The following is a 70,305-nucleotide window of genomic DNA, read 5'->3' as shown; positions in this document are numbered from 1 at the left end:
TCCATACAATTCGACGTCAACTTTACGTTAAGTACCCAAACAAAGGGTGCCAAATATTTCTTTAAATATAACTATTTATTCACATATTAGACGTCGAACTCTTTATCACTTGACGTGTCCATAAACAACAAGTAACGTCGTTCTACATAATTCGACGTCAACTTTATGTCCAACATTTTTCTATTAGACGTCAACTTTATGTCTCGTCCCCTTACAGTGGACGCCAAATCTTCCTTTAAATATAACTATTTATTTACATATTAGATGTGGTGCACTTTACTACTCGACGTGTATATAAACAAGTAACGTCGGCCTATAATATTTGACGTCAAAGTTACGTCTACTGATATTACGTCGGTCACAAATTCGTCGTGAAAAGCCCAAAATATTCGACGTTGTACGCTATTTTTGTACTAGTGGGTATAATTTTGTCTAATCATAATTATTATAATAATAAGTTTATGTTTTATTTTCTTGAGTCAAATTTAGAAGTTGAACATGCATAGAAGGGTGATGTATGCATGTGGTTCAATAAGACTAAAAGTGAATTTTTGTTTGTCTAGTAGGATTGTTATGATATACACTAGTACAGTCAAGGGAAACGACAACAGTTATTTTTGTCTATAGACAACGGTTTTCGAACCGAGGCATATTCAGGCGAGACAAAAAGTCTAACACTTTTGGCCTCGGTTGAGAACCGAGGCATAAAAGGAGAGGAATTTGCCTCGGTTCATCCCTAACCGAAGCAGTAAACTTTTTGGTTTTTTAATTTTTTTTTTCGTAGGACTTTATGCATCGGTTCCTTGGAACCGAGGCAGTATGTCCCACGCTACTACCTCGGTTGTAGCTGGACCCGAGGCAGTAGAGTTTTTTTTGTTTTTTTTCTCATCCGCAAGACTTTCTGCTACGGGTGTGACCATAACCGAGGCCATAAGAGGTCTTTCTACTTCGGTTATGACCTGAACCGAGGCATATATCCTTGTTTTTTTTTAAAATGAGATCTGTTTCTACAACATTCCCAACCACAGAAACAGACCTGCATATATTTTTATAGCCAGAACAGTCCAGAATAATACAAAAACGTATATTTTAAATGAAAATTATATTAAAACATAAATATATTGAATGAAATAATAAATCAACTTCTTAGAAGAATAAATCAATCCAATGTAATCATAAATCAAGTTTCAAGTCATAAATCAATGCAATGTACAAAGTTCAACTTATAATAATGTAGAAAAGCATAAAACAACTTAGAAACATAAACTTAGAACTTACTATATCCTAATATCTACTATATACTATTATATAAATGAATTACATATTCAGCAAGTGTTTTCCTCACAAGTTGAATTGACTTCTCTGAAATTGGAGCAATCCTATTAAATCTCTGCATAAAACACAATGATTTCAATTAGTGTATATGAAATCCAAACTATAGAGAAAATAAAATTCAAACCTAAATATTACCGTTTCCCATCCACTGGTGTAATGTGCACGAATGATGGTCATCATCCAAAACATAACGTAGTAACCACATCCATATGACCCCATTTGTCTATTACACTACAATATATCATCATAATTATAAAATGTTAAGTAACATCATTTGAATGGAACCAAATGTAACAAAGTATGGACTAAAATACCAAACCTTAAGGGCAACCCATGTAAGCTTTTTAGCTGTAGCAGTAGATCTCCCAGATAACATCATATGTGTTGCAAGGGAACTATTAAAAAAAATTCCTTTAGCATACATTTATATAACAAAAAAGTCGAAACATTGAGATTCTTACCAATCTACTACATGTCTAAGAGGGCTGGGAGGAGACTTTTGCAATGAACAAAACCAGACAGCAGTGTTCTCTGGTATGGAGATCACAAGTAGCTGCCAATGACACCTGAAATTGGTAATAACTTATGAATCATATACCAAAATTAATAAATGAATGTGTTGAAGTTAAAAAACTTCACTTACCCATGTATATAAGGGAGAAAATATATCTCCTTCCCCATTCCAAAGCAGGTGGTGATGTATGTTTGGATATCATCAAATTTATTTCTTTCATGAGTCATAGAGGGGTCAATGAACCCATATACATCGTTGAACCCCTTCTTGTTACTAACATCAAACATATACCTAAAATGAAGAAATAATCTGATATAAGTAAGTTGATAAAATAGAATTATATAAAAAAGTTTTCATAAACCAATTTAATACAATAACCATTATACCAATGTAATCATCTAATAACAATAACCAATATATCAATCTCACAACAACAAATATCAAACACATATCCATTTTAATACTAAAGAATAACAAAATTTATAATTCTATTTATCACCAATATATCATCTCACAACAATTATTATCAAACAAATATCAAAATTTTATGATCAAATAACAATATAATTGGTAGTATTATGGCCAATATATCAATCCCCCACCAATTATTATCAATCAAACACAATAAAATTATTATCAATAAAACACAAAAAAATATAATGAACCAACCGTGAAATGTGCGAAACAAATGGAAGTGGAGGCGGAGCCTGCAACGGTGGAGGCTGCAGTGGCGGAGTGTGACCGACGGAGGCTACAGCGGAGGCAGCAGAATCAGTTGTTGAAGGCAGCAGCGTCAGTCGTCGGAGAGCACGGTAACGGAGAAGGACGCAGAGTCGTGGACGGTTGAGGCACGTCGACGGAGAGTCGTGGACGGTTGAGGCACGGTGACGGAGAAGGAGAAGAAACGGAAGCAAGGCGATAACGCCGATGGAGGCACGACGACCGCGGAGGGGGAGGGGCGGCGAGGGAAGTGGGCGGTGTTGGAGGAAGCCGAATGAAACAGAAGAAGAAATCTCGCGTGAAGGAAACTGGGTTCTGGAATTTTAACTCCAGATATACCTCGGTTAACCAAATAACCGAATCAGAAAGCCCCTACTACCTCAGCTATATCCAAGACCGATGCATAAACATTTCAGTAAATTCAATTTTTCAAATTAAATTGAGCTATATGCCTCGGTTAGCCGCCCACCCGAAGCGGAAAACCCTCTATGGCCTCGGTTTCAAGCAACCGAGGCGGTCTCTTATTGTACTTGAACGCAGAATGTTCAGAAGGAGCAGTTTTTTCAGGCTATACTGCCTCGGTTCTGAGTGCTAACCGAGGTAGTATCTCTGTGCCTAGAAAGTTGTCAGTGGCAGCAGGGCAACGTGGCAGGAAATGCAGGAAGAGCAGGCATATATGCCTCGGTTCTGAGTGCTAACCGAGACAGTATCTCTGTCGCAAAAAAGTTGTCAGCTGAAACGTCAGAGTTTGGTAATTTTTGAAAACTTATACGCTTCGGATAGCTCTAAGAATCGAAGCAGTATGTGTTTTAGGCCGTGGGTGATTGAGAACCGAGACATATAGTGTGTTTAGAATTACAGAAATGCCACCGCATTTTGATACGCTTCGGTTTCGTCAAAATCGAAGCGTAATATGCGAGTTTGAATCTCCTTTTTTTACTAGTGATAGGATTGTTATGATAGACCATTAATCTAAGTATTTTTGTGTACATGTATAACATTTTTGTAAGAATGGAAGTTTTTTGAGCTCTGATAAAAAAACCTCAGTCTATATAAGAGAAATAAGTTTTCTCATACGCCTTTTAAGTTAGATGATTTATGTTGTAAGGATGATCGGGATATCATTTCCAATTTGAGAAATTGGTTATGTTAATGAGTTTTAGAATCGTTAATTTTTGAGAATAAATAATTAGTTTGGTGCATGCTATGTGTCTTCATGAATTTTGTGTGAGAATTGATAAACTAAGATACATGATATTAGCCAAATTAGTTCAATTTACAGGTAAATGTATTATTTTTTACACGAGAATGAAGTAGAATTATACTAACAAGACAAATTGGTTTGATTGATATATTTCTTGAAATTTTGAATCATACAAATTTGTTTGACGAGTCATTCTCACACAAAATTTAAATTTTAAAAGTTCAATAGATTTAAAGAATATTGTTTGTTGGGATGAGCCTTTAGATAAGATTTTGGTGTTCTAATTTGTTATGTGAACCTGTATCTTAGTAGATGAAATTAATTTTGTGAAAAACTCATGATCTCATAGAAGATTGGTTGGACAGGCATAAGTCATATTCTTATATAATGAAATTGATTTTATGAAATATTTTTGTAACTATTTGTTGAGCAATCCAAAATTGACTTATTATTTGGTTAGGTGAATTTTAAGTGTTTAATTCGTTGAATGAACTAGATGCTCACAAAGTCAACTAAATATTAAATGAACGGAGATTATTTTATAAACTTTAAATATATAGACTTTTAAATATTAAAATTGATTTATCTTTATATTGTTTTGTTATATTTAATTAATATATTGTATTTGAATATTATTATAATATAGACGAAACTTTTATTGTGATTCATTAATATGATATATGTGAGACCAAATGGAATAAGTACCTATAATCTATTCTGAATATCAATTAAGATGAGTAAACTTAGGAGTAACATCCATGCTTCTTAGTGTAATACTGAATGGAAATCAGGAAGTGACACTCATAAATGTGATTATTTTTAGACATAAATAGATGAATTTGGTTGACCTGTTTTTCTTTTAATAATAAATAAAATTAAATGTGAATGAATGGATAAATGATGGATAAACATAAAAATCATAATTCGTCAGCTTGTTTTATTTTATTAATATAATTAATATTAATTACATTGGAACATTTAATTAAGAATAAATACTCTAAATACTCTAAGTATAATTGTTAGATTTATAGGAGAAAAAAAATATATGTAATACCGGCTACGAATAATTTTGAAATGTCGGTTACTAAATAATGAGAAAAGTTCAACTAATGATTAGAAATTTTGAATAAGAAAATATGTAAAAATAAAAATACAAAAAATAAATTAAATTGCAAAATATAAAATTAATATTTTTAAAATATTGAAGTAAATTAAATTTTAAAAAAAGAAATGCAAGGAATTCCTTACAGATTTATCCTAAATTTAATATATCCAATAAAAACGAGTTTAAACAGATTTTATTGTATTTATAGTGAATATTTTCATTGGTTATCAAGAACAAATTTTAATGCATGCGATACCCCGCTAGTCAAAATGCATGCGTGTTTATTTTATGTTTTATATGTTGACTATGTTTGCATCATGTAATCACAATGCATGCGTGTTTATTTTATGTTCTATATGTTGACTCTGTTGTCATATGTAATCATGTTTAAAATATGATGTAAGATAAATTTATTGTATTATTTAAATTATTTTAATTTTAAAGAAATTTTTTCTATTGATTAAATATGGATAGTATTTTCTTAAAAATTAGATGTACGATGAAGAAGAGTTAGAATGTATATATATTCATCATGTTCTCATCTCATTACTTATTCTTAAAAGCATTTATTTATTTTTTCTTAAATTACTAAAACAATTATAATTCTCTCAACTCTTTCAAACTTAATTATACATTTTTTTAATAATTATGTTTAAATGATGTATAGCATTTGATGAAACACTAAATTTCAAGTTTATTAAATAAATAAAAAATTATAACACATATTTGATTTGATTATTCAAATTTGTTAATATATTTTTTTTTATATACAAAATCTTAAATATTTTTTATTTTTAATATGATTTTAATGTAAATGTTAATAAATAAATTTATGTTTAATAAATAAATAAAGTCTGTAGTTAGACTTTTCCGTAAACTGTGTGATATGAAGTGACTTAAAAGTTGTTATCTTGTTATGTCATTTTATTAAGTTGTTACAATATTTTATTTTATTATTTTAAAATGTAATTATTTATAATATTATAATTTATGATTTTATAATTTTATAAAAAATTATAAAATTATAAAATTAACAGACAAATTTAACAATAAAGATTCAATTAAAAAAGATATATTTATTGAGTATTTAATATACGACATTAAAAACTTAATTGAAAGTTCTCCAATTTTTTAAGAATTTAAAACAAGATTAAGCCTAGAATTTTCAACCTCCCTTTGTTAAAGAATAAATATCACAAATGTACAATTATATATATATATATATATATATATATATATATATATATATATATATATATATATATTATAAAAGAAGTTTAACAATACTTTGACAATAAGTATAATAACTTTAAAAAAACTTAATTAAAATAAATTCTAAATAGTTATAATAGGTTTTCATACAATATCAATGATAAAGTTTTAACATTTAACATTTTCAAAGTGAATTCAGATATATAATACTTTAAATTAAATAACAAAGTAATTTAATTTCACACTCCAAAAGGTCAATTTTGAATTCACTCTTAGCATACTCAACCTGAATCGAGGTATATATTTACTTTAACTTTAAAAAAAATTAAATTTGGTATAAATCTAATTTTGATTTAATAGAAAACTTATTTTTTTATCAAGTACACTTGAATATATTTTTAATCACTGTAAAAAATTTAATTCCGATTTGTATATAAAAATTCTATTTCTTTCTGTCTTTTTAAAATAAAAAATTACTCAAGTTAATCTTTGGTATTACATTACACTCATTATGTGTTGAATAAAAAGGTCAAAATGATGATATTAATTTAGTGTTATAATATTATAACATCTCACGTTTTAAAATAGTTATCAAGATTCATAAAATAATTATTCATATTTACTTATTTTAAAATAAATATTAGAGTTTTAGAATTTGGGATGGATGAAAATAAAATATTAAAGAAGTTAAATATATGGTTGTCGATTGGAGAAAACTTACAGTTTTCCTTTAATTAATAGAGAAAACTTTGAAGATTTGATGTGTTGGTCTTCTGTCAACATTTCCTCTTGTTATGATTGCAGATGGAAAATACATGTATTAATGGTGGAAAGTCTAAGAAAATTGATTTTTTAATGATATTTCAATTTATGTTCTTCAGTTTTCTGAGTTTCTTCTTTAAACTTCAAAAATTTTAAAATATTATTTTAATTTTTTTACCTAATATTTAATTTGATAGATCACGTTGATACGTTGGATTCTCCTCAAAAAAAATTTCAAATGTATTCCAGACTTAGAAAAACGAATTGTCAAAACTTTCGGCTTAACAAGGACATACTTCACATGCTACAAACAAACTCTATCACTAGCTTGTTAGTTATTAGAATATTATTAACAGTTTGATCATTGGATAAAAAATCTTTAGATATAACTTAGTTTTATAAAAATGTGAAGTTTTATCATAAAACATGGTACTGGAATAGATTTCTTTTTTTTAAAAAAAATAAATTTTATAAATTTGTGAACGTAATTCAAAATAGGAAATTTCACATTTTATTTAAAAAAACTTAAAATTGAAAATTCTCCTTATTATCTTTTTTCATATTTAAGTTTTATTTTGTTATATTGTCTCTCTTGTTTAACTCCAACATTATAAAATTAATATTAGTTAAAATATCATTGATTGGTCTTAGTTGAAGTATATAGTCAATTTTATGATAATTTGATATTTTGTTGATTTGATTTTAATTTTAATATTATTAAATCAATCTCAATTTTAAGTAGGAATAGGATGATAAAATAGATTATGATATGTGAGTCTAATAATATTTGGTGGATGGATCGAATTGGAGTTTTTAATCTGCTTGTCTTGATCTGTTTCACATTAGTTGATAGATAAAAAACGTTGATCCACAAGTGTGCTTCTTTTTAAAATAAAAAATTAAAATAAAAAATAATGTGAAAGATTGATTTTTCTATAATATATTTTGGTCCAAAAATGAAAATATGTAATAATATTATAATTTGAATTATTAACACTTATAAATAAAATTTTAATTATTAATTATAATAGAATAATTTAACTTATAAATGTAATAATTATTTTAAATTATAATACATTAATTAATTAAAAGATTACAATATTTATATGATTTTAATAATATATATATATATTAATTTTAAAATAATAGTGGGTACATATGTCTCGTCAAGAATAATTCTAACATGTTTTAATATAACGAGCCAAATTGATCTATTTTGTAATCCCTAATTAGATATCAATAACTCAAATTTGTGTTTTTATAACTTAGAACTCCAAAAAGTTCTCCCAAATAGAAACTCAAACTTCTATAAAAACAAATAAATCATTTTTTATCAAGTTCTAAATTCTACATGAATTCTCATTATCTAGTCTTTAGTGTCCACTTTATTACCTTTAGTTCCTACTAAATGGATGTTGTTTCTCACCATGAGAACATGAATTATTTCTCTTCTTGTAGTTTTTGTCTTCCCATGTGACTAATCAACATTAGCATAAAAAAATATAAAGAATAAAAATTATATTAACCCCTCAATACACACTAAAAAAATAATAAAATAAGAGTAGACAATCATTTTATGCAATCATTCACCCAAGACTATAGTTAATAATTATTTGACTCACTTAACAAATTAAGCATATGTTGGAATTTGCTCAGACAAAGTTCTACTCATTTAGCCAAAGGTATCAACACAATAAGTGAATGTGAATTCGTCCCATGAAAATTCTACTCATTCAACGAATGATCATTAAGTGATTTTATAGAGTTTTTTCTATATGAGCATAAAACTCATCTAACGACTCCAAACATTAGGATAGACTCACCCAATGAGACTTGACTTGTTTAGTGACCAATCCTTTTTTAGCTCTCAAATTTTTCACAAAAAAACTAATTTCATATAAGAGATTGGTTCGTCTAATAAACCAAAACACTGAGAGTCTTATTTAAAGACCTACCCTAACAAGTTTTAGCTCGCTAAACGAGTTTTGGCTCACATAATAAGTTTGCATACATCAAAACTCAACAACAATTATCAATTCATTAATTTGGTTTAGATTGAGTTTTCTACTATTTTGTAATACTTAGCATATCATTTTTAGTTTTAAAATAACATTGGATTGAACTAATTTGACTAAATTGATATGTTATAATAATTCAATAGGGCACTAACACAACCTTCAAATAATATTTTTCATTCAATTTTCAAAATCTTATTCATTTCTCATTCAAAACAATATCACCATGACTAGTACCAAAAAATAATAAAATACGTTCAACATATACATAAGTTCAATAATATAAAGAACTTGTACAAAAATCAAACTCATTTTCAACAATTTCATCAAAATCAACTACTCAAAACATACACATAATACTCTCATCAAAATATCAAGTATAGTGACCACATAATCCTAAATCATCTAATTTGAAATGCTTATCACAAAAATTTTTAGTTTTCCTTAAGCTAAGTTTATTGACTTTATCCTAGGATGCAATACTTGTACACAAAAAAATTCATATCAACGTATGAATATACCTTAAGAGTGATTCATCTTAAACCGAATTAAGTCACATGCCTGCAACCTAGTATTTATGTATATATGTACAACTTTTGGAAACTTACCCAAATAAAAAAGAGGTAAAGATAAAGTTATTATGATGAAAATTATGTTATATTAGGATTACATATCTTAAGATTTTTATGATATATTTTTAATTTTAAAAGAGATGAAAAACTTCGTTAATATCTTAAAAAGAATTTGGAGACCAAAAAATAGTTTTAAAAAAATAATGATTTTCATACTTAAATAATTAATTGTTTTTTATTTATATGCTCAATATTCTAATAATAAAATATTAAACTTTATTTATGAAAAAAAATTATTCTTATTTATTTTCTAAATCTTTGCACAAAATATACATGTAAGCGAGTAAAATATATTTAAATATTAAGTTATATGATAAACTTATTTGATTTTGTAATAATTATTTTAAAATTATTTTCTAATATATTTTTTTAATTATTTGATAATATAAAAATATTATAATTGATAACGTATCAGATTAAAGTCAAAAGGTTATCTTCGACAGCGTATTAGACACAATTGTCAAAAGATGAATAGTATGGATAAATAACACCGAAATAATTCACCGCATTAGTCAACGTTTTGCTTCCTAACCACTATTTTACCGATTAACAGTTTGTTTTATTTTTGTATAGTTTGGTGGTCATCTCACCGAGATTTTAACTTTAATTATATATAGTTTTAGTTCCTTTTTACTCTATTAATCGATTTACAACTAGAGCTGTCAAAATAGGTAACTCGGCCCGACCCAACCCGACCCACCACGGGTTGGTTACTTAGTGAGCCAACCCAACCTAGTTCATTTATTAGCGAGCCGAAAAAATTTGAACCCGACCCGACCCATCACGGGTTGGTGGGTTAAACGGGTTGACTCACTTAATTAACTTTTTTTCACCATTTTCTTCTCAGATTCTTATAACATATTACTTTGATCGATCAAATTGAAACAATAATAATTTAACCAATTGATATAAAAGAAAATGAAACAAAAGAAATATATTGTTATATATATTCTAAGCTATCAAGCATAAAATTTTGCCAATTTAGTTTAATGAGACATACACAATCGTTTGACCAAGAAATTACATATAGTTGTTAACAAAAATATATAACACAAGATAAAATTGTCAGGCTTGTAGATAGGTCTAAAAATAAGATAAAACAAATGATATATTCTTGAATTATCCAATCTATAATATTATTCATTTATTAAATTGGAATCCTGAATGGATAAATTCACAGTATTATGCTCTCTTGAAGTATCTTCTTCTTTATCTCTATCTATAATATTATTCAATCTATAATCTTAGCATTTTATTTGTAGAGGGAAACTTTTGGAGAGACAACGGGAAAGGCTATTGCTAAGTAAAGGTTGTACATTTTGAATAATTAATTTAATTAATTTGATTTCAATAATAAAATAAGATTTGAATAATTAATTTAATTTAATTAAAAAAATTGGTGGGTTGGTGAGCCAACCCGACCCACCACGGATTCAACCCGTGTGAGCCGGGTTCTTAGTGAGCCGGGTCAAAATTGGCTCGCATAAAAAATTTTGCATTTTTTTTCAACCCAACTCGGCTCAAACCCATGGTGAGCCGGATTGGCTCACGGGTTTCAACCCATTTTGACGGCACTATTTACAACCGGTTTATTTTACTCAATATGAAATTTATAACATTAGCCCATTTAAATTATTATTTTAACGCAACTTATTTAATCACAAAACTAATTAAGTAAAAACTATTAATTAGCATAGTGTAAAAATTTAGAAAACAATATTTTATAAGTGGTGATAGTTTAAAAATAATGAGACGATCTCAATTGTGTGGAGTTTTATTATTTTGAAAGGTACTATCCTTATAAAAAAGTAATTTTGTTATAATAATCAAGTTTCATTATTTTTAAACTATCACCACATTTAAAAATCATTTTATGAGGTTTTATATTTAAAACATTACACAGTCAGATTATATTAAAAATAATTAAATCCAACTTTTAATAAGATTAATCAATAATAAAATTATTTTGTCATGATCATTAAACTACAGTATGAAAATAAAATGATATAATTATCTTATTTCTATTGTATTATGTCAAATCACTTATTAATTAGTTTTTGAATTATTTACATTATTATATCTTCAACTAAAATCAATATATAACATCATTTTTTTTATGTCGTTTGATTAAAATAATTTTATTTATTTATTTTAAAATTTTAGATCAAAATATCAAAATTTGAATTAGAATGGAAAGAAAGAATCTTATAGTTGATAAACTTTGAGATTATTTTTTATTGTAAAAACCTCTAGTAATATACATAGACATTACGATGATCTTGGTATTTTTTTTCTCAAGCTTATTGATTACTATATTCTAAAAGCTGTGCTGTCTCTGCCCTTTGTCAAAAAAAGTGGGTAAACTTAATCGTTAACGGAAGAAGAAAAAAGAACACGAAAAATGAAATAAATAAATATTAAACTCTTTTTATCAATAAAATGTGTCTTAAATATTGTATCGACATTTCTATATATTTACGTTATATCGATAACATTAAATAAATAACTAATTCTAACTTAAAGTTATGCGTCAATGTTTACCTTTTTATTATAATAAATAAATAGTTAAATAATAATATTAAAACAAAAGTAAAATATTGATAATTAATAAATATATTTTACTTTCTTTTATATTTTAATATAACTTTTACCTTCTTTTATTTTCTTCTTCATTGTGCAGATCTTGCTTTACCCTCTTACGTAGATGAATTCAATTCATCTACAACTAATTCAAATCCACAGAAACTTTGAAGTGATAAAGTTATTAAAAGATGTAAACTTTAACGAAATGCAGTGAACATGTCCCATTATTTGAAACTCGTTTTTTTTGTCTAATAAACATGAATTCACACACAGACATGTTTTTTTTTTCTTTTGTTTCAAATTGATCACTTCCATCACGGGTCAACAGATGATAAAATAATTAAAAATGGTCGGAAACAGCACCATAGCTGGTACTATATATATTCACAATACATGCACGAATCTGTAGTAATAACATCAACAGCAATCTATCTCCAAATCTAAGATGGATACTTATAACGGCATAAATGCTACTTCAGAATTTGACATGACATTTTTGGACACTATTGAACATTACATGGTTCACGATGGTTTGAACGACAACAACAATGTGTTTGTCTCGAATGAGGATTGGTTCTCGGAGAAAGGTGATAAAGCAGAAGAGGTAGTTCCGAGAGGGACGAGGTACAAAGGAGTGCGGCGTAGGGCACATGGAAAGTTTGCTGCAGAGATAAAAGATCCAAACAAAAGTAATAGGGTTTGGCTTGGGACTTATGACACTGAAGAAGAAGCTGCTTTGGCTTATGACAATGCAGCTTTCAAGATTAGAGGCTCCAAAGCCAAGCTGAACTTTCCTCACCTCATTCCACCGTTGGATGAACCAACCACCACCATCGATCAATCTCCTTCTTCTTCATCATCCACGTCTCAGGATCCTTCCAAGAAAAGGAAGGGTCTGGCTGGTTTGCTCAATAAATTAGCACATGAAAAAAACAGAATTTGATGGTGTTTCATTTTCGTCTATGAAAAAATAAATCTCATTTTATCTTGTTTGGTAGATTGATAGTGTAATGACCATGATATTTTAATATAACTTTTTTTGATATGTGTTATTATTTTATTGATTCTTATATTTGAAATGTATCACGAGAATATAAGTTGTTATAAAAAAGTTATAAAGAAAAACTGTTAAAAATATATTTTTTATAGTGTAATATGATACATTGTGGTACTATGTAGAATGTTTAGTATCCGGCAGCTAGCATAGTGGAGCTGAGTGAAAATGTTGCAGAGTGAGACATGTCACTGTGTGGTTAAAGTTCTAATTGCCTTTTCTTGAAAATTAATCACCTTTTCACATTATCTAATTAATAATTTAAAGAGATGTTGCTTTTTCTTACACAATTAATCCCAAACTAAAACTCTAGACATAATTTTTAATTCATTTTTTTTTAATTTATGAGTTTCCAAATATATAACTAACAATTATATATAATAAGAAATATAAAATATAGACACGGTAAGAAAAAATATTATTACCTACTATTGCAAAAATCTGTAAATAAGTTATAAATTTTGTAAGTAAAGTAGTTTTAACTTATATAGATTGCTGTAGCAAAAAATTCTTAGGTAAATCAATCATAGTTAACATTATCTATGGATTTGTCCGTAGGTAGTTTGTTACTTTTGATAATAGTAATTTTTTCTGCAATGTTTATGCAATTTTGGACATCGAAATTTATAATGAAAATTCATAATATATAGACTTTATATAATATATAATAATCAATCATTAAAGTAAATAATTTAAACATATAAGATTCATAAATAGTTGTTGATTTAAGATTTGTATAATAATATTACATCATATGTTGCATGTTGGATTGTTTATACTACTAACTAAGCTCCCATGTTGCCTGTCGTCGGTTGAGCTTCCATGTTGTGTGTCGGTTGGTTATACTATCAACCAAACTTTTATACTACTTGTCGAGCTTTCATGCTACTTGTCGGACTGGTTATAATGTTAGTCAAGCTTCCTTACTAATTGTCAAATTATTATTGTTATTTGTGATGCTTGTCGAACTATATGCTAAGATGTCAAGCTTCTATAATTACTATAATATCAAGCTTCTAACTTGGAACAAGTTCAATTTTTCGAGTTCTAACCTAGAACAAGCTCGACCACTCTCCCAAACACAAAAACACTCGTCTTATTGTATTGACAAACCAATTCTTATTGACAAACCAATGATTGAAAGCTAATTAAAGGATTATTATTTACAAATTACAAAAATTAGATGGAAGAATATTGCTACCAGCCAATGCCAACAAAACCGTTATTCATATACTATGGTATGCTTTAACTATAACAATGATTGAACAACTAACTTAGTTTTTCATTCAATAAAGAAGTATAAAATAATCATCCAAGTTTTTTTAGGTGTTGTGTTTATATGCATCCACATTGAAGCAAAGTAAATTTGAGTAAGATGGGTCAAACCATTGCCTCTGTTTATGGGTATGGAGAATAGACTAAAAACAGTAACTCGAACATTACAACCAAAATTTTTTTCTTGTTCACCTACTAAAATATGAACTAAAATTTAATATCTGAAAACATATATATGGTACCTGATTGAAAGATCCGATTTTTATGCATTATATTCCAACTGCATTACAATTAAGAGGTAGGCAAAAACATCATACTAAGTAGGCAAAACAATCCTACTCCCATAATATGCAAATACAAAGCAAGGCACAAGGTAAAATTAATCGATCACTTAGTTGTAATATATATCTATCCATTTTTGGTCCTTTGTTCACTACCTCTTCAAGAACCTTATAAACACTACTTTTGAATGCATATGTTATTCTCCACATAAAAAATGCCATAAATGACCTCACCGTTTCAAGTGTTACCCTTCCCGTGACATCAAGCACCACAAACCTTAATTAGCCAGCACTGCCAACATTGACTTAATATACTCAAGCCACCCAACATCTTGAGGCCCCCAAATTTACGCCTCTAGCAAAGTGGTAAAACAAACAAAAAATCACTTCTCTTCACATAGTTTTGTTTCCTAACCCATTTCAACCTCCTCCCCTCATTCTTATCAAGATTTTTAAACAAAATGAATAACTTTTCCTTGTAGCTAAGCAGAGACAAATAAAAAACATTGAAATAACAAAACACACCTCTGTAGCACTCTTAATCTACCCAAAACGCAACACACTCACCTCAATCAAAATCTTGTCACAATGCAACATTGTTTTGCACACATAACACACGAACCACAAGATAAAGCGTTTTGTGTCAATAGTAAGAGAAAAGATTTACAATTGTAGAAATTTTGGGATTTAGGGATGAACAAAGAAGATTGCTTACCAGTGGAATGAAGAACGAACAAACTCTAAAAGAACGAATAGTGAGTGAACATGAGAAAAACAAACTTCTTCTTTGTGAGTCAGCACACGACAACAATGGTGGACACGAGAGAGAGTAAGGTTGAACAAAGAAAATTAGGAAACTTACGAAGAACGAAAATGAACCGCGAGAGTGACTAAGGACGAAAAATGAATGAGTGTAATAGTGAACAAAAATGTTCTTCTCTAAAAGTGCAAGAGTGGATAAATATATTTTGAGTTTTAATTTTTAATAATTAATTATTTCTAAATATATAAAATCAGGTAAATTTATTTACTTATTAAAGATCATATATCATTACCCACGAATAATATCTTTCAGAAAAAAAAATTATTTTAACACGTCAAAACTACATATAAATTTTATATACGAAAAATTGATAATTCTTTTTTTCACATTACCTACAAAAAAAAATTGTGTGTAACTCAATTTTTTATAACCATAGATAAAATCTATATGTAATAACTAATTTATCTACGAATCTAAATTTGTTTATAACTATATATATATATATATATATATATATATATATATATATATATATATATATATATGAAAAATCACAAGACATATAATTATATACTTCTCTTTTATCTTATAATTGCATATTACATGGATTACAATTATACGTTAGTATATTTATTCTAATTTTAACATAAAATACATCATAATATTAACAATTTTATAAATACGTACAAACCCAACATTCTATATGCTACCCAAAATACAGCATACTTGTTATTAATAAAACACATAGAATTAATCTAGTGATAATTCTAAACAATTTTCATCTATTATATATATATATATATACATATAATTTATTTATTACCTCAAAAATATATGAATTTTATAGTAGAAAATTACTTAAGCAACACTGTCAGACTCATTAAAACAAACCCAAAACCCCAAGTAGTGGGATCCATGTGCCAAGAAGAGAGTGAGCGTCTCAGTTAGTGGAAAACAGGTGGCTGTAGGAGAGTGACCGTTCGTTTTGGGTGACGGCAGTATTTAAGGCCAAATTTCAAATGTCGTGCCACTTCTCTGCATGCCTTTCTTCTCCTCCAAACTGCTGAAAACATTTTCTCCTCCTTCTCTCTAAAATCTCCACCTTCTCTCTAAGAAAATCTCACATTTTTCTTCTTCCGATCACCTCTCAGGCACCGTGTGAACACTCTCGGCGACAAGAGCTTTCGTTTAAACCGATCGGTTTATGATTCTGAGCTGGTGAGTTTCTTTCTCTCTAGTACGTTCGTTTAGTCTCGCATGCAACCCTCTATTTCTGGTCGCTTGAGTGGATAGTATAATTCTGAGTGTTTCTGGTTTCTGTTTGGTTCAGTACTCCTAAAACGTGATTGTCAAACGTTAAGTCTTTGGTAGTGGGGAGCTCTATTATGCCTCGTTGAGCGTTCGGTTACGTATAGAGGTAAGGGAAGCTTATATAATTTGATTAAATTCTTGTTTGAACGTTGGTATGTTTGCATGATACGTTGTTTGATTTTTTGATGAGTACGAGATATCCGTGTACTGCTTGTTTGGACGTGTGGATGGATTAATGATACATGTGGTGAATTAAGTTGAGATAGGGCTTGATCGTCAACTGTAGTATTCTAAGTAAATGTGATAATTTGGTCGAGTGTCCGTCGATAGTAGGTTCTTCTTATACAAGGAATTTCATTAATAAAGATTGTGTTATAATATTAAATACGTATGAATGAGCGTTCGACCTAAGTGTAGTCCTTCTTTAGGTTTCATAAACAGTTTAGTTAATGTATTATATACTACTTAAGGTCGTAGACGTTATCGTTCTCTTTCATTAAGAATAAGTGGTGGCTCAATTGTGTGTGTGTGTGTATATATATATATATATATATTCATTCGTTTTATGAAAGTTTATTAGTGATCAGTCTTGGACCAAGCGTTCAGTCTCAGTAGCGCTCGTTCCTGATAAGAAATTGGTCTTGGACCAGCGCTCGTTCAATAGTGTTTGGTTCTACAGGGCTCGGTCTTAAACCAAATGCTGGGTCTCGTTTTCTATAATATATCATTACCGTTTTTAGAATAAGAGTCTTCATTCAAACTCGATAGTGTTCGTTATTTCATAGTTTCTCATCAGTATTAGTATTGGGTGTCAAATAGTGTTGGTCCTTAAAAGGTGTTCAGCCTAGAGTCTTAGTACTCGGCCTAGGCTTTGTGGCATCCATTTTGAACTCTTAGTGGACTGTTTATTGAAGTGAATAAGTAACGCTCAGTCATGTTAGTTTCTAAGAAGTGTTATTCCAGTCGAACTTATGCTATGATGAGAGAGTGTGATTGTAATTCAATTGAACGTATAAATGATGAAGTGTAAGGGAATTTGAAATGTGATGTGAATGAAATAGTTGGATTATGAACGAGTATTCCAGGGGGGAATATCTCAGAAAGTGGTTATTGATTTGGTAAAGTATGAATGTGGGCAAAGCTTAGCTAGCGTTCATCCTGATATTCCATGATTACTCGTTCTCATGTAGAGAGGAGTAAGTCATGTGTGAGAATGACAGGAGGTCCTAGTCCATAAGGTTAATTTGGACGGAACGGATCCCAGTTACTACATCGTAGCTACACAGAATTCATACAGTCCGGACTGTCAGAGTCAAGTGGTCGTTATTTGCATGCATTGATGTATGAATGATGATTTGGGTGTTGTTGGTTAAATTATGAATGTTGTATGTTGTTATTGAACAAATTAAATTACATAAGCTTACCCTGTTTATCATTTTTGTCTGTGTGTTGTGCGTTCTGTCGTTGTCCTGTTGCAATGATCATCCGTGTGGATGTGAGCAGAAGGAGAAGAGCTGCTGGAAGAAGTATTGGAAGATGAATCTAAAGTGAAGACCGAACCTTAGGACCGTTCGGTCTGTTATTAGCTTTACCTTTTGTAAGACCGTTCGGTATAAGTTATTTTGTACACCGTTCGGTCTAGTAGTAGTTAGCGAGTGGTTTTTTTTAAATCCCCTGTTATTATGTAAGGTCGTTCGACCATAATAGTATCTCGTTCTGTGTAGAACTGATCTGTAGTATTATTAATATGTGATGATTCTCGTATATGATTTTACACTGTATTTTTGGGATGTTACATTTAAACACAATCTCAATTGAACAAAATTTAATAACAAGGAAATTAATTTCTGTTAGAACTTTTAGCCAAACAAAAAAAATTATCTTTAAGTTGATAATATATATAAAAGAGAAAAGGTTGTTCTGTAGTTAAAAAGAAATGTAAGTTGAGATTTTTTAGATATTGGAAAGAAATAGCTTGCATGAATAAGTTTGCTAAATAGTTGGGTCTGTTGAGCCATGAGTGCATAGCTATTTCGGCCTATTGGATTCTCTCTACGTAGAACTACTTTTTGTTTTTGTTTTTTGTTTTTGTAAGACAATTGCTTCTTCTACCACCATGAATTCTTTCCACACTCTTCATTACAATTGAAGGGCCATGACTTGTTAAAGTATTTATAGTTTTTTTAAACCTTTAAACTGAAATATATTTCAAAATTTTGAAATACAAGTTCCAAAAAAATATTATAAAAACATTCTGAAATAAGGATTCTGAAATGAATTTCTACATAGGCAATTCAAATTAATTCTCAACTATTATTTTGAAATATTTTATAATAAAACTCATCATTAATTATATCCAGAAACTTTTTAGTGAATGAACTTTCACAGAAAAAAAAATGGAAATAAAAAAATGGCGTGGCATGGGAAGGCACAAATAATACCGACACAGTGCATTGCAATTTTCATAGTACGGTGTGGTTCTCCTTGTTCAATAATGGTTGTAGTATAAAGTTTTTTCAAAATTCTTATGAAGCCAAAACCACCAATTGTTTGTAAGAACATTCCCAAAAATAAAATAAAAATTTCCATAAAAATTTTGGTTTACTGTTTTAGAATCATTATAAGAAAAATATTTCGCAAATATTCCTGAAAATAAAAATCATGTAAAGAGAAATCGTATTATTAGAGTGTTTTGGAAAGAATAATCTATATTTCACAATCTTCCTTTCCAAAAGTATTTTTTTCGAAATATTTTTAGAATGTGTTATCAAAGATATTTTCAATACATTTTAGACTATATGTTTTGAAAAATGTAAAAATTTTAAAATATCATTTTCAATAATTTAGTGGTATAAAAATTATGGAGGTACAATAATCAAAATTTTACTTGAATCATTTCGAAATTCAAACGAATAGTATGAAATGATTCAACAATTTGACGTTAAATTTGTGCTGCATTTCATGTATAAAGAAAAAATACTAGACGTATTTAGCGTTGTGAAATTGGTTCATTGCACAACTTATTATCGGAATTTTACACTTTATTAACATTTGGGCTTTGCTATTGACACCACAATTTACTATTTAATTCTCTTGAATCACTCTAGCTCAAATTCATCCTTAAAAGTGAACAAAACATAATAGAAAAGAACAAATAATAAGCAAATGTGGGAGACAATAGTAGATGAAAATGAAATATGTCCTGGAGAATAGATTGGCTTAAATGGAAGAAATCTCAAATTGAAACGTTCTCAGAAAACATTTCTAGGATTGTAAGGGGAATGAATGATTTTTGGATGGAATAATGATGAATATAAGGTTTATACAGTTAAATTAGCATATAAAAAGTTATAGGGTGAATGCATTGCAGACCAACAACACTTTTTTTTTTTATTTCCTCTAGAGAGTAAAGGTCATCTTTATGTGAAGTTTTGTATATGAAAGATTATTTCAAAAGGAATATCCAGAAACGTTAACTTAAGACATAAAATATCATGTTCAACAACGACAATTGTGTTACGTGCAGTGAGCATGAAAAAAGCATAAGTCATCTATTTCTTACTTACAAAGTTGCTACATAGTATGGAATATGTGTAAAATATGGACAAGGATTTTGGGAGTAAGTCATAATTAGGTTCTAACATATTTTGAACATTTCCACCTTTTGACCCTCAAACACAAAGGAAATATGCTATTAAATGGATTGTTGTAGTGTGGAGTCTTTGGAATCATGGAATTATATTATATTTAGGAATGCATTACCAAATCCAATTATTTTTTAGTATGGTCCAAGTGAGAGTATAGGCATGGTTGAAACATAAAAATACAAATGTAAGTTTTTTGTATTTTGATTGATGTTTTTGTCCCATACACGGTTTAAAATTCATAATGTTCATAATTTTATAAGATTAATCTTCCTTGTGTTAAATATATACATATGATATTGTATTTATAATAGAAGAAATATGAGCTAATCCCAAAATATTAATAAGGAATAATAATAAACTAATTAAAGATAAAAGATAAATATAAGATATCTAATAATCTAATGTATCTGACACTCCCCCTCAAGTTGGTATGTATAAATCGTATGTATCAAGCTTGTTACAAATATAATAAATTCTTAGTCTACGTAAAGACTTAGTGAAAATATTTACTAACTAGTCACTTGAATTTATGAACTCAGTCTTGATGTCTTCAGATACAATTTTCTCTCGAATAAAATGACAATCAATCTCAATGTGTTTGGTCCTCTCATAAAAAACAAGATTATAACTAATATTAAGAGTAACCTCATTGTCACATATAAGAGGACATGCAATTAATGAGATAACGTGTAGTAAGAATAACATCACCCCAAAAATATTGAAGAATGTTACCATGAATTAAAAGATTGTGAGTTGTTTCAATAAAATGTCTATTTTCGTGTTCAACCACCTCATTTTGTTGAGGTATATAAGCACATGAAGTTTGATGGAGAATAACATCAGAAACCATAAATTGTTTAAAAGAATGGGAATAATATTCACATGTATTATCACTTCTCAAAGTTTGAATAAAAACACCAAATTGAGTTTTAATTTCATTAAAAAGCTTTGAAAAATATAAAATAAATCAGAATGATTTTTCATTAAAAATAGCCAACTGCATATGGAATAAACATCAATGAAAGTAACAAAATATTCAAAACCTAAATTAGATTTAACACGATTAGGTCCTCAAATGTCATAATGAACTAAGACGAAAGGAGACGAAGTATGTTATGAGACACTACGAAAAAAAGGAACTATGAAAATGTTTTCCTAATTGACTAGACTCACAAATCAAATTGGATAACTTGGATAAGTTAGAAACAAGCTGCTATAATTTGGTAAGACTAAGATTACCTAACTGAGAATGAAGAAGAGATGAAGACTCCATAATTATGCCAACACATGTAAAAGGACGAAGATGATAAAGACCATAAGACTCATATCGGGTGTCAATCATCTGTCTCAAACTCCAGTCCTTTGAACAAATAAAATCTTTATGAAAAAAGAACATAATAAAAAAACTAGATTAATAAATAATAAGTTAAAAGAAAGCCAAGATCATTTGATACCATATTCAGTATAGAAAAAATTAAGTATGAAATTAATCTTTCTTCTATTAAATATACATATATTATATTTATGATAGAAGAAATATAGATTAAACTCACACTGTAAATAAAAAATATAACAAACAAACTAAAAGTAAAATATATTTAACACATATGATAGGTAAGCATCACATACTTAATAAGGATGGGATAGTAAAAAAAGAATGGAGTTTATCCAATTGTAAGGAATTTATTACCACAGGGAGGTTTAACATCAGAGAGTATAGCAAAATTGGAGAGAAATAGGACACTTGTCAGAGAATAATGGTATTTGTAAAGGGTTATTAATATATATTTTATGAAAAAAAAAACTAAATTACGGTAGCTTATTAATATTATAGAACTTTCAAAACTGAATAAATATAATTATTCGAGTGGTTGTAATATCTCCAAAACGAAAATACATAATATGTATATCGTTTGTATATATATGAATAAAATTTTATGAAATATTTTTATATTTTCGCTTTCCGTATATATATATATATATATATATATATATATATATATATATATATATATATATATATATATATATATATATATATATATATAACGAATATATTAAAAAGAGATCAACCGATAGAAAATTTAAAAGAAAAAAAAAAGAAAAAGGTAACAGAATATTGTTGATTATCTTTTAACAATTATTCAGACAAAATTTAAGTAGAATTCATCCAGAAAAAAGGACAAACTTTAGGTAGTTCTAGGATAGTGATTGCCATGTGGGTTGGCATAAGTTTGTGTCATCACTTGCTTGAAGTTGTTATTCCCTTAATTTCTTATATAATCATGATTACATTTTTTAATTTATTTATCAATATGATTACGTTTTTGTGTTTGTCATATTCGTAACATTTTTAAACAAATCTAATAATATATATTTCTAATGTGTATTTGGTTACGTGCGTGACGTATGGAGCCTGATAAGGGCAACGTTTCATCACTCAACCCCATGCCTGTTTAATATTTTAACTTTTTTTAAAATATAATTAACAGCTTAATCCTCCGCATAAAATTTTCATTATATAAGAGAGAATCTTGCAGAGTGGAATACAGGCTAACCTTTCCAACGTTAATATTTTTAAAAGTTGACACGTATGTCATTGTCATTTTAAAAAAATAGATAACTTTTTTTTTTAATTCCAACATAGACGATAAAACAAACTAAAAGTAAAATAAGTCTATTAAGCAATATCTATTACTTAAAAAAACACAAAAATCCATTTGAAGCATACATTAGTAGCAGTTAAAAGTGTTTAATAGATGACATTTTAAAATGTGTCTATGAATACACACATTATAGAAAAACCATATGTACCAGGATCATTTTTAATGGAAAGCGTAAAATATATAAATTTATTGAATTTATTCTACTTTTGTAATAATTTATATTCTCAGCACTTAGTTACTCATATTTTAATGATATTTATTGCCATACATTTTTACAATAATAACTAATAATATTTTTAATTATTAAATTTTAGAAGAAAAAAAAGATACATAAAATTCTAGATTTAACTGAAATCACACGAAGACCAAAAAAGTGAAAATGAAAATAGAGAAGTAAAAGTTAAAAAGGACTGAATTTATAATTTATTTAAGTGGTATATGATTACAGTAGTTTATGCGTTTAATGATTAAAAGTAATAATATGCACATTAATGACTTAATGAATTTTAAAAAAAAAGCCAATTAAACAAAAATAAACGTTTGTTAACTCTTACAATAAAGAAATAGTGTCAGAAAGAAACCCTGTCGTTCCCTTCCATTTTATCATTGTCGTTGGTTCTCCTAACATTTTCATTTTCATTGCCTATATAACTTCTTAGGCCTCTGGCCAATCATGATCTCCACCACACACACCTGTTAGAAAACTCTATGGATAAGTATGGTCACTAATAATAGAGAAGAGGCATATTATTAAATAATGACTTATTAAGCTAACGAATCTTAATATGGAAAAAGGATAATTTTATCGAATATTGTAAAAAAAATAATTTAAATCATTTAGTAAGCTTCCCTGTCAAAGAAAAACAAAATCTTTCAAACTATAATGATATTTTTGAAATTTGTTGCATAACTATAGATTTTTATTTTAAAATAACTGAATTTATATTAGTATAGATTTTGGTTTTTTAAGAATAGAAAGAACCAAAGTTTATAATCATCTCAAAATTTTAAAAATGTCATTAGATTTTAAGTTTCCAAAGAATCAAAAGTTTATTTGTTTTCCAGACTTAATTTTTCAAATATTTAAAATTCCAATAAAAACATTTGTTTCATTATTTTTCTCATAAATCTTTTTTTTTTATAACTGGAGACCTGAATGTCACTGCCATTTCTTCATTGCCATTGCAAACGTCAACTTTGTTTAATTTCTCTGTTGCCATTGCACTAAAGAGGTTCCATTTTTACCACCTTGTAGTTCTTTCGATTCTTCCTTACTTTGTTCCATTTCTACCGTTAGCTCATTCGTTCTTTCTTTCTTTTCCTGCTTTTTTTTTCGTATTTCATTAAAGCTAGTTATGTTCTTCCTAACACATACATTTTGTGTTGTTATTTGTGTCCACGTTTTGTATTAAGGTGGCATCATTGTAGTATATTTTTCCTTGCTTCCAATACTGTGTTTTGCATTGTTGCAATATTTAGTTTCTGTACTTTTAGGTTCTTAAATTTTTTTATATATTGTTAATATATTTTTTATATGTTTAATATATTTGGTTTGTCTTTGGATGTTTGTGGTTATTTTATTTTTTGTCTAAGTCCATAACTTAACTAAATGAAAAACAAAATAAAATTATTTTTAAAAAAATTCTAGAATATATTTTAGTTATATCAAAAGAACAAAATATATAGTAAAGAATAGATTTCGATTGACTAAGAAACCGAAATATATAATCGAATAAATTTCGGTTGTTTCATAATCGAAATCTATTTTTCGTTTCAAGTTTTATTTTTTTATTTCCAATACTTTTTTAATTGTTTTTAATTTTCTTCGGATTGATGCTAAAACTCTTTGCTTTGCTGCACTAGAGTGTATACAATTGTGATGTTATAAAATGAAATAAAATATATTCATTGTTTTTGCTTTTACAAGAAGTGGAGAAGAGAAAAGTAAGCATAGATATAATTTTAACAGGCTTGAGGCTCTTACACTGATTAAGACAAATAACTTCGTATATAGTTAAAGAAAAGCCATTTTGATGTATAAAATTGCCATTCAAATATTTGTGTATAACTTATACACAGTATTATAAGGTGGTGCTTGGTTAGTTAGATTAGATGAGATGTGACTCATAATATACAAATTAATTAAATAATTCAATATTTAACCAAAAACTTATTGCCAAAGGTTACAACAAGAATTCAAATAGAGTTTGCTGTGAGAGTAGCATTATTTAAAGTGAAGAAAAAGGTGACGACAAAAATTGCCACTTCAAAGTTCAAAGTTCAACAAGTGCCATGCCAAAATCCATGGAAGCTTCAAAGAAGCAACCATTCCAACAATATTTTAAAAAGACCTGCACGTTGTGCCACAGTAGTTAGCAGAAAAATACAATTGTTTAAACAAATTCGATGCTATAAATGATGCTCTGAACCATACAGTTGAAGCCACACAAAGCGCAAATTTAGCTGAGAATCGAAACATGACTTCAGCCACCGCAGATTCCGACTTTGAGTTCTTGGAATCCGTTCGACAATACCTACTGGGACACGATTCCATCAATCTCATGCCTGCAACCCACCAAGTTGCTTCTCATGATCCACTTTCAAACCCTAAACGTGATGGTGATTTGGAGAACATTGTTTTCCGCAGTGAGGATGCAACTGCTGTGGTGGCGCGTCATGTCCACGCCCCACAGGCGTGGAAGCATTTCCGAGGCGTGAGGCGCAGGCCGTGGGGGAAGTTTGCGGCGGAGATAAGGGATCCAAAGAAGAACGGAACTAGGGTTTGGCTTGGAACTTTTGACACTGAGGAGAAAGCAGCTCTGGCTTACGACAAAGCTGCTTTCAAGATGCGTGGGCAAAAAGCTAAGCTGAATTTTCCTCATCTTATAGATTCTGATAATTTTGAAACATTGTCGGAACCGGTGATGGAAACAACTTGTAAGAGGAAGTTGTCGCAAAGTTTTGAACCATCTTCACCGTCATCCTCGTGTTCAGAAGATAGCTCAGAGTCACAAGGGACGAAGAGGAGGAAGAACCTCACTCATCTATTGAATAAGTTAGCCAAGAACAGAAGCCAAGCCAAGCTGGCATGTTGATCTGTTGTACAATTTCATTCAAAGATTGTATTGTAATGCAATCTGGTGTTCATACAATTTAATTTTGTTTACCATTTCACAATTGCCGATTTGATTATTCTCAAAATCGGATGTTTGACAATATAAACAAGAATTATTGATCATAAAACCAATAAAAGGAGTTGACATACTTTTCACTTTTAACTTGCACTCTAGGCGATCATTAGTAGTAAAATAGAAAAGTAAATATTATATTATATATGTATTGTGTAACATCCCTAGTGTAAAAAAACTATATAATAGAATAATCACATCGATTAATATTAAAGATCAGTCTTACAAAATAAATAATGTTTGCTTGTGGCCGAACGACCTTACAGAGAAACAAGAAAACTAAAACCGAACAACATAAGCAAACCCGACCGAACGGTTTACAAAAGGCTATACCGAACGGTCCTACAAAATAAGAGGGAAAAGATGATCGAACGATCATCTTAAAACTAAACTAATAATACTCACCGAACAGTTCTACTGTTCGGTCTTAATTTCTACATCAACTAAATTTTCTTCTTCCAATGCTTCTTCCAGCAGCTCGTCTCCTTCTGCTCACATCCACATGGATGATCATTGCAACGGAAAGACAACCGAACGTACAAAACAGACAAGACAGGAAACATAGGGTAAGCTTATGTAATTCAATTCATGTATAAACATATATTTCACACAATCAACCAAACAAGATAATTCATCACTCGTTCATGCAAAGCCTAATACTAGACTGACTGTCCAGACTGTATGAATTTTGTGTAGCTACGACGTTCGTGCACCCGGGTGATGTAGTAACTGAGATACCCTCAACAGCTGCCACCTGAGGTTAGTCCTATCTGTCCAAATTAACCATAAGGACTAGGACCTCCTGCCGTTCCCACACATGACTTACCCTCCTCTACGTAAGGACGAGTAATCACGGAACATCAGGATGAACCGCCAACTTAGCATGCCCACATTCATACTTTACAAATTTCAATATACATTCATGAGCTATTCCTCCCCGGAACGCTCGTCCATAATCCAAAACATTTCATCCATATCATATTCTATTCATCTTTCATTATTAATAATCTCAATTAAACCCTTCGTACAAAGATCACTAAGGATACCAAATACCAAACATTAAACATCAACCCTGAACCAAACCGAACGCTTGGAGTGAGACCAAAGGTCTCCAGTTTCAAACGGATCAAAACCGAGAGATGGAATCATTGGTTTTAAGAAAGGGAGTGATTAACATAATAGTTCTCAAGAATGATTAGGAATCAAACGTTTATTTACTAGGTGAGCCAATTGAATGAACTAACTCTCGAGTTAGACCGAACGCTAATAGGCCTAGGCCGAATACTAAGACTCTAGGCTGAAACCAATTTAAGACAGACACTGTGAAAACCTCAAATAAGGGTAAAGAATTGAATCAGGTGAATAAACCGAACGTCAATAAATATACTTAGCTTTTGAATGAGTTAAACACCAAGAACAATCAGAATGTCAGTCGAAGACCGAGCACAGAAAAGGGCGAACCCTATTGAGTTTGAACGAACGTTCTTATATATATATATATATATATATATATATATATATATATATATTTCAGAAATTAGAATGAGTACCTGGTGTAAGACTGAGCACTTACTCAGCACGAGCGCTTGGTGGAAGACCGAGCACTACTCAGTACGAGCGCTTGGTGTAAGACCGAACACTACTAAACTTACAGGGGAAAGGCTTGATAATTATAATAAGATACCATTTTGAGTAGTGTTTAAAAACAAACGAAAATATACAAATACATATAGATATACTTAAGTTTATAACCGAATACCAAGGAACAACTACGTTTGGCCGAACGTTCATGCACAGTATTACGAAACGAAGACGCTCGTCCTTAACTAGGATTCTTCCCAAATGAAAGAATCCAATTCCAACCAAGTTCACTAGAAAAACCGAACGGTCAAGGACCGTTCAGTGACGAACGTACACTTTCATAGGGAAATTTCATACTAGAATTCTTTATATCAATTCATCTATCAACATCTATTTTCATAAACTCAAACATCCATATCATAGTAAATAATCATACTTCATATAGTCAAAACATATCAACAATCATACTTCATATACATTTAGCCACTCAACAAACATGCATTCATTAGCAACGAACGTAAAAACGAACATACAATTAAATTATATAAGTTTCCCTTACCTCTAAGCGTGACCGAATGTTCAACAATGCCAAAATATATCTCCTCACTACTGAAATCTTAGAGTTCGACGATCACCCCTTACAAACTAAACCAAACAGGAAAAACAGAAATACTCAGAACAAAGTGACCTATTCATGCAACCAAGAATCTGGGTTCGCATGTGTAAGAAGAACAAACGTTCTAAAGAGAAAGTGACTTACCAGTTTCAGAACCAAAAACTGATCGGTTCAACTGGAAGCTCTTGATGCCAAGAGTGCTCCAGCGGTGCCTGAGTGGTGATCGGAGAAGAGAAAGTGAGTGTTTTGTAGAGAGAAGGAAAAGCTTTTAGAGAGAAGGAGGAGAAAAATGAAGTTTCAGAGTTTGGAAGAGAGGTTGCATGCAGAGAGTGGTGTGAGTTTTGAAAAACTAAGCTTTGCTACCACCGTCAAGGACAAACGGCCACTTTGCTGCCCACACCTGTCTCCCACTTTCTGATTTCCAGATTTCCTTCGCTTGACACCTGGCGTCCGCTCAGAGTAGTTTTTAGGTGCGTTTTTAATGAGGCCTGACATATTGAAACTAAAATTTATATGGGAAGTAAGGAAAATTTTATTTCGACTTTATAATATATAAAAAGAGTATAAATTTTATCTTATAAATTAATTTTATGCTTAATTAATTGTTTTTGTAAGCTTAGAAGCTTGATTTGAGTTTGAAAGGGAATCGGGGGAAGAGGTAAGCGGAAAATACAGGTCCAGTATTGTGGTTCTACAAAGATGAAAGATTCTTAATCTATTCTGGAAGTTGATAATTATGAATCCATTAGAATGTTTGAACTATATGTGAGTGTTCAATTTGTGTAAGAGGAAAACGATTTTTTATGTACGAATGATATATTGATTGGGATGAAGTAGCTTGTTTAGTATATGTAGATGTGTTTTGTGAGAATTGAGATATTTATCGATCTCATGTTTAAAATAAAAACATTTTGTTTTTGGTAACAATATTAACGAGAAAGAAAAGGAAAGTAGAGGGGTAGAAGAAGATGACTAGCGAGAAAATAAAGGAAAAATGTCCAACGGAAATATCTTTGAATTTTTTTTATCATGAATTAATGGTATGTGGATTATTTAGAAAAACTTCTCGTAAACTTTTTCCTTTGAAAGTAAATATATTAAATAAAAATAATTGGATTGTCTTAACTTATACATAAAAATAAAATTTAGGCTTAATACCCTATATTGTCCCTGATTTCGCTCGAAAATGTCAAATTAGTCCATCCTTTAAAAAATGCGTCAATTACGTCCTCACTTAATAAAATTTGCATCAATTAAATGTAATTGACGCATTTTTTAAAGGATGGACTAATTTGACATTTTCAAGCGAAACTGGGGACAAAATAGGGTATTAAGCCTAAAATTTACATAACAAAATTAAAAACTTAACACTTGAAACATTTTGACATTAATGTGAGGTTGAGTAGAAACTTTTAAGTTTATATGGTTACTACAAAAAATATGGTGAACAATCAAGCACAAAAAGAAACGTTAACAACCCGATAAAACCAATGGTGATGATGAGAGGATACAAAGACAAATGGACAAAATGAAAAGGAAGTACAAGGAATAAAATAAGAACGTTGAGAGTCGAAAATGAGATCATTCGGCAAGAGAAGGATGACAAAGGTCTTGTGTTGTCCACCTCAACCCTCCTAGGACCAACTAAGCAACCTTGAGAGAAATCAGACTGGACAGTCTAAGCTAGCAGCTTCGTTGCAAGCTGAATCCCAACCGTTTAACAAATAATCACTTAAGGAAATTGAGCGTTTACCATTAAAAATGGTTTAAATTAATCTAATTAATGACATTAACAGTTAAGAACGAGCTCATCAAAGTGAACCCTTATCAAACGATCATCCATAAATGGCCTAAAAATCACTTAGAAAATTTGCAAATCGATATTAATACGAAATGGTCGATTAAGAATGAGTTTCAAAAGAACCATTATCGAGCGTTTATGAAAAAACATGTTAAGATACAATGTTAAGTTACAATAGACCGATCAAAAGGAAAACCAACACACAAAAATGTGGAAGAAATGACTCTTTCTATTAATTCAATTAAAAAAGGGGGAAAATATAATATAAAAAGGTCGATCCGGTAGTGATCGGTTTAAAAAAAACTATGTTTATACATATCACATCAGATTGATCCTAAAAAAAATAACAAATAATACAAATTTGACACTGTAGAGGATAGAGGATGTCTACTGTGATTTTCTTCCAATCAATTGGGTGAAGAAGGAGTTGATCTTCGACAGCATCCTCCTTGACATCTTAGTGACTTTGTCGTCTAGGATATCCTAGACATCCATCAGTTGGCCATTGCAGAGACCCTTATGAATGGTGATGCCATAAAAGAAGGTCTCTTGGTCCAGGACCTTCTGGAATCCAGCTTCATGTTGGGTCATGACTTGCTCCTCAAATCTTTCATCACACATTTTCCAAATGTTTTTTGTAGCCCCACAATTAAAAAAATTAAGTGATTTACTATTTCATCATTAATTTCATACGTACACATGTTTTACACCCCACATCCATACCCTCTTTATTGAATTATCTTTTGTGGTCACCTTATTTAAAACTACTCTCCATATGAAATTGTGTAGTTAATAAGACCTTGGTTTTTGAGAAAATACTTAACAAGGATCCTTCCTCATTTTCAATTCCATTATAACAATCTATATTCTTATTTTACCATATACACTTTTAAACTCTCATGACCACTGATCCTCTCAATCCCTATATAATGTGTTTCTCTATAACTCACTCATAAAAGTATTCACGAACACTTTCTATCATTCTAACCACTTATCTTCCTAAAACTTGATTTTCTTTCCATTTTCTCTATTCCACTTTATTTTATATTAAATCTAAAATTCTATTTTTATATCCTAATTCTTATACAAAATTCAATTAGATCTCTAATTTTTACTTGGTTTAATTTAATCCTTTAGTTTTTAAAAATATCTAATTAAATTCTTTTCATTAGATTGATACTATATTTACGTTAAAATTTATGTATCAAATCACTCCATCTAAAAAGCTTAAATATTCAAATTAATTTTATTTTTTAGATTGTGTGGTTTGATATATAAATTCTAATGTAAAATTAACATCAATCTAACATAAAGAACTTAATGGAATAATTTTTAAAATTTAAAATACTAAATTGAATTAAATAAAAATTATAAATCTAATTGGTTTTTTTATGAGAATAGAAGAATCAAAATATAATTTTAACATATATATTAGTTACATTCATGTACTCCTCACATATTTTTAAAGTAATATATCTCTTTCCATAGACTTAATTCCTTATCAAATCTTCACTTCAATTTTTCTAATAGAGCTTTGTTATAAGATTTCAAGTCCTTAACCCCGAACTCGCTCTCCATTTTTTGTTTTACAAATAGATTGCCACCTAACCGACCTTCATAATCTCCTTCTCACAAAAAATCCCTTTGTTTTTTTTTCTAATCATTCTTCCCACAATCATATGCTTTTTAAATATTGATAAATAGTATAAAAGAATGAGTGGGAGTATAGATTTGAGTAGGGTGACTTTACCTCAAAAGATATGTCTCCCTTTCCATACAATTAACCTTTGTTATGACACGAAACTAAAATTCCTTGTTTCTATGATTTCCTCTTACTAGATCGCTTAAGTATTTAAGTGTGATATCTTCGTGATTCCACAATTTAACACCATAAAAACCTTTCTAGCATTGTCTAAACTCTTACCTTTTTGAAAATTCTCCTTGAACATTGATGCATATTATATAAGTATTCTAAATTTGAATAAATGTGTTTTTAGATTGGTATTGGGATGTACTTTTGTTGTTAAACCTAAACCATTTTAATTGGAGCTTCCCAACCACTCCCACGTAGCTTTGCATAACCACAAAAGAGGAACCTTTATCTCCCATTTCCTACTTTCAACTTACTAGGTTTTCTTTATTCATTAAAGATTCAATGTTTTCTAGGTTTGGTTCATGTGGGAGTAGGTGTTGGGATTTCTTAATAGAGCTACGAATTGGTCCAACTTATAATATTAAGGTGCGAATATTTTTTAAAGTTTCTTATTCAAAATAAAAGCTGAAGAACTAAAGAAGTATTTTGGGTATTTGAAATCTTTTACATTGAAGTAATATATACATATTATAATAATATAAATTACGTTTTTTTTACTCTATACCTCATTATGGATCTGATTTTTTTTAAAAAAATATCATTTACTGAGTATCCTACCAATTAAAAGTATCCTAACATGCTACAAGTTTAATTTGTTATAGAATACTTGAAATGTTTCGTTTTTTATATATTTTTCTAAACATGATTAACGAGGATAATCAAATTAAAATGGTTGATGAATCAATTTGGGTGGAGTAAAAACGCAACCTCTGGAATGTTTATCACATATGATTCATATATCTTATAATCAAATGCCAAATGCTAACCAATTATATTTAGGTAAATTTAAATTTGGACTGAAATCTTCATATGTATATCTAGAAGATATTACTTATCCTAATAAATGAAATCAATTAACAGTAAAATGAAAAGAAAATCCATAAAATTACAGTCCTTTCTCTAAAAATATGAAAACCCAATACCCATTAAGTTTAGTCTATCCGAGGCTATTCTTTATTTTAAGATAGCTACAATACAAACAATATTCATCTTAAGTTTTAAGTAGTTTTAAAACCCAATTCAAAATTCCGTAAAATTTGTATTCAATTATAAATTATAAATTTATCTTATTTTCAATTAATATGAAATTTTTAATATATTTTTCTTATGCTAAGACATATAGAATCTACAATTATAAATAAAGTAAGTGATTTGATCGTAGACTAATAATAGGTAGTACCATAATTTAACAAATAACAATTTTTTTTAAAATAGATTTTAGATAACTGCAATATCATCTTAAAAAAATAAATTTTAAATCTAACTCAATCTTATAATACTTACTTTTACTTTTATTATCATCTTAAAAAAATAAATTTTAAATCTAACTCAATCTTATAATACTTACTTTTACTTTTATTATAAGTTTGTACTAAATATACCTTATCTCCGATCCTAAAAAGATTTATTTAAATATGATATGTCCACGTTTCTTGGTTTATGATGTGATATAAAAAATTAATAAAATATAAACTAATAATAAAGTACAAACAATATAGATTTGATTGAAATGAGACTGAGAATTGGACCTAGCTTTTTGCTAGTTTCCCCCAAAATACGAGAAGAGGGCCCAATTTCGCACGCTCATTTTTTAATTATAACTACTTTAAGGTTAATTTTAAGGTTGTTGGAGGGCATGAAATATGTTGACCTATAATGTAAATTTCATACTTATCTGTCCATTTTTCTATTAGGTGTTGCAGTCATCATTGGCGTGTGTGTGTCTATATATATATATATATATATATATATATATATATATATATATATATATATATATATATATATATATATATATATATATATATATATATATATATATATATTATTTGATTATTTCTATTTCAAGTTTTATCAAATTAAAATATAATAATGGGATTTGAGATTAAATCTTGATATCAAGGTTTTAAAATAATATAACTTACATTTATGTAATTTGAATTCAGTGCATTAAAAGCAGTAACTCTTGAAAAAAAATGAAATGCACTTATATATCTTGCAGTACTATTAACATATGCGAAATTGATTCATTCCGTAAACTCTTATATATCTTTACCTTAATTTTCATATTTTTTAATATTTGAAGACTCCAAAAATATACAAAAAGTTAATTAAATTACCTGTGTACAATAATGTATACTAACTATTACTTCAATAAATAACTTTTAATTACACAACTTCTCATTGCTAGTTGGGCCGAATGTTTTTTAAAATTAAATTATTGGCCACAAACTTTTATGTATTTATTTTATCTAATTTGCAGTAATAATTTAATTATTAATCAATAAACTCACATTGTACATGAAGTTATTATCATGGTTAATACCTGAGCTAGGTTACAAAAATAATATAATTTTATCATTTCTTAGTACAAGAATTAAAGTACCATTGTTCATATAAAAAATAGATTAAATTATAGGAGTGATATTCTTTCGCATAGTTCACACTACACTTTTTTTTACTAAACTAAAATCATTTATAAGGTATCTTTATCTATATATAATAACGACACATGCCAAAAGAAACTAAAGGTTTATTGTTTTTTTTTAAGTATAGATTAAAATTTCCTCTCACCACATATATATGAAAAAAAAAAGAGTAATAATAACAAGAATCACATGGTGGCCTTGAGATTAATTTATTGAAGAAAATAAAAAAATGGCACGTGAGCAAAACCTAATGAAGTTTCATAGAAAGAACCTCCAAAAGAAGGTTGGAGGAAATAACCCTTCATTCTCACTGTTCCATAAACAGAAAAAAATTGCTATATATATCAGATACAGTGCCACAGTTGAGTGTTCAGTGCTCAAGTTCTTTCTCCACCAAACTTCATTTCCTTTTCGATAACAAATCATGTCATCCACCACAACGGATTCAGACTCTGCATTTTTGGAACAAATTCAGCACTATCTCCTTCACAATGATTCAACCATTGTAACACCATCTCAAGCTTTTCCTTGCCCTAGCCATGGCACTTGTTCGGATGCAAGTGTCGATTTTTCGCACCCTACTGAAGCGCGTGATGAGAACGCGCCACCCAAGTGGAGGCGTTACAGGGGTGTGAGGCGACGGCCGTGGGGAAAGTTTGCAGCCGAGATAAGGGACCCAAAGAAAAACGGTGCTAGGGTTTGGCTGGGAACTTACGTGACTGAAGAGGAAGCTGCTTTGGCTTATGACAAAGCTGCCTTCAAAATGCGAGGCCGAAAAGCTAAACTGAATTTTCCTCATCTCATTGACTCTGATGTGTCATCGGAGCCACCAAGTGCGGCGGCTTTGAAGCGGAGCTTGCCAGAATCTTGTCCACCGCCTCCACCATCATCATCATCAATGGATGATAGTTGTTGTAAGTCACAAGGGTCAAAGAGGAGAAAGAACTTACTAAATAACTTAGCCAAGAATGGAAGAAGCCAAGCCAAGGTGGTGGAAATGGCTTTAGAGGCAAATGTGGTTCAACAATGGCTGAATGATTTCAGTGATTGCACTCTAATCTGGTGTTCCTAGTGTTACTCTTGTTCTCTCTTTTTCTAGTTTCAAATTCTGATGTTTGTAAACAATTATGAAATAGTCATATATATGAGCATATAAATTAAACGTTGAGAATGTTGAAAATTTTCCATTATTATAGAACTTTTGGACTGATTTATTGGTTGAAAAATTTACTTTGTTTGACTTGTGATTATTTCAAACTTATCTGTTTTAAGATTTTGCCAAAGTATAAAATACACTCAACATATGAAATTAAAAACAAGAGATAAACGAAAATTATCATAAAAGGAAGTATATATTTACTTAAAGAATAACCTCGAAATTTATGCATCCGCGTGTAACCATCGTGTCATATATGTAAGTGTAGATTAGTGAGCTAATTAATAATTAATTTAGTGTAAAGAAACTGTGATTTGAATGGATTCCCTCTTAGAAAAGTGTGGGAAAGGGTATGGGTATGTGGTGTTGGTGGGTTTAAAATGTCATTGCCCTGTGTTATCAATATACTATTATATTAATAACACGTGAAAATATTTTTCTAATCAAGTTTAAAGTTCCATTAATTTATTATTGCTTATGCGCATCATAATCTGCATTATAAGATTTGATTCCTTATGTTATCGAGGAAACTAGTGCAACGTGGCAATAATAGAATCTATGAGGTTCTCAGCCAAGAAAAAACTGTTGTCAGGATAATGTTTCTTAATATTCATAAACATAAATGAGAGCTAAAGTTATCATTTATGAAGAAGTGAAATTAAAATATATTTTGTAAATGAAATTTTTTAAGATAAAGTGAGGAAAGCGTATGCCATAATGATAGGATATAATAATTCCCACAACAATAAAGATGCTCTTGATTAGTAATTTTTAAGTCTATAATTGTGAGAGGTTACATAATAATAGATTGGATGAAATTAATATAAACTTACTTTTAAATTGGAAGAGGGAATGTTATACCAAATAGAATTCCAACTATTTTTAATAAGATTAAATATCAGTATACCATTTTTAAAAATAAAGAAATCAATATCTTGTGCATGAGTTCTCGAGCCCAAGAATGCATTTCTTGTTTCATATCATGTGCAATGTTTCATCAAGGTTTTATATCAATTGTTTTATCGTCAATTGAATAATAAAATATGACAGTTTTTAGTTGACAAAAATTAATAACAATTATTTTGATTAATATGCAAGTCAAGTAATTTCAATTTCAAAACAAGGGATTGTGGGATATTGATGAAACTATCTTTGGTAAGTATGCAAGAGGAAGGAATTTCTACATTCAATTCTGATTTTGTTTGGCCTTTGATAAAAAAAAATTAAAAAATTAAAATAAAAACACTTCCAACATGAGACATTTCAAGAGCTGTCTGTCACCTCTATTCTCATAATTCCCTTCATAGTATTTGATATTCTACATCTAACGAAACGACCAACTCCAAAAGTGTAAGATAAGTATAAAATATTGACAACTGATAAGGTATTCATATGATAAACTTTATTACTCTTTCTTTCTTTATGAACTGATTTTTTTTTGACAGAATTATATACATACTCACCCTAACAAAATAAAATTTAAACACAACCCTTATTTACGTGGTGCATATTTATTTTTTCATCATCAATAAAAAATAGCTATAATATAGGGAGCATTTGCATACTCCAACGCTTTTACAAACCTAATTCTATATAGAACTAAGACTACTAAAATGAATATGGAAGCAAAGATAGTGTGTAATCTCATTCGAGAAAAATAAAACAAAAAGCTTATAGCAATTTTATCATTAGTACACACTTCCCATGTCATAACATGTTTGAATACAATCCATGCTAACCTCCTCGTGTCGTCCTTGAAGCCACTTGAAGTCATGCAAATGTTTGACTAGGTACTGTGATCTTCAGTTGTAGCATACCAAACCACCTGCATGGTCCTACACACCTGTTTTTGAGCTCGCCAGTGTATGCTGGTCCATATTGGGTTAGGCAAAGCTCTTGGATTATCACTGCATGAGCTATCTGAGTCTTTCTTATGTGCCCTTTCTCAAGCTATACCTTATAAAATAGCCCTAAGGACCTTCCAAAAGTCGATTGAGTGCAGAATAGCGTAACACGATAAATAAGATCTTTTGGAGATTGCAGCTCAGTGTAACTTTAGGTATGAGAACAATTATTTCGTAATAATTAATTATTTTGTTGTAAGGTTACTTCTACAACAATTTCAAAGAGTAATTCTTCCTTTACAGTATGGTTAACTAAACATGGATAATTTGGAAAGGGACCAGTGAATATGCTTAAATTTTATAAGTTAACATATAGAATATGTATGTACAATGTGAGTGCTTTTATCAAATTGAGCGTTGAACTTGGATGTTAAGAAAAGTAATTATGCTAAACTTGCACCTTTTTTTTTATTTAGCGATTGTGTTGACCTCAATCACTCACGGGCTTTTGGAATCAAAGAACTTTTTCTAATCTAGAAACAAGAGAGCATAAAGATTGCTATTTAGCAAGAAATAAGAAGAAATATTAAAAAAGTAATGAAAAAATTAGGGGTGAGGACCCTATTAAAGGGTTCTAGTTTTAAGCATCATTGACTTATACAAAGTAATGCAGAAACTAATGATTTCACGCATAGAATAAAAGTTGGGCACTTAGAATACAGACATTAAGTATTATTTGTGACCTTACCAAGCTCACAAGAAAGTTTTATGGCATTATTATATTAAACTAGATGTATGACAATGTAAAAAAGATATGGAAGGGTTGCAAAGGATATGGTGCTAAATCTATTGAGAAGAGAAAACAGATAAGGTAGTTTGAGTTTTGGACATGTGCTAAAAAAGATATACTTTTTACTTTACAAAAAAAGGGGTTAAGAAGCATGAATACTAAAAGAAATTATTAAAAAGACATCCGATAAATAATAGCACTAACAATTTGGTTTTAGATTCTTTGAAAAAAAAAATTGGTTTTAAATAAAGTTCAATGGCATCCTTGTAATCAACCCTACCTTGTAGCAGTAGAACGGAGCTATTGTTGTTTGCTAAAAGTAAGCATGACAAAATAACTTTATATTTTCTTTCTTCATCACTCTCGCCCATATTTGTGTATCCTGGATTCGTCGCAAGAATGGACACAACTCCAACTTAAAGAAAATGTGGGTTTTTTTTCCTCTTCTTTGTTGAATAAAATTTAATTCATCAAAACATAAAGATACAATGTTTTGTATGCTAGCACAAACAAAAGCAGAAAAGTAAAAAAAAATAAAATAAAAGAACAACAATCCTGAATGAAGGTTGTAAACACTGTAAAGGCAATGCTGCAAATAATAGAGAGAAAAATACATGGAACGAGGGTGCATGGAAATAGATATGATAGAGTACAACCATATGCTTACTCTTCACATTTGACGTCACGGGAGATCAGCAACATCATCCTTTACCTGAACAAATCAGATAGCACTTTGTTTAACATCTTTGCATGTTAAACACCTGTCAGCAGCAAATACTGTGTTGTCTTGAGACTCTTGACAACAATGGCATAACACCAGCATGCAAGTTCTAATGAGCTATCGTCAATTGTGGTGTAGTATCAGATTACCTTTCAATTTAGCTGGCAAAGATTATCAGAACAATCATGGCATGATAACTCTCCATCTTTTAGCTGCTGTATATGCTACAGTAGAATTTTTTTCTATCATTTAATCAATTTTAGCAGAGAATTGTCTCTGAATTGGAAAACCTCCAGTGAAGTTGACCGAAATATGATCTTACATAGATAGAAAGTGAGAAGTGTTTGGTGCCATGCAAGCAAGCTGTGAAAGAGATAGCCATTTCCCGATAATCCAATTGAGATATCCATTTCCCTAAAATAAAGAACGGATGCACAGTTGACCAGCCAAAAGAAAAACATGTACTAACGTTATTTTGCTAGAGTATCTGTTATTCTTGCTCCACTTCTGCAAAAACAACAAAAGGAATGGAAAACCAAATGACAGACTACAAGGGAATGATAAAATAAATAAACCTTAATTTTTGAAATGAAGGTCTGCAGATTTGAAACTTTCTATAGGTAAATGTAAGGTGGTTACCTGCCGAATCACATAATCGATGCCCTTCATGACTCCATATGTTCATAAAACACGGTAACCCAATGCAGAAGTCAGCACCTAGATGGCACAAATCTCACTTCTCCAACAAGTATACTTCCCAAATACTTCATCAAAACCCAACTAGTTATTGGTCCAGATGTAAGCAGGCTTACAAAGCGTCAAAGCACGTCCTAAATGTGTTATTTAGTCACTTTGATTGCTAAATGGTTTTCCTTGTATAATCTCGAAGACAAATCAGAAACAAGAGCATAATTACTGCTTTCATAGCATGCAGTCATAAATGCTGCTAATGTTACACGATTGGCATGAGGATCCATGTCTAGTAACTTGTGAAAGAACAGGGCTGCCATTCCCACTTTTTTCTCACTACATAGCTTCCTGACCAGAGTGTTAACTGTCCGGATCCAGGGTTTCTTTTCTAGCCTTTCAAGAACAAGCATAGCAGAGCAACTGTCCTCTATTTTGCAATATTCATGAGCCAAAGTTACTCGAGTAACTTCACATGGAGTAAGTCCCTTCTCTATCATGGCATCATACAATCCACGAGCCTCATCCAACTTTGACTGTTTGTACAGCCCACTTATAAGGGCACCATAAGTAATAGAATCCGGAGCACAACCATGGTTACTCATCCTGTGGAAAAACTTAAAAGCCAAACTCAAATCGCCTACTTTAGAGTAACCACATATCATTGACGTATAGGTTTGGTTTGTAGGAACAAGTCCAAATCTCAAAACTTCTTCAAAAAACATCTCACTTTCTTTCATTCTTTTTTCCCTACAAAATACTGCAATCAACGTAGTGTATGAATGAATGTCAGGTTGAATACCGCTCTTGAGCATCTTATTGAACAACACTAACGCTTGCTTAATTTCCCCCTGTTTGCAATGTTCAGACATGAGAATAGTATAAGTAAATTTATCAGCTTCCAACCCATTACGAAACCCACTCTTAAGCACATTGTAAGCGTCTTGCACCCTTCCCTTTTTACAAAGTCCATCAATAACGGCATTGTACGTACACACATTGGAACTAAAACCTTCCTCATTCATCACATTCATCAACTCATACGCCCTTTCAAAATTCCCCGCTTTGCAGTGCCCATCAACAAGAGTCGTGTATGTGTTTGTGTTCGGCGCCAATCCCTGCTCCTTCATCCGTCTCAGCAGCATCTCAGCCCGATTAATTTTCCCATCCCTGCAATACCCACTAATCATGGCAGTATAAGTAAGCACATTCGGCTTGTGATTCTCGCTTCGAACAAGCTTGAGAAACAGTCTAAACGCCTTCTCAGTCCAACCTTTCTTGCACAGGCCATTAATCAAAGCCGTGTGCGTGTACACATTCGGCTTCCAACCCTGCCCAACCATCTCCTCCAACATCTCAAACGCCTGTTTCACGCTACCCCTCTTGCACAACCCGTCAATCATACATGTGAAATTAATCAAATTAGGCCTCAAACCCATCTCACTCAAACTACGAAAATACCACAATGCCCTGGTCACAAAACCCTTATCACAGAACTCCCTCACTACCAACGTAAACGTCCTACTGTCAACTACAAACCCTCTCTCAATCATGGCTCTCAACCACCTATCCGCCTCCAAAACATTACCCATTCTACAATAACCGACAACCATGGCCTTGTAACTAACACAATTCGGCTGGACCCCTCTCGCGCACATTTCATCAAACACGTTCTCTGCATACTCAACCAAACCCATTTCTATCACAATCATAATTACCCAGTTCAGCATTTTCGTACTGGGAACCAATCCCTGGTTGTGCATTTCGATGACCATTTCCACGGCCCCTTTGACCCTCCCGATTTCGGCGAAACTCTTCACCATACATTGCAACACGTCACTGGCCAACTCGAAATTTCTGTTTCCAATGAGAGACGTTGCGCACGCAATGTAGAGGCGCGTGAAATGGCGGAACTTGTTGGAAGTAATGACCCAGTTGAAGAAACGGTGGGCCACCACCGAACCGCCATCGGAGGCGAGCGAAGCGACGATGGTGACAACTTGGTCGTGGGTTAGGGAATTGGGATCGACGTCGAGGTACAGAGGGGAGAATCTCCTGTGGGTGTGGTGGTCTTCGAAATAATCGTATACCAGTGAGCACACTTGTTTTACCGTGGACTGCGCACATGATGATAACGACGACGACGACGATGATGTGTTGGTCAGTGATCTTGTGCAGGAGATGAAGGCGAAGGCGAGTGTGTGAGGAGATGCACGAATTCTTCTGCGAATCACAGAAGAAAACATGAAAAAAGTGTTACTGCAACACTGCAAGCCTTCCGAAGTTGCACCGTTCCTCTTTCAATTCATGTGTTCTTTATTCCTAAAAATAAAGCTATAAAAAAAAGTTTGGTCTTTTTAACCTAATCTCTGAAGATAAAAACCTAACCGGTAAAAAAATCATTAAATTTAGTTTGCTAAAGTTCATGACATTATCTCTATAAATCACATGTTTTCCACCAACATGGTACTTCACATTTTATCAACGTGGTAGTTCACATTTTACACATGAATGAAATGTAAGTTAACGTTACACAATTTATTTGATTAGATAAAATTATTTTCTTTTTTACTTTTTTCAAAATTCGTAACTTATATCTTATTTTTAATATAATCATTAAACTATTTCAATTTCTAAAAAAAATTGAAACGTCTAATCATGATTTTAATATCTTATTATGTGAGGAATTAACTCAATCAATAACATAAAAATCCATAGAAAGGATGGCGTAGAAATTCACACTAAAAACACAAAAATAAACTAAGACATATAATTAATATAAGAGCATTCAGTTCAATTAAACTCATGAATTACTATTTAACAATAAATTCTCACTTATGCAATCAAACCTTACTTATAATGCATATACTGTTATAAGTCACATTCGTGAAATGTGCAAATGGATTAAGGAGAAAAATTCATATCATTATTTTTCATTATACAACAAAATAACCACTAAACACTACAAAACTAAACAATTATCTACTGTATATTAACATTGCACACTCAAAACTAGTCAAATAATATATAAAACTTTCACCAATATCTGTAAAAAAGCTAGTCACATATTTTTTATATATAGATTTAATTTAGTTGTTTTGTTTTTATTTTTAACACTAATAAAAATATAAAATAATAGCTCCATACTTTTTTTGGTACGAAAATGAGCTCCAATTTGAATGGCGTCGAATTTGATTTTGGTGTCTCAATTATGTTAAAAATAATAAGTTACTTATAAAGAAAAATTCTTTTGGTTTTTAAATACAAATTTTGAAAGACTAAAATGTTTTCTCAAGTCATTATTTACTTAAACAAACTATAAAATTATAGCTTTTAAATTATAAGGTATAGATTTTTTATTTAAAAAGCCAAAATCGAATTCAACCAAAATTTCAAATAGTAAAATCATAATAAATATATTTATTTTTAATAAAAATGTATATAATACCAAGAAGTGCCATTCATAATAAATAGTCTGAAAATATTTTTAAATTGATAAAAAATATTTTTAAATGCATTTTCATGTATATAAGTTTTTTTCAAATAATCTTTGTAGAACACAGTATTCTACGCATAATACAATGACACTTAACATAATAATTATCGTATAATAACAAAAATATTTTGTTTATTTATAAGAAACCGTTCAGTCTTCTTCTCTCGTATTGTCTGTCTCTGTTCTCTGACAATTTCTTAGTCTTTCTATGTTCCAATGTCTTCTACAAAGGTGGGTTTGCTTAAATTCCTAAACAGTGTTATTTATTTACCCGATTCACACTAAACCTTTTTGTTTTTTTTTTCTGTTTTTTTTATCACTATCTGGTATTGTGTATCCTTGCTCTCTCAGGAGGATAACCGAGGTTCCTTTAGCTCAAAAAGAATTCGCAACGACGGTAAAAACCTAATCTTTGTAGTCTCACACTACAAGTAGTTTCTTTTTCTTTATTGATGTATTTTTTTTTATCTGGGTTGCAATAATGTTATGGTTTTGGTATTGTTTTTTGGCTATGTGAAAAAGAATTTGATCTACCCTTTTGTAGTCTGGGCCATATGGGTTTTAATCTATGGGTGAATATGTGTTTTTAATTAGGCATGCAATGTGATTAAACATGCCAGTGTATTTAGAGCTGTCTGTGGTTCTGAAAATAAGTGTATTTAGAGCTGTTTGTGGCTATAAGGTTGACACTTGAGGGTGGAAGTGTATAAGTTGAATTTAACTTACGAAAACTTTAAATCATTTTACCTCTTTGTCTTCTTCTTTTATGAATTCCTATTGAAAAATTGTATTCTTCTATAGAGATTCACTATCATAGGCTGTCTCAGAAAAGTTGTGCTTCTTATCATGTTATTCGTTTAGAGGTTGAGGGTAGTCAAGAGAAAACTAACCTGTGACCCTGTTGTTTTATTGATTGGGAGAGAAGCTGTTTATGTTTGAGGAATTATTTTTTGACGGGAGAGGTAAAAAAGGGAGAAACAAAATTCTCTTCCAAACAATATATAACGGGAAAACATTTGCAATAAGAGGGCTTGCATTTTTATTCGATGGTGTTTAAAGATTGCAATAACAATTACAATTTACAACTATAAACCAGTTTATGTGATTTGTTTTTGGTTTAAACCATGAAATCCATGTTCATCCATGCTAGTTAATTTGTTGCCATGGAGTGGACAGAGGATAGGAGAGACCTTATTTTTAGCTTATCTGTAGTGCATTAGAACTGCTTCTTTACGTAGATAACCTGATGCATGAGCCTACCTGTTTATCTTAATGCAGTGCTATAGTATATAAATTTTCAGAGGTTATGATGTTAATTGGTTGATTTTTCTTTTATGGAATCAGCTTCGCGAAAAGATGGAGACTGGACCTGTCCTAATTGTGGGAACTTAAACTTTTCTTTTAGAACTGTTTGCAATCAGGGACGTTGTGGTGCTCCAAGACCACCCCTAACTCCGGTGAGTGCAGGCTTGTTTAAGGTTGTCTTCATGTTCTCCCATTTTGTTGAATGACTAATTTTATTTGAAAAACTATCCAATGAGCAAACTTGTGTGCACTAGGTGTGTATGTGTGTACAAATTGACCCCAGGGGCCAAAATATAAAAAATAAAAACTTATTATATCTACCAGGCTTATTCTTGGTTATGATTAACTGATACTAAGTGAACAACGTGAATTAAAAGCTTTTATACTTTCTTTTTTGTTTATTATTGCCCGGTAAATTTAATTTTGATCAATGTTTTAATTGATTGGATGTGCAGCCTGCCCTAATTACAAGTCCATATAGAAACAATCATCCCTTCTACTATGGTGGATTTGCCATTCCTTCCCCATCATATAGAATGCCTGGGCAGTTTGGATCCTTGATACCACATCTTGGTATGAAGTATGATTATGGTCTGTATGCTACGCCTGGTGCACCATATGGTCCATTGCCCATGTTCCCACCTGGAAGCTTTGGAGGTACACTTCCTATAATTGTATCAGCTATTTCTTTTCAAGCAATGAATTTGTTTCTTATTGAGAAATTTGTTTGTGGACAACTTTGTTCCTTTATAGAGAACATTGCTTTATTATATGACAAAATTAGTTGAAATACTAAAGTTTAGTTTAATGTAATCAATGTTTAGCATTCTAGAAGAATGGAATACTGAGTAAGTAAGTTAATTGGTAGTAGATATTGATCCTCAAAAGATGGGGAGACAATAATTATGTGATAACAAAGAAAAACTGTTAATGTTTCAGTAAGCAATAATAAACATTTAGCAATAATAAACATTTGCAAATTGAGGCAAGCTTCCATGAAATAATTACTTATTCTATGTTCCAGTTTAGATACACACATCTTACTTGTGGCACCGATTGTAGTTGATTACGAAATCTTGTAATTTCATACCTGCATTTTATGTGTAAAGTGGAAACCTTAAAATTGCCAATTCATATTGAAGCGTGTTGTTGCATCATTCTTAGTGTATATTGAATTTTTTGTCATACTTAAGCACATTTAATTGAAATCAATATCAATACTATGATATGAAGCACTAAACACTGTAAGAAATGAAGCAGCTATGTATAGCCCACAAATTTTGATGTGATATTGTGATAGGTAGAATGAGTAATTTGAATACTAAAATTATAATTAGTTTGAATGTTTAACTCTGTTAAAGTGCTGACTAAAATTGTTTACAACATTCTTATGTAATCATATTCAAGATTTTTATTTTATTCTCTCATACTTTAAAATGCCAATGCTTAGGACGTGACTATGTTTTGATTACTCATTCAAGATTACTTATTCATTCTCTAATTTTTATTTTATCATCTTAAATTGATTGATATTATTATCGAGTTTTGAAATGTAGGATGTGTTTTGGTTCTAGTTCAAATCACAAAAATATCTGGTTCATTTTGGTTTTTAGTTCATTATGCATCAATGTCTTTTGTTTTGCAACTCTAGTTAGTCAAGTTACAAATGAATCAGGTATTGATGGCTATGGATATGGCTTTCAAAGTCCTCAATGGGCTGAATGTTTAGTAGCTGATCATTTTGCATCTCGAAAACGCCGAGGAGGTATTTTCAGGATCTATTACTACTTGATCATATTTATATACAATATTTGTGATGTCCTTGTTTTCCAACATTGAATTATTTGTTTAATCTATGAATACTTTAAAACTCTCAATGTTTTGAACAATATTTACTAATTTTCTGGTTTGTGAAAAGTTGCAATCGGTGATTCTTGTTAACTTAGCTTATCATGGGGTCTTTGTTTTCATCCTGTTTCATGTGTCAATTCATCTCAAGACTTATACGTGATTGTTTATATAGAGTTTGGCCTTTTGGTCCATACTAAACTGACAACTTTGATGATCTAATCTCTGTCATAACGCCTCTGACACAATTGAGCAGCTGAGGCAATCAGAGGATGTTTTATTTTGCATTTGTATGAAGTTTGTCCTAAGATTACATCTTAACAGTCTTAAAATGAAAAAAAAAAATGTCTTTACAGGGCCAGATGGTTTATCTGAAGGGGACTGGATTTGTCCAAATTGTGAGAATGTTAACTTTGCCTTTAGAACCACTTGCAACATCAAACATTGTGGAGCTGCCAGACCCGTAAGTGTTTTTCATCTGTTGCAATTCTCTGTTAATCACCTTGTTGCATGAATCATGAATGGATATTGCACATACAGTTCTTTTTTTTTTAGATCAAGCTTTGATCTGCACTGCATTTACAAGCTTGAATACTTGTAATGGAACTGTTATATGGATAAACCATATCAAAACATGATTTCTAATAGTAATGTTTTCCCCTTCCAGTTTTACTTGTTAGTTTTGGTGAATTTTCTGCTGAACTCCTTAATTTTAACTCTGTAAACAGTCTTTATTATATGTCACTTTGTCACGATGGATTTTAACATTACATGCTGGTCTATTTCATGTTTTGTTGAAGAGCTCAAACAAACCAAGTTCAACAGTTATTCCTGAAGGTAGTTGGACTTGTGAAAAGTGCGGTAACCTCAACTATCCCTTTCGAAATGTATGCAACCGCAAAGACTGTAGAACTGATAAAAAGGTTTCTGTCTAGAGTCATCATGTAAATAGAGATTTCAGTGCATTTGTCTCCTTTTGTAAAGAACAGTTACTTTTGAATGAAGATGAAGTTGGATAGCACTAGCTTTATAAGGGATGATTTCCGTACAGATAATTTTGCCTTGATTATTGATTACAATTCTTTTTCTGTTCATTTAATATGATAGTTTAGGATACCAGAAGAGGTAGCATATGATGGCATGAAAATAATATTAGGGTTCTAAAAATTTTGTCTTTAATTGAATTCAGTAACGTTTTCTGGTCTTTTACAGAATTTGGTTCTGGTTAGAAACTTATGTTTTAATCTTAAAGTAATTTGTTTATGTTGATACTTTGTTTTATTACTTTCTAAAGCCAGGTTATGAATTCTTTGAAAAAAAGTTGTCTGTTGAATTGGAAAATTAATAGATAATTGTCAATATCTTAACATCATCTTATACTTTTTCCTTATACTAATTTATTAGTGTGTTGATAATTTCAGTTCACTCCTATTAATTTTATTAGAAAAAGATTTTCTGAGTATCTGAAATTATTTTTCCCCTCCTAAACTTACCATACTATTATTACTTGACTCCATAATTAGACTAAAAGGATAAATAAAAAAAAAGGTTAATTTAAGAATTTAAAGAAAATTCTAAAACATTTTAAGAATTCATCTGACTTTTTTTTCTAAAAATTTGCAGTGCTAATGCAACACTAAAATACAGGTTATAAGCTAAATTGACCACAAAAAATTGCATTATGATAAGGTAAAATAACATTTTATTACTGTTGTGGTTGCATTCCATCCTCATAGGATCCGTGAATAAATCACATATTTGAAAGTGGAATTAACCTAAAACAACAATAATCCATCCTGGTTTTTAAAAACATAAAAACTATGTTGTACTTTAACTCGTTTCAATACAAGGAAACTACCTAAGAAGTAAAAGATGCACGTTTCATTACAATTCCCAATGCCATTTTCAACAATCTTTTTACCATTTTAAGATTGATTTTAACATTACAATAAAACTTTTAAATAATGATGAGTGACTAAAAATATGTTTAAAAACCAATTTAGAAACTAATTTTATAATTAAAGACCAATCATTTTAGTAGTCAAAATTTTAATAACTAATATTAATGACAAGAAAACAATTTATAATAAAAATTATTTTAATTACCAATTTAAAAATTAATTATAATTTTTTAAAACTATTTTAATTATCAATAACTAATTTTTAATTTATAAATTGATCATTATAATAATTAATTATTTTTTATAATTAAAATGCATTATTATTCAAAATAATTTCTTGTAGGATAAGACTTCATAAGTGTAAGATAAATGTCTTAAAACTTAGCCCAAAATTTCACTTTCAATCATCTAAAATTTCAAATTTGATAGAAGAAATATAAAACTGAAATTTTAACCAACACAGAAAAAGTGGTCTAAGACTTTCGATTAACCATTAACATAGATGAAAAGTGTAACACAAATTAATCCCGGATGAAAAGGTATAACTTTTTTATATTTCCATTCCTCCTTCCTAATTAATAAGCTCTATAATATAAAGAATCAACCAACAGAATATTTTCATTAAAAGTTATAGAAATATTGCATCAAAATTCGGATTAAGGTGTTAGTAATATTTTATTTTGATTGAACTATTTTGGTTTATTATTATTTTTAATTACACAAATTCAGGTTTTCAAGTTTTAAGATTGCTTTGATCTTGTTAGATGAGTATTCATAGCCAAACATTGATTATTAGCATATGATGACATTCCATAATGACATAATTTTAACATATAAAAGGCTTAATATTTGTTTTTAACATGCAAAATGGAAGAGTCGAGGAAGAAGAAGGAAGAGTAATGGTAGAGGAATTCCAACCTCAACAAAGAATCGTATGGAGCAACGCGGAGAGAAGATGCTTACACTTTCTTCAAAGCAAGACAAAGAGCGTTACCACTCTTCTTCAAATCCATGCATTCATGCTCCGACACTCTTTCCACGACAACCTCAACCTCCTCACTGCTTTCATCACCACATGCGCCTCCCTTGCCGCCATCTCTCCTACGCGCCATCACCCGCTCGTACAACTCGCGCGCAGCTTATTCGACCTCGTCCGCACCCGCGACACCTTCCTCTGCAACTCCATGATCGCTACTCACTTCGCGGGTCGCCAGTTTTCCGAGCCCTTTACTCTCTTCCGAGACCTTCGCCGCAAAACACCGCCTTTTACGCCTGATGTGTACACCTTCACCGCGCTCGTGAAGGGTTGCTCGGCTCGTGTGGCCAGGCGCGAGGGTCCGCAGCTTCACGGGTTGGTTTTAAGAAACGGGCTTTGCTTTGATTTGTACGTGTCTACTGCTTTGGTGGATATGTACGTGAAGTTTGGGATTTTAGGTAGTGCCAAGAAAGTGTTTGATGAAATGTCTGTAAAAAGCAGGGTTTCGTGGACCGCAGTTATTGTGGGGTATGCGAGGTGTGGGGATATGGGTGAGGCTAGGAGGCTTTTCGATGAGATGGAAGATCGGGACGTTGTTTCTTTCAACGCAATGATTGATGGGTATGTAAAGATGGGATGTATGGGTTTGGCGAGGGAGTTGTTTGATGAGATGGAGGAGAGGAACGTGGTTTTTTGGACTAGTATGATTTCTGGGTATTGTGGTAATGGTGATGTTGAAAATGCTAGGTTGATGTTTGACGTTATGCCGAATAAGAATTTGTTCACTTGGAATGCCATGATTGGAGGCTATTGCCAGAATAGAAGGCCTCGTGAAGCGTTGGAGTTGTTTAGTGAGATGCAGACGGGTTGGTGGAGCCAAATGATGTAACTGTTCTGTGTGTTCTTCCCGCTGTGGCTGATTTGGGTGCTTTGGATTTGGGGGGTTGGATTCACAGGTTTGCCCAAAGGAAGAAATTTGATAGGACTGCTCGTGTTTGGCACTGCTTTGATTGATATGTATGCAAAATGTGGAGAAATTATGAAAGCGAAATTGGTTTTTGAGGAGATGACCGAGAGGGAAACGGCTTCGTGGAATGCTTTGATAAATGGCTTTGCAGTCAATGGCTGTGCCAAGGAAACATTGGAGGAGTTTGCAAGGATGATGGGAGAAGGGTTTAGACCAAATGAGGTAACTATGATTAGTGCACTATCTGCCTGCAACCATTGTGGTTTGGTGGAGGAAGGAAGAATATGGTTCAAAGAAATGGAGAGATTTGGAATTGTGCCTCAGATTGAGCATTATGGTTGTGTGGTTGAGCTTCTAGGAAGAGCTGGATGCTTGGATGAGGCTGAAAAATTAATTCAAACCATGCCTTATGATGCTAACGGGATAATACTGAGTTCTTTTCTCTTTGCTTGTGTTTACTTCAATGATGTATCGAGGGCAGAGAGAGTGCTTAAAGAGGTGGTGAAAATGGAGGAGGATGTTGCGGGAAACTATGTGATGTTGAGAAACATGTATGCTACAGAGCAAAGGTGGATAAATGTGGAGGGTGTTAAACAAGTGAAGAAGAAAAGAGGAACAAGTAAAGAGGTTGCTTGCAGTGTTATTGAGGTGGATGGAAGCTTTAGAGAGTTTGTGGCTGGTGATTACTGGCATTCACATCTGGAGGCTATTCCGTTAACCTTGGCGCAGTTAAGCAAGCACATGAAAGTTGAAATAGTCTGTTGACAATGGAAACACAGAAAGCTGAAAGGAGAGGTCAAAAGGAAGTAAATGAAAACTGAAAGAGACACAATATGTGTATTTCTGTCCTTTCATAATTTGTTCTCCATTTAGAATCAGGCTGCTGACTCAAGTAAATGGTGTTCTGCAAGGAATTACTGAAGACAACCCGAAAGATATTAGGGAAACTTATTATATAAAGGGTTAAAAGGAAGGATGTTAGATTTATGAATCATAAAAATTAATAATTAATAATAAATAATAAACTCTTAACCTGAACAGTTTGTAATTTTCTTTAGAATATAAAAGCAGAAGATATCTAAATGATAAGCATTAGCGACCATTGATTAATTACGTTAAACTAGTATTTGATTTTTCTTCTATAGAATATCTTAAATTTTTTTTTTCTCTTGATGGGATGAAAAGAGAAAGAAATAAAAATTATGAACGTGTTAATATGAACTGTAACCTTTTTACTTAATTTTTTTTAATTATTTTATTTAAGTTTTAATATTTTAATTTGATTTCTCAACAAATTAAAATATTATTTATGACTATAATTGACTTTCAATATGTCTGGATGGTGAGATAGACACATAAGATTCAAAATGTGATGCAGTGTGGAGGTTCAAATCTTCTTGAAATCATTATATCGAGACCTCTTAACCTAACCAACATATATATATATTTATTTATTTATTTATTTATGAGAGGTTATAATAACCTCCGGAAGAAACATGCGGCAGAGGAAGATTTCTATCCTGAGAAGTACTTAGTGTCATTTCCCGCCAATTAGAACAGGTAGTGTTTTTTAATTTTTTTCCCGCCATTTCTTTTTCACCTTCCCTCTTTAATCTTTTATGACCTTTCGTACATTTGTATTTCTTCCTTCATGTCTTCTTCTCTTAGAATTGGTGCCCTAGAAATCTTCTTGCCTTCGCTAGTGTGTCTTTCTCCTTCCGGTGTGCCGTGCGTCTTCCAGGACTACGGTTGCCTTTTCGTTCCACCGATTCGGTATCCGTAGTCTTTGCTCAAGGATCCAACACCAGAGGTTTGGTGTCTCTTCGGTTAGTCTATTCTTCCTTCTCTCTCATTACTTCCGCAAGTATGTGAAAATGCGTAAACAAATTTCAAAATCAGTGTGGTGTATTAGGTTAAAAAATTGTATTTTATTTCAGGTTTTTGGAATTGATCCTTGAACTGCTATATTCTGTTTTTTGTTTTAGAAAAATAATTCATGAATTGCAGAAAACCTTGAACTGAAAGGCACGAATTTCGCATCTGATTTTGGCAATTGATGACCCAAAACATGAGAAATCGCACGTTATTATTTTCTACTTGAAACTCCTTAATAGGGTTATAACGCCTCAATTGAATGAAATCTGAAATTTTAAATGTGTAACTACTGGATATTGGGTGAAGCAATGGGAAGGTAATGAATAGAGACACATTCTTAGTTTTGTGTAGTTTGTATTTAGGTGATTTTATTTGATAGGCACGTTGGAATGGTGTGGAAATTGAAATAGGGGGTGGACAAAGAGAGCAGCGATTGAGAATAAAATAAAATTAAAATTAAAATGTTATTAGTATCCTAAAACATAACATTTTTTCCTATCCTTTACCATCCATGACAAGGATATGAGCAACACTAACACGGTAAGTACTTAATTCAAAGTTTTAAGAGGTTCAACTATTTTTCACAAACAAAATATCTACTGATGTTAAGTGTGGTATTCTAGTGTAATCAGTGATTCATCAAAACTTTCCAACTGTGAATGTGATAGAGCATGAAAAGTTCTAACGATTCCAAGGGGTAGCAGGAAAGGCATAGAGGGAGAATAATATGTAGATACAATGTTTTAGTAACCAAAGGGACTGAGAGTATGCAGGTCTACTAAGGCAGCAAGTATGGTATAGCATGAGAAAATTCTCATCAATATCTTTACTTCCATTAAGGTAAATTTACTCTGTTTGTGAGTATAAAGAGTGAAGAGTATCTGCTATACTGTAAAATATGTGTGTTAGCTCATTAAATCAACTTTCTGCATTTAGATACACCAGAGTTTCAGTTAATCAAACAACATCGCATCTTCAGACCAGAAAATATGTCTTTGTTGTTTCCTTTGAACATCTTGTAAATTCTAAAAATGAAACTTTCACTTTTATATTATTATTCAATAATGTACTACGTCCTGAATATATTTAATTCATTTCATTAGACACTACGATCTCATGGTGGAATTATGGGGTCGAGCAACAGGTGGTAGTGTGTGCGCAACACATCAAGAACAACGTCAAAACCAGCAACAAAAGTTAGAGGTTGATCTTAATTATCAAATGGAGTACATACCAGAGTCACCTTTGTATGAAAGAGGTACTTATTCGACTTCACCATCACCATCAGGTATGGATGAGCATAGTCCTGGGCCTACTCAACCTGTGACATCTATTCCATCGTGTGAGACTTCGACATCACGAGGCTCAAAACGAAAAGCACCAATGGTTGATTTGATGGACTCCCAATTCGAGAAGCTCATTACAAAACTAGACGAGTTAATGAATGTTCTGAGATCGAGTAACTCTCATTTTGAAAAAATATTATCCATAATGGAACGACAGGTAAGTGCCATTGAGGAGCAAAATTATATTATGCGTCGCAGGTCAACTTTCCAATACTCAGAAAGTGACGTATGGGAGATGCTAGCTGGCATGAACATACAAGAAGAATCTATTATGGAACATTATTATGATTTTCTCTGTACAAATCCTGTCTATACCAAACGGCTGATGGGTTTGCCTCCAAATCTTCGTTGGAATAAGCTAATTAAGATGATGACGGGGAGTGTTTGACCCTTTTGTTTATAATTCATTACTATGTTTGTTTTATTCATGTATGAAACACTTTTATCGCTTACTATGTTAATGACTTTAATTACACCATATTTGCATAATCTTTTCATATTTAATTTCTTCTTTCATCTTAATATATTGGAGTATAAATTTTTAAGTTATTAACAGCATAAATATTTAAAATAATAATTTATTCATATAGTGTTACGACTTTTTCTATTAACTTCTATCCCATACAAGATGTATTGTGGGAATAATAGTATAAATGAATGGTTTTATTTTGATACTTTCTATTCACTTCTACCTCATACAAGATGTATCGTGGGAATAATAGTATAAATGAATGATTTTATTTTGATTGATCATAGATTATATTGTATCTTGTAATATATATATTTGTCTTATATTATGTCATATTTTGAGTTAACTTTATTAATTTATATGATAAAAATTCTTTAATTTTTTTGAGTTTTAATATTGAAGAGCAAAATATTTAATTTTTTATACCAAATATATTGTATTCTTTATTTAATTCAATTAATATTTTATTAAAATTTTATTCATAACAAAAATTTTAAAATAATTTTAGCTCGTTTAAATATTATTTTATATTATTTTTAATATTAAGTCTAATTTGATAATCTAATTTTTTAATCTATTAAAACATTTTTTAATTTATCAAGTTGATTACAAACTTTTCTTCTAAATTTTTTAAAAGAAATAACACAAACTTCACTTTAAATATATGCACTTGATATCCCTAAAATCAATCCTTACAAAAAAAAAACACACTTTAAAGTGATTGAGGGTGACATCTTACCGAAACATCAGTTTTTAAGAAGAATTAATTATAAATTCGATTGATTAAAGACAAAATATAATTACTTTTAATATACATTAATTGCTTAAAAGATCGAATTTTTATTGATTTTAGTATTAGTTAACTTCTCAGTTTAACCTTTGGATCTTCAAAATATCAGCTATACAGTTAACTTCGACCCATAATGGAAACAGTTTATAAAGATACATGTAATTGAGAGTGGTTTCAACTTCCTCATGTTTTGTATAACGTTTTTTTCAATCAAAGATATATATATTTATATAACTACCCCTTTAAAGAATTTACTTCTTTTCAATTTTGCCATTTTTAGAAAATATGTTCCTTGCTATGTGAGTGGCAAATAAGTTGAAGTGTAATATTCTTTTATGAAACTTTTCACTATTGATTCTTCAACGTAGAATCAAAACATGAATGCAGATGGATTACTATTATAATCTGCATTATTTAAACAAGTTATATTCTGCTTTAAGCATGGTGGAAAGCTATTCCAAGCCAAGAATCACACAATAATAAACAAACAATTCATAATATATTATTAGCTTTGAAGTTTACAGAGAAAGTCATTCTTTGCTTTCACAACAAAGTTAAGAGATACCATTAACCCACACCACCATTTTCTAAGTTAATCTTTGTTTACAGCTTTTTTCTTAATTCTCAACAACAATAACAATTATGGCGATGAGCTTCATGACAGGAAAAGGTTCTTCATTCATTTTTTCCCTTTCATATATATATATATATATATATATATATATAGTAATACTCGTCATATACTGATAAATGCTGCATTTTTATTTTGCATCTCAGGTCTATCAACCACCCAGTTGTTGAACTTGGTGGTGAATACACTGTATGATAAATTTGTTGAGAAGGATATCAAAGGATTTGATGGATTCAATGTTGGTATTCTTGATACCTTCAAGTAAGCAGTTCAATTCCAATGATAATGCTATCTTCTATAATAGTTTGTTTCCTTGGAATGATAATGAAGATGATGAAAAATAGTTTTTACATAAAGATTTATAGAAAGAAAAAAAAAAACAGAAATTGACCAACTTTTTCCATGAATTAGAATAGTCAATATATGAATTAAATTAATTTTTTTTTTTACAAAATTAAAACTATTTAGCTTATTTAAAATTAAACTTGCACGAGCTATTTTGTTTTTATTCCAAGTGTTTAGAAAGAAATGTATTTTGGAAGGGATATAGAAGTTATCATCTGCATAACGTCTTGTATCTATAATTGCGAAATTATTTTCAATTGATTTTTTCATTGAGAAACATATACAAAGGTGACTAAAATTTCAGGACGAAAAATGAAAATATAATGCATCACATTTGTTAAGCATTCTTGTTCTACATTCTGTGGAAATTAAAGGTTGTTGATATTAATTATCTCATATTTTGGTAATAAATTCAATGCAGCACTATCAACATGGCCTTACCCGGCAAGCATTTTGTTGCACCTTCATATAAGGATGTAAAGGTTGTTATTTCCTTTGCATGCACGTCTTTATATTCTAAGCCAAGACATATAGTTTAACTTTGCTCTAATTATCCTATAATATAAACTTATCTCAAGACAAAATCAAAATTAACTTTGCTCTCCAAGATCATGTAAACACGTAGAGTTTTGAAAGAAAAATTAATTTCTTCATATAAGATCATGTTAGGATTAAGAATGGCAACATGTCAGATAAGATACAGATAGTGTTTATCCGCTACTCGACCCACACAAAAAAAGTTCACCCGCTATATGTGCATATCCAGATATTTTAAAATTCGTGGATATCAAGATACCAACAAATATTTAGAAAATTATATTTTTATAAATTTTTAAATAAAATTATAAAAAATATATTTAAAATATAATATAAATTAAGTTAAATATCAAATAAATTTTAATTTTAATTAAATTTAATATGATAAAATATAAATTAATTTTAATTTTAATTAAATTTAACTTAATAAAATATTTTTTTTTGTGGGAGTAGCATATATCTGCGGGTACAAATTTAAATATATATATAATATTCACATCTGATCCATTTATAAGCGGGTATTAAAATAATTGCAACCGCGAGTAATAAATACCCACAAGTACCAACTATTTGTCGCGGATTTTATCTACAGGTACCAACAGACACAAATTTTTTTACCATCCCTAATTAGGACCAATAGAGATAGAAAAACTAAACCTTTAGATATTACATCTTCAAAGTATAACATGAAACATATTAGATTATGAACATCAAACTATAATACAATTATATATTAAGTTCATGGAAAATATACATCCTGAAATAATGATTGTTGACTTAATTTGTTAATCAATGAACACATTTACATTTAAAAAATAAGGTGTTATCTTTTTGTTCCATCAAGATTTGATATGTTATTGTAATGGTTTAAGCCACAATAAGTCAAATATCCAATATAAAAGAACATTACAGGGACAATGTATCTAACTTTGAATTTTAGATAGAATGCATACTTAAATAGTTTCATAGTAATTTATAATTGGATTAAATATGTTTTTAGTCCCTAAACTATCAAGCGAATTTATTTTTAGTCCCTCTTTCAAAGTAAGATACATTTTAGTTCTCCTCCTTAAGGAAAGCTTAATTTTTGGTCCTCCAAAACTAACACCGTTAAAAACCAGCTGATATGGCTAACGGTAGTGTGCCACGTCATTTTTTTCTGACACAAGTTAATCTTTCTCAGCTCTACCACAACCACCTCTGACGCCACCTCGAACACCTTCGGTGCCACCATCAATCGCGAAACCCCCATGCACAACCACCCTCCACCACTCTCACCTCCATGGACACCGTAAAACCTCCATCTCCAGTGCCCAGAAATCCCCCAAATCGCGTATCAGTTCATCTCCTTCCACCACCACAAAGACCCAAATCAGAAAACTAAAACCACCCAAACCTTCATTACGATCTCTTCCATCATTAACCCAATTCGCATAAGAATCGCAAACCTACAAACAGAAACTGGATCGAACCATCATACTCATTGCGCATCATCAACACAGAAACAAAACCACTGAAATCGCATATCAACCCTTCTCTCTATCGCGAAACCCATGGAACAACAATCGTGAATCACATTAGCCATCGCATACCACTGTGTCTTCTCCTCCTTCGTCAATCGCACCAACCTGCATCAAAAATCAAAACCAGAAAACCCAACCACAAACTTCGCATAGCCATGGGAAACCCAAAACCACCCATCGCAAAGCCTTCCTCGCATAATCTTGAAATCCACCGGCGACGCCTTGGGCCAAGTCGAAGGACCATCGTGGCAGCCGGCTCAGTTGGGAGAGTGAAGGTCACACGTCTTTAATGTCACCAGCGACGTCTTCGGCTAGCGGTGGTTGGGGTGCCAAGGCGTTAGGGTTCGCGATCGGGAGAAGTCAGTCCATCGTGAAGGGTGCGGGTTCTTCCGTTGGAGGCACCGGCGGCGGCTGGCCACGTCGGTGGCCGGGAGTACGCATCCCGTTGAGTGAGGGTGTTTTTCTCTTGCGCACAAGAAGAAGACATAAAAGGAGGGCTTTCGCGATCCCTAGCGATGAGTCTGTCGACGAGCGGCGTCGCCAAAGACGCCTTTGGCCGACCAGAGGGGGGTGCTGGCTCGATGGGTGCTAGCTCGGTGGGTGCTGCTGGTCTCACGGAGAAAGAAGAGGGTGTTTTGCCTAGGGAAAAAGAAAGGCAACTAACGTCAAGGAGAAGCTGACGTTTGCATTGAAAAAATCCAACGTGGTAAGAAAATATGTCATCACACGTGGCCAGACGTTAGACACATCAGCTTTTTTTTAACGCCGTTGATTTTGGAGGACCAAAAATTAAGTTTTCCTTAAGGAGGAGGACTAAAATGTACCTTACTTTGAAAGAGAAACTAAAATCAAATTCGCTTAATAGTTTAGGGACTAAAAACATATTTAACCCTTTATAATTCATTATTGTATTAGATTAGGCCTTTTCACAATGGTTTTACAAACCAATATATGCCATGGTGGTAGATTACAAAATCTTTTTACATTGGTTACTAGCTACCAAAACCAATATAAAAAGTATCTTCAACATTTTTACTGTAATGTTTGTCTTCCTTTAAGCACCTACCAGAGTATCTCTCTATTTTTGAAAAACATGTCTTATATGTAAAATATAATCAGGATTGATTATTTTACATTAATTGTAGAGCCATATTTGTTACTAACTAGGACAAAAAAGTGTCAATGGGTATAACTATTTTTAGATTTAATGTAAGGTGTCATTTTGTCAAATATAAAGGATAGCATACAAATAAATCGAATGAAAATCTGAATATTTTTTCGAAAAACAACTTGACGTCGACAGCAGGGTTCGAACCTGCGCGGGCGAAGCCCAACAGATTTCAAGTCTGTCTCCTTAACCACTCGGACATATCGACCATTTGGTGAAACGGAAAGCTTACTTTGCTAAATAAAACAAAACTTTAGAAAGCTTATGTATACCATACCTTATTTATCTTTTTGTCTATGCTTATAAATTGTCAAAGGTCATTTTAACATAGAGAACGTATGCAGAAAAAAAGTGATTTTTCTCTATGCATTCTATTAACATTAAAGAATATATTTATAATTGAGTATAATACAGTGATTTATCTTCTTAACCACCAAAGTTGATGTTAAGCATACTATTTAAGAAATGGAAGGATAGGTTTACTTTTTTTTTCATTTTTAATATTTTTATCCATTATATTTATTTTATATAAATCAACTCTTGAATATAAAATATACAAATTATTATAATGAAACTAACACATGATATATAACACATGCATTTTATTTAAACTTTGGCATAAGTTAAACTTTTTAGCTGTTCATAAACCTTTTTTTTTCAGGAATTGTTCGAACAATGGAAAGAAATTGATACAGAAGAGAAGAGAAAGAAGTTCATTAAGTTCATCATCGAGAAAGTGAATATAAACAAAGTAGATGAGTCTATGTTAATCACCGCAATAATGGCACCACCAGCAGCCATGATGGCTAAAAAAACTGGACAAATAGTGCCTCAACTTGCACTCCTGAATGCAATACCTGATGTTGTATTTGTGCCCTCAGCTACAATTTTGGCTCTAATTGCTGTCAAGATCATAAAATTAACCTTCATTAGAAAGACAACATCCAAGGATACAGTCTCATATATTACTGAAATAGAGAAAGAACCTCAAATTCCGACTACACCTAAAACTGAAGTAGAAGAGCCTCAAACTGAACAACAACCTCAAACTCCAACTACACCTGAAACTGAAGTAGAAGAACCTCAAACTGAACAACAGCCTCAAGCTCCAACTACATCTGAAACTAAAGTAGAAGAACATGAAATTGAATCTGAACAAGAATCTCAAACTCCAACTACACCTAAAATTGAAAGTATACAAGAACCTCTAACTATAACTACATTTGAAACTAAAATAGAAGAAGAGTCTCAAACTACAGCTACACCAGAAACTTTGAAAGAAGAACCTCAAAGTGGAACTGAAATAAAAAAGGAACTTCAATCTCAAACTACAAATGCGCCAGAAACTTCAATACAAGGACCTCAAATTCCAGTCCAACAAAAACCACACTCTATAACTGGACATGTCCACAAAGACAACACCACTTGTTTCTTATGTAATGAATATCACGTTTATTGAGTAACATTCAAATATCTTTTCTTCCATAAACACAAATAAGTTATTTAGTATTAAAATTTCATATTATAAGATAGGGAGAGAGTTTTTTTATAGATTTATAGTTAGTTCTTCATAATTGTTTTAATGTTTAAGTTTATTTTTTTAGTGTTGTAATCATATGTTAAAGATAATTTAGAAATTTTGGTCATTTAAATGATAATTTGTTCCAAATTAAAGTTGAGTTGATTTCTTTTATCTAAGTTTTTGATAGTTATTAAATTGTGTGAATGTGTGGTTTAGTTTACATTGCAATCTCCATGGTCTTTTGATAGTATTTTTTATCATTATGTAGATTAATAAGTTGTGAACTGAATATATGATTGTTGTTTAGGTGAGGAGCTAATTGCGAGGATGAAGGAAGAAATGAAGGACTAATGCTATATCACTGAAGAGGATTAATGTCAGCAATGAAAATGAAGTTGGAAACCTTGTTTGGATACATAATTTAATGGTGCTTGAAACAAGGTAAGAAGTTGTGCCCTGGACAATGCTTGAGCATATGATTTGTAATTGTATGGCATTTGGTTAGCAAGAATACTAATATACCGTGAAAGAGTAATAGGTCAGAACAACATAGGAATGAAGGTAGCCTAGCACTCTTTTTTGCAAAGGGTAATCATAGGCATCATAGAAACATTAATGAAGATAGTTTTTTCTTCCTTCTCTTTTCATGAATAGCTAAATTTATATAATGTAGTTTAAATAGATAATTATATGATGTACAAAAATGGTAAATGTAATTAGTGTGCTTGTATTTTGATACTTCTCAATGATAATTATGTCTTATCACTTTAGCCTCTATATGTGATATTTTTTTAGTTTCTTTAATATATGAATTTTGACCTTTATTGTACAAGAAATTGTCACTATAGTTATATTTTAACGTGACTCAAAGTTTTAGAAACTTAAAAATGAAGGTTTTTATTTAAAATTAATTTTTCAAGTTTTTTAATATAAAATTATCTATTAAATTATCATAATTAATTTTATTTAACTTTTGTTTTTAAATTCCAACTCCTGTTTATAACTTATTAATACAAATTGCATTTTCATTATTTATCAAAAGGTTAAATAAATAGTTATGATGCAATTCAATCCGTACAAAAAATTTAGTTGTTATAAAAATATATATTTAGAAAAACTCTCAAGACCCATAAATTAAAAAATAGTGAAAAACAAAACAGACAAAAAAAAACATGTCTCTAATCCTAATACAAATTCAACAATGTAATACAAATAGAAACAAAAATATATTAACTAGAATTGAAGATAAAAATATTGATAGACACAAACAACATGAAATTAATTTTTTTTTTTTTGTCAAAACTCTCAAATAAAGAGCTCTATAATAAGATAAAGCAATAAGAGACAATAAATAAAATCAATAATCAGTAAATGAGAAGTTACATACAAATAAAATCAAAATTGTTATAAGAGAATAAAGATAATTAATTATTCTCTTTTTCCTAAATTACAAAATTATAATTTATTAAAAAATATGTTTTAATTTATTAAATGTCATTTTTAGTATCAATAAAAATTAATAGATAATGATAATAATTTAATTAAATTTATTTTCAAACAAAAAATTATAATTAATTGTATAGAGGCACATTAATACTGAAAAAAAAATTGGGGCATTTTGTTTCTTAAACATAATTTTATAATTAAGTTAATAGAGATATATTAGTATTTGAAAAAATTGAGACTTTTTTTTTCTTGAACATAATTTTATAATTAATTTAACAAAAAATATTAATACTAAAAAAATTGAGAGCTTTTTTTAAGACCTGAAACAAGTATGTTACTTGGTTCACTTTTAAGGAGACTCTGGTTGAAATTCAGTGTTTATAAATGTAAAAAAATTAAAAAAATATATTTTAGTAATCCTCTTTAAAACATTTATAATTATTATTATTATTTAGGTCCCAAAAACATTATCCTAAGTCAATATATTAAGAGTATATTCAGTTTGCTTATTGTTGGACAAAAAGAAATTTTATTTTACAGTAGATTCTATAAATATAAATTGTTTAAAACTATAAAAAAAACATTTCTTCAGTTCTAAACCAGTTATGTTTGTGAGATTCATATCAAAATAATGATTTTTTTTATAAATAACTCTCTTAAAAGTATTTTAAGAGAGAAAATAAATTAAATTTAGATATTTAGATTAAGTTTAGAAATAAAATAATAATAAATGATTTAAATATAAGAACTAAAATAACATCATGTTTACGTTACCAAAGCTATTCCTAGTTATCAATTACTTTCCTGGTTCCAAAATAATTGTATTTTATGATTATGACAATAATGAAAAAATATTTAATTAATATAAATTTAATAGGAAAAATACCTCAAGCTTTTCAACTATTCTTGCATTCTTTTTCAATAATTATGTAATAGTTAATTTTATAAGAAGAAATAGCAATTTTAAAACAAATTAAAAAAGTAAAAAAAATCTATTTATTATTTTAGTGGAATAAAATTAATTTTTAAAATAAGTCCAATTTTATATTGCAAATTTGAAGTGAGAATTATATGTAATTGTAGTAGTGTCAACTAAAGAAATAATATTTTAGTGATGTGGGCTAAAAGAATATATTTTCTTTCAAATTTAAATATGTGAAGAACTGAAAGGATGCACTCTTCATTAATCTGCTGGTTTAATGTGTAATAAAAGAAGACAAGTCAAACCCTTCATGAAAGAGGATGTCTCTGTTTTAGAATTGTAATGTGACTCTTTAAGAATAGTGCAGAGCATTTCATATATCTAAGGTTACCAATGTAATTCATATTGAATTATGCACAAGATGAAACTGATTCCAAAGCATAAAATACATAATGAATGGATATATAGCACTTATGCCCCTCAAGAAGAAGTTTTGTCTATGTTAAGTGAAAATTTTCAATCCTATTTTGTAGATTTATATAATCTCTGTACCTTTTATTTTCTTTCCTGTCTTTTTTTAATCCAATGCTACTATGACTCATCTTTTTATTCCTTTATGTATATAGGATGAATAATTGGATTTCTAAGTAATGAATGAATTGGTTGAAAAAAAAATGAAAAGTTTACACCTTTTAACAGACTTCTATCAATTAAATTTTATTATTTTAAATTATAAAAATGAAAGAGGTTCATTAAGGTATGTGATTATTATATTTTTTATATTTTAAATAAAATAAAAAAGTACTCCTCAAATGTACTCCTTACATTTTTCAAAAAATAACTGGTAAATCATCTTCAGAATAGTGTTGTTTAGTATCTTCGGCCACATCAACAACCAATGTGCAATTTACACACTCAGTAGAAAAATTTATTTAATTTACACACTAAGTCTTAATACAATAACAATTCAGCATGTTTTATCTTTAAATACGCTTGGATAATTAACTTGTATAGAATCATCACTTAAAAAAACACATGAAAAAAAATAAAGAAACTGAGAAAAAGAATAGAAAGAACACAATCACCTGTGTCAACAACATAACAGCATATGTAGTGACTCATCGGATACAAAAGGGAGAAAAGACTATTACTGACTCAATAATGCCCAAGCAAATCAAGAAAAAATTGCCCAAATCAACAATTCTCCGATAATTATAAACACAAGCTTTCTTTGTACACAGAGCATGCTACCTTTTTACGTCATGTACAATTGAACTCATTTGTTGATGTAAGAACTCATTTTGATGTGAGAAAACTTACATCCGACAAAACTACCATTTACAGGTTATGATTGATAAGTTCTGAGCTCCTGTAGTTGTCTAAAGAAACAAATAATCAGTTCATTTAGATTCAACTTAAGCCGACTATCTCCGCTTCCAACCCTTTGAACCAATTTTCCTTCTGCCCCTCCTTTTGCTCCTGCGAAGATTTGAGTTCGATGCAGAACCAACTTGCAAAGCAGAGACCGCATTCTCAGGGGACATGGATTTATGCTCTTCAACCGATTCCTTGGTTTTCTCCATAAATTGATTTCTACCACTCTCAAAATCATGCAACTCTTCTTTAGCTGCCTGATTTTGTATAAGAATTCCATACTCGGTCTGCATGCAAAGGATATTTGACAAAGTTATAATTCAAATTTACAATGTCTATCATGATCCTTAAACATACAGATAGATATGGAACAAAGTTTACAATTCAAATATAACCTCAGCAGATAGATTGTTTGGTCCATGACTAATATTATTGTTATCAGCTCAAAATTTCAAGTCACGGTACATATAAAAGAACACAGTAAAGAGACAAAACAAAGTACTCGCAAGAAGCACTTCCAAACGAGGGATGATAACCCGTCATCACATGGCAACTAGGGCTAGGGGATATGCCAAATTTTAGAAACCTAAAATATGAGAGGGCATGTCAAGAGTTATTATTACATTAAAATATTTTACTATACAGAGGCATAAGAAAAATTTAAATTCAAGTCTCAAGGAAATTCATCTAAACATTATGTACATCTCAATTTTCTAGGTGAACTACATAAGAAGAAATGGGAACAAAGATAAAGGACTACAGAAGTTCAATGGCATCTAAGTTCTTCTGAACAACTTCTGTCCTGTAACAGAAACTAAACAAAACCAGCAGCCTGGTGTAAGCATTGGGCAACTCACTTGCCACAACAACAAACAATGCCCTATATCAAGCATAACCACAAATTAATGCAAGCAAAATAGAAAACACAATAACATACAAGTTGAAATTACATTTGCCTAGGGAAAAAACAAAACTTACATTATCCGGGAGAAACTCATGCTGGGGCATATTGGTGGTTTCAATAAAGGGAGTTGTCATGGCCCGGGTTGGTAATGTATTTTGATTCAAAAATAGATCTTCTTTGTTTAACTCAGATTTATACGGTGATGAAGCACGAACAAATCTAACAGGAAATGTGTTGTCATTACAAATTAAAGAACTAGAATTATGACCAGAATGATGAAGTCCATCAGATGGTCCAGTCATGCCCAACTGAGTTACAGAACATAATTTTCCTGGATTTTCTCTAACAACATTATCAATTCGAGTTTTCAATTTCCCAACATGTGACTGTAGCTCTTCAATCCTTTTAATGACATCAATGATAGTTTTATCATTATCTTCCAGATCAGCAGTAGACAATGTATCATTAAACTTGAACTCCTCAGTAAAATCTGCATTATAAAACGAAACAGAATTAAAATTTCAGTCATAAAAAGTGGAAACAAATAACAGTTGATTAAAATCTGTTCCACAAAATGGTCATACTCATGCCAATGGATACACGTAAAAAATCCTTTGTATGTAATTCTTTGTACATTCACAATTTAATGACATGAATTTTTTTCATTAAAACAAATAAATAGCAAATACAGCATTTATGTAATTACTGTCACTCACTCAAGGTATCACCACAAGAATCTTCCACACAAGTGCCCTGGTTTTTGTTCTCTGGAAATTGACAGAAAAGGGAGAAAAAGATTAGGAAGAGCATCACATTAGCAAAAAATACAACAACTAACCGAGAAATGCCATACCATAGTAAGAGAATATACTGTGCTTAGAGATGTATGATGATAAATTATGTTCTTCAGTTTTGTTCCTTTTCTTTCTCTTCATAACTTTATTTCTGCCAGTGCCATCGTATATAGGTACTGACTTCACATTAAGATCATCAATAGTGAACTTTGAAAACTCGAGCTGCTTTCTATGATCATATGCTGCAAGCTCTTTATCATATTTCAGTGCCAGAGTGTTAAGTTTCTTCACTTGCAATTCTAGCCACTTACAGCGCCACTTAACAGGGTGAATGAAGCTCCTCCAATGCCACGTTCTCGCTTTGTTCTTTCTGAAAGGATTAATATAGTAAATTGTTAAACACAAGCAATTGATATTCTAATTTCTAATCAAACACAGAGCAGCCAAAGCATAAGTAATGCTGAAACAAAAATAAGACACATCACAACTTTAGTCATGTCAACAAAAAAAAAGATAACGTCAAGTTGTTTATTTTAAGCAGACTATATCACATAGTATAAAAAAGGGAAATAAAAGCAGATGATACTTCTTTAATATCTACCCACAAAATAACCTTGAAAAGAATCTTTTATTAGGTCAAAGGGACAGAAATCGATAGCAAAAACTATTGGTTGGTAATATTGTAATGCAAATTCCTTCTATGCATGGTTAGTTTTTTTCCCCTTCTTTTTGTATGTTCAAATATGTTTCATTGTTTTTGTCAGACACGACAATAATATACTGGAAACTGAGTCAGAAACATACCTAGATAAAGAAGTCTTACTTTGATCACCATCACATATTGGCAGCGATTCTATTTCCGTGTTGGTGAACGCCGAGCACGAGGCATCCTCTGTACCAGAATCTGTATCACCAAAAGAACTGGAACTGGAACATTCAGAATCAGTGGCTTCGTCACAAGCATCTTCCACTGCCTTGCCACCAAAAGTTCCGCTTCCACTCCCAACTATATTAACCTGCACATCCTCCTCGCTTGCACCGGACTTAGGAATATTCTCAATGATCTGGCAGCTAGAACGAGGCTGCTGAATCACCTTTTGCTCTTTTGATTCTGAAAATGCCGAGAAAGGAACTTTTCCATTCTCCATTTTCAGAGCATCTTCTTCTGGCCTCGCATTGCAAGTACTCATTTTTTCCAAATCATTCAACCTTCCCTATTCAGAGATGAGAGAAAAACCCAGACCACAATGTCAAGATTGGAACCGGAAGCATGTTAAATCCCCCACCCAATTTCTTTCAACTCACTCCACAAACCCCTACTAAGAAATTGAACGCCCCCAGTTGTGAAAATATAAAAAATCTTGAAAGAAAACACGGAAAGCATATACAAAAGTAGTGAAATTCAATCTTTATAGAACTAGGTTAATAGAAGAACGAGTCTTACCTGAAAAGGGGTTGTTAGGATCCACGAAAAATTAACGCACCGAGCAAAGAATCGATAATCACACCAGAAAGACAGTGACAGAAAAAAGGACTTACAACAGAAGAGAGATGAATTTTGGTTGGTGGATTAGAATTGGGATTTTGGAAGAAAGCTTATTTATTCGGTGGTGCAGAACACACAATCCAAATGGAACATGTTCTGCGTTTGTTAAGCTTTTGCATATGTATATGAATTTTATTTTCTTTCTGCGTTTCTCTGCTATAATATTAATATCCTCTCTAATTATTTATCTATTATATATAAGAATAGCATTATTAGTCGTGTTTGACCGTTATTAATTTCTATTAGATATTTTATGATTCTGATATTAAAGGATTGATATATAAAATTTTATATATTATTATATATAAAAGTAAACATCAAACTCCTTTACGAATAAAATGTTTGTTATATTGAATAAATAATATGATGTAAATCTTCTAAACGTAATTTTGAATTATATTTACATACACATATAACTTAAATATACACAATAATTTTAAATTTTTGGGAAATATTTTTTTGTACTAATATTATTTTCTTAAAAAATTAAACATAATAAATAAATAAATTTTATGGACTTTTAAAATAAATAAATAAATAATTTTCACATCAACAATTAGGTTCAGGAATGGAGTAATACATTTTGTTTGCATGATGAATGAGTGATCATTAATCATAAATTTTGTTGTAATTAACAAATTAAAAGATAAGTATGTTTTTCTAATAAATAAGAAAATAGTTTATTTAGGTGGTGATATGATTTAAGTTTTTATTTTATTTTACTGTTTTTATTGTTTTTGAATGTGAGATACTTTTTTTTACCTTTTGTTACCCTTGTTTACCGTGTGAAAATTTGATAACAATTTCAATATTTTTAAAAAGTGGCAAAAGTATTAGTAAATATAAAGTTAATCTTAAGTTATCTTTTAACAGATACGAAATTAATTTTTAATAAATTAGTTTTTATAAAAATTATATAAAAAGAGTTAATCAAATAAAATAATAAATGTAATAAAAGATGACAAAGATAAATAAAATAAACAATAAATTAGATAACAAATTTTAAATAAATAAATAAATAAAATTAAAAAAGATAAAAAAATTTATAAAAAATAATAAAGAAAACATGTTATCTAAATATTATTATTCAATTTATTATTATCTTTAATTTTATTAATCAATTAAAATTTTGATTAATTTGTTGTTGTTTTCAATGTTAATCAAAGTACATTATCAATTAAAAAAAAGAACTTTGTAGAATAATCATACTAAATTTAACTAAAGTATATTCTTGATTAACTTTTGTTATAATAAAATGAAAGTTTTTAACTTTAATCAAAGTAAATTCTCAATTAAAATTGAAAAATTTTGGATGTAAAATCTGAAAAAACATGGGTTTTAAAAATAAAATAGTTTTAAGATTTTTGTTTTTGTTTAGAAATTAATATTCTTGAATATATATATTTTTGTTTGAACATAATTGCTAGGTTATTTCTTTAATTTTATATTTTTGTCTAGGGGGAAATAGTCTTTTACCTTTATTTAATTGGTGTAGAAATTAATTAAAGAGATGCAGAAAGGAAAAACATGCAAATTAAATAATCTGAAATAAAAAAAATAGTGAGAAGGTGTAGAGTATTTTTGGAATAAAAGAAAATAGTAGGGAGGTCACTTGGGGTAGTGGAGGGAGCAACACCCAAATAATATTATGTAAATCTTTTAGAAGATTTAGTTGTTGTTATTTTAAAATTTAGTTAAATGAAGATAGGAGATATAATCAAAATCATTATTAGATATTGTTAAATATTTTAAAAGATTATGTGAATTTTAAAAAGATTTAATGGTTGATGATATTTTAAAAAGTAGTTAAGAGAGAATAAAAAAATAAATCTTAGTAATTTTATAGATAAACTAAAAGATTTTATTAAAACTAAGAAGATAGAGATAAAATAGAAGAAGATAAAAAAGAACAGAGTAAAATGGGTCTGCATTTTGTTATCTAAAAATAAAATAAAAAATAAAAATTAGAAAGATAAGAAAAAAGACAGAAGAAAATAGAGCTAAAAACGTTATTAATTTCTATTAACGATGGTTCACATATTTTATGATTCTGATATTAAATAATTGATATATAAAGTTTATATATTATTATATATAAAAGTAAACATCAAACTCCTTTAAGAATAATATGTTTATTATATTGAATAAATAATATGATTTATAAATTTTCTAAACGTAATTTTGAACTATATTTACATACACATATAACTTAAATAGACACAATTTTTTACATTTTTGGAAAATATTTTTTTTTGTATTAATATTATTTTTTCAATGTATTAAGTTAGAATATGATAAGTTTGAAAAATACTTATTTTCATACTTATAAATGAGTTTAAAGTTGTAATTATTCATGTCTTTCCTCATTGAAAAGTTATAATAGGAAGTAGAGAGTTTTGTAAATAATTGTACAAGAAATTCTACATTAATTGAAGTGTTGACAACATTGTTTCACAAAGCTCACACCATCAGTCGCTCAGCCAAAAGAAGACTTCTCGCACAGTGCACCATAACTATGCGCTGAGCGAATGGAGGCAGTTGGAGGTGTGCAATTGAGATTTTCGCTCAGCGCATGCATAGTTGTGCGCTGAGCGAATTAATTAAATGGAGTTGGTTTTAAAAGTCAAGACAAAAAGAAAGAAGGCATCTTTTGACATAACACAACACAAAAATACTAGAGAAACATCAGGAGACGACTCCAAGGCTTCAAGACTTCACTTTCTGTAAGGAATTGCTGTAAAGAGTATGTTCTATATGACTAGAAGTGGCTAAGTTTACTGTTCAATGGAATTGGTTGTAATGACTCTTCATTAATGTAACTTTCTTGTGTAATATATGTCTATGTTCATGTGCTT

General features: G+C 30.4%; 8 protein-coding genes, 1 non-coding gene and 1 pseudogene across 18 annotated transcripts; 7 read left to right on the top strand and 3 right to left on the bottom strand.

Annotated features, from left to right (window-relative positions):
• Positions 1 to 12,527: 12,527 nt before the first annotated feature.
• LOC108327182 (ethylene-responsive transcription factor 1) lies at positions 12,528 to 13,025 on the top strand. The gene has a single exon (XM_017560914.1). The coding sequence runs from the start codon at positions 12,528 to 12,530 to the stop codon at positions 13,023 to 13,025; it is 498 nt and encodes a 165-aa protein (XP_017416403.1).
• A 12,379-nt stretch (positions 13,026 to 25,404) lies between these two features.
• On the top strand, positions 25,405 to 26,245 carry LOC108328734 (ethylene-responsive transcription factor 1). Its single transcript, XM_017562627.2, has one exon. It carries the CDS (start codon positions 25,557 to 25,559, stop codon positions 26,172 to 26,174), a length of 618 nt encoding a protein of 205 aa, XP_017418116.1. The 5' UTR covers positions 25,405 to 25,556; the 3' UTR covers positions 26,175 to 26,245.
• An 8,627-nt stretch (positions 26,246 to 34,872) lies between these two features.
• On the top strand, positions 34,873 to 35,730 carry LOC108327181 (ethylene-responsive transcription factor 1). Its single transcript, XM_017560913.2, has one exon. It carries the CDS (start codon positions 34,992 to 34,994, stop codon positions 35,637 to 35,639), a length of 648 nt encoding a protein of 215 aa, XP_017416402.1. The 5' UTR covers positions 34,873 to 34,991; the 3' UTR covers positions 35,640 to 35,730.
• Positions 35,731 to 38,789: 3,059 nt separating this feature from the next.
• LOC108326957 (pentatricopeptide repeat-containing protein At4g19890) lies at positions 38,790 to 42,076 on the bottom strand. Of its 8 annotated transcripts, XM_052873596.1 has the most exons (4): positions 39,718 to 42,076; positions 39,401 to 39,585; positions 39,228 to 39,302; positions 38,790 to 39,069 (listed from the first exon to the last, which is right to left on the bottom strand). In XM_052873596.1, the coding sequence occupies exon 1, from the start codon at positions 42,009 to 42,011 to the stop codon at positions 39,918 to 39,920; it is 2,094 nt and encodes a 697-aa protein (XP_052729556.1). In that variant the 5' UTR covers positions 42,012 to 42,076; the 3' UTR covers positions 38,790 to 39,069; positions 39,228 to 39,302; positions 39,401 to 39,585; positions 39,718 to 39,917. The 8 variants fall into 8 exon arrangements, with proteins under 8 accessions (XP_052729556.1, XP_052729555.1, XP_017416082.1 ...); XM_052873595.1 differs by having other exon boundaries at positions 39,228 to 39,585; XM_017560593.2 differs by having other exon boundaries at positions 38,790 to 39,302.
• Positions 42,077 to 43,397: 1,321 nt separating this feature from the next.
• Positions 43,398 to 47,447, top strand: LOC108328299 (ranBP2-type zinc finger protein At1g67325). Of its 2 annotated transcripts, XM_017562150.2 has the most exons (7): positions 43,398 to 43,492; positions 43,613 to 43,658; positions 44,606 to 44,718; positions 45,022 to 45,223; positions 46,242 to 46,331; positions 46,771 to 46,877; positions 47,215 to 47,447. In XM_017562150.2, the coding sequence occupies exons 1-7, from the start codon at positions 43,478 to 43,480 to the stop codon at positions 47,347 to 47,349; spliced, it is 708 nt and encodes a 235-aa protein (XP_017417639.1). In that variant the 5' UTR covers positions 43,398 to 43,477; the 3' UTR covers positions 47,350 to 47,447. The 2 variants fall into 2 exon arrangements, with proteins under 2 accessions (XP_017417639.1, XP_017417641.1); XM_017562152.2 differs by lacking the exon at positions 46,242 to 46,331.
• Positions 47,448 to 49,161: 1,714 nt separating this feature from the next.
• LOC108328467 (pentatricopeptide repeat-containing protein At2g44880-like) lies at positions 49,162 to 51,381 on the top strand (annotated as a pseudogene).
• A 475-nt stretch (positions 51,382 to 51,856) lies between these two features.
• On the top strand, positions 51,857 to 53,952 carry LOC108328344 (uncharacterized). Its single transcript, XM_017562203.2, has 2 exons — positions 51,857 to 52,084; positions 53,237 to 53,952. Exon 2 carries the CDS (start codon positions 53,250 to 53,252, stop codon positions 53,865 to 53,867), a length of 618 nt encoding a protein of 205 aa, XP_017417692.1. The 5' UTR covers positions 51,857 to 52,084; positions 53,237 to 53,249; the 3' UTR covers positions 53,868 to 53,952.
• A 1,428-nt stretch (positions 53,953 to 55,380) lies between these two features.
• On the top strand, positions 55,381 to 60,219 carry LOC128195198 (uncharacterized). Its single transcript, XM_052872267.1, has 5 exons — positions 55,381 to 55,408; positions 55,516 to 55,630; positions 56,136 to 56,196; positions 59,604 to 60,071; positions 60,181 to 60,219. Exons 1-5 carry the CDS (start codon positions 55,381 to 55,383, stop codon positions 60,217 to 60,219), a joined length of 711 nt encoding a protein of 236 aa, XP_052728227.1.
• TRNAS-UGA (transfer RNA serine (anticodon UGA)) lies at positions 59,069 to 59,150 on the bottom strand. The gene has a single exon. It is a non-coding gene; the product is annotated as a tRNA-Ser (tRNA).
• A 3,798-nt stretch (positions 60,220 to 64,017) lies between the features above and the next one.
• On the bottom strand, positions 64,018 to 67,582 carry LOC108327757 (uncharacterized). Of its 2 annotated transcripts, none has more exons than XM_017561456.2 (6): positions 67,349 to 67,582; positions 66,709 to 67,113; positions 65,964 to 66,274; positions 65,827 to 65,877; positions 65,185 to 65,600; positions 64,018 to 64,493 (listed from the first exon to the last, which is right to left on the bottom strand). In XM_017561456.2, the coding sequence occupies exons 2-6, from the start codon at positions 67,092 to 67,094 to the stop codon at positions 64,257 to 64,259; spliced, it is 1,401 nt and encodes a 466-aa protein (XP_017416945.1). In that variant the 5' UTR covers positions 67,095 to 67,113; positions 67,349 to 67,582; the 3' UTR covers positions 64,018 to 64,256. The 2 variants fall into 2 exon arrangements, with proteins under 2 accessions (XP_017416945.1, XP_017416944.1); XM_017561455.2 differs by having other exon boundaries at positions 66,709 to 67,118; positions 67,349 to 67,581.
• Between the last annotated feature and the right edge of the window lie 2,723 nt (positions 67,583 to 70,305).

This window comes from Vigna angularis, chromosome 2 (genome assembly GCF_016808095.1).
Source record: "Vigna angularis cultivar LongXiaoDou No.4 chromosome 2, ASM1680809v1, whole genome shotgun sequence".
NCBI lineage: Eukaryota > Viridiplantae > Streptophyta > Magnoliopsida > Fabales > Fabaceae > Vigna > Vigna angularis.
This window is presented reverse-complemented; position numbering and strand designations above follow the sequence as displayed.

What these genes read in the sequence shown, in the direction of transcription:
- LOC108328299 (XM_017562150.2), top strand. An exon ending in CCCACCTGGAAGCTTTGGAG is followed by an intron (nt 45,224 to 46,241) that starts GTACACTTCCTA and finishes CAAATGAATCAG; the next exon opens with GTATTGATGGCTATGGATAT. An exon ending in ATCTCGAAAACGCCGAGGAG is followed by an intron (nt 46,332 to 46,770) that starts GTATTTTCAGGA and finishes ATGTCTTTACAG; the next exon opens with GGCCAGATGGTTTATCTGAA.
- LOC108327181 (XM_017560913.2), top strand. Translation starts at nt 34,992, where the DNA reads ATGTCATCCACCACAACGGATTCAGACTCTGCATTTTTGGAACAAATT.
- LOC108328734 (XM_017562627.2), top strand. Translation starts at nt 25,557, where the DNA reads ATGACTTCAGCCACCGCAGATTCCGACTTTGAGTTCTTGGAATCCGTT.
- LOC108326957 (XM_017560592.2), bottom strand. Translation starts at nt 42,011, where the DNA reads ATGTTTTCTTCTGTGATTCGCAGAAGAATTCGTGCATCTCCTCACACA.
- LOC128195198 (XM_052872267.1), top strand. Translation starts at nt 55,381, where the DNA reads ATGGCGATGAGCTTCATGACAGGAAAAG. An exon ending in GAGCTTCATGACAGGAAAAG is followed by an intron (nt 55,409 to 55,515) that starts GTTCTTCATTCA and finishes TTTGCATCTCAG; the next exon opens with GTCTATCAACCACCCAGTTG. An exon ending in CTTCATATAAGGATGTAAAG is followed by an intron (nt 56,197 to 59,603) that starts GTTGTTATTTCC and finishes TTTTTTTTTCAG; the next exon opens with GAATTGTTCGAACAATGGAA.
- LOC108328344 (XM_017562203.2), top strand. Translation starts at nt 53,250, where the DNA reads ATGGTGGAATTATGGGGTCGAGCAACAGGTGGTAGTGTGTGCGCAACA.
- LOC108327757 (XM_017561456.2), bottom strand. Translation starts at nt 67,094, where the DNA reads ATGAGTACTTGCAATGCGAGGCCAGAAGAAGATGCTCTGAAAATGGAG. An exon ending in TTCTTGTGGTGATACCTTGA is followed by an intron (nt 65,601 to 65,826) that starts GTGAGTGACAGT and finishes TTTATAATGCAG; the next exon opens with ATTTTACTGAGGAGTTCAAG. An exon ending in ATGAGTTTCTCCCGGATAAT is followed by an intron (nt 64,494 to 65,184) that starts GTAAGTTTTGTT and finishes CTTTGCATGCAG; the next exon opens with ACCGAGTATGGAATTCTTAT.
- LOC108327182 (XM_017560914.1), top strand. Translation starts at nt 12,528, where the DNA reads ATGGATACTTATAACGGCATAAATGCTACTTCAGAATTTGACATGACA.